General features: G+C 38.7%; 1 protein-coding gene across 11 annotated transcripts; it reads right to left on the reverse strand.

The window, feature by feature from the left end:
* Window positions 1-896: 896 nt before the first annotated feature.
* Window positions 897-57,437, reverse strand: CYRIA (CYFIP related Rac1 interactor A). Of its 11 annotated transcripts, XM_077175095.1 has the most exons (14): window positions 57,110-57,436; window positions 41,036-41,086; window positions 39,157-39,225; window positions 20,329-20,408; window positions 20,063-20,142; window positions 12,336-12,457; window positions 11,394-11,499; window positions 10,239-10,375; window positions 10,077-10,154; window positions 9,685-9,801; window positions 9,511-9,590; window positions 7,898-8,024; window positions 4,210-4,331; window positions 897-3,062 (listed from the first exon to the last, which is right to left on the reverse strand). In XM_077175095.1, exons 5-14 carry the CDS (start codon window positions 20,133-20,135, stop codon window positions 2,999-3,001), a joined length of 1,026 nt encoding a protein of 341 aa, XP_077031210.1. In that variant the 5' UTR covers window positions 20,136-20,142; window positions 20,329-20,408; window positions 39,157-39,225; window positions 41,036-41,086; window positions 57,110-57,436; the 3' UTR covers window positions 897-2,998. The 11 variants fall into 11 exon arrangements, with proteins under 11 accessions (XP_077031210.1, XP_054485967.1, XP_054485965.1 ...); XM_054629992.2 differs by lacking the exon at window positions 20,063-20,142 and having other exon boundaries at window positions 57,110-57,437; XM_054629990.2 differs by lacking the exon at window positions 20,329-20,408 and having other exon boundaries at window positions 57,110-57,435.
* Window positions 57,438-72,089: the final 14,652 nt, after the last annotated feature.

The following is a 72,089-nucleotide window of genomic DNA, read 5'->3' on the forward strand; positions in this document are numbered from 1 at the left end:
CCAATGTAAGAATGCAAGCAATTGCATACATTTATGTCCTACTTCCAGTTCAGATTTAGCTGAAATACAACAGAGAAAGCAACACAGAGAGGACTTCTTGTTGGTTTGTAAATTTTAGTAGACATGGAAAATGTAAGACAATTTATCTGAGTGACGTGGTCTACCAGAGACCTGTAAATGCAATTTCAGAAGCTATCTTTCATGACAGCCACTCAGTAGCAGCAGAAAGTTTAGAAGTCATAAATCATGTTTCAAACACATTCAATTGTTCAAAGTGACAAATCATAGTCTTTCAGATTTATACAACCTTAAAATAGTATTTTCTTTCACCACAAGACTAGCAAAATTTTTAGGGCTCTTCTGAATCAAACTATTCACACTTATTTATGAGCATTCTGAAGTTTGAATATTATGAGGCTTAAATATTTTTCATCCCACAAACATTTACTCTTACATAACAATGAGACAAAATAAGAAGAAGCATTGACAAAATGGAGATCAATAACTTTTGATCTCCATTAGTCTATATGGATCTTCTTCCAAAAGGTATTCATTTGAATTTATCTTACAATTAAATGAATAATCCTCTGGTAACCTTATTGATTATAAACACAGCCTGAGCTGGCCCCCACAGGTCAGGATGACTAATGTGAAGATATAGAAGTCAGAGAAGGGATTCATGCCCTCAGCAGTATCAACAATTCCCCTTGGCCATGATGACAAATAAGTGCTAATATATGTCAGAAAAACACAGGATTTTTAAAGTGATGTGAGCACACAAGTGAAACAAATGCTTTTAGGACACATAAAGGTGAACCTACTATATGATCCAAAACTTTAAATGAGGTATTTCTCAACCTATTTATGTTGTCACTAAATATAGGGAGTCCCAAAGCTTACTGTACCAAATTTTTTATTATTTCAAACAAACTTCTGTACAAAAACATCAAAGCAGGCCAAGAAATCCCGTGACTTCACAAACAGCACATGACAACTCACAGTATGCTTTAAGGTTTACATTTTTATTATACAAGTGACAAATAGTTTTTCTCTGGGCTACTTAAAGATAAGACTTCATTGTTTGACAAAAAATTGCAGGTAAGCATATATTAACTTCAGTTACCAAAGCTCAACAGAATGGCCTGTCATCCACCTAATTTACCTAACTGGAAGTGACTATGAACAAAGCAGGATTTTCCCTAACATACATTTTTTAAATGTCCCCCCATTAAAAATGGAGCCTGTAAACAGTGGATTTGCTACTGTGAAAAAAAGTGTGGTCATTGCTTTCATAAAAAGAAAAAGATCTAATGTGAGTGAGTTCTACCTCTCTCCCCAACAACATCATAGCAACCGGCTGCTGCACCTGCAGGGGTGTGACATGAATGCTGGAGTTGTGGTGCTGTCCAGCATCAGGACATGCATGACATTGGCACCTGTGGGTTCTGATCGGGTCTGAGAAACCTCACAGGGGTTGCTCTGCTCAGAAATAAACTCTCAAGTTAATCCCTACTCCAGAGAACTTGTGACATTAATACTGTTTAAGGACTGAGTTCAATGACACAGTTTGTCACAGTGCAGCCGAGTTCCAGCAGACCAAATGCATCTTCAAAGTCTTAAGGTAATTTTTTAGAAGAGATGTGCATGAAAATTCCAGTGAAAGCACACAAACCCTGATTTATCTATAGGGGGATAAGCAAATGCAAATCTGAATCTGTGCACAAGCACTGGAGTTTCCACACATACATGCAAGCAAAGTACACAAAATCAAACACATTTTCTGAACGTGACCTCTGCAAGAATATGTACAGCAACTGCAGACCACCCAGTAGACACACATAACAGAGCATGAGCACTTTGCTGCTTTTGGCAAAGTATTTCTATTCCATTAACTGGAAAATTTACCAGAAAGTAAGAACAAACAACTCAGCAAGGAACTTAACTTTTTGAAGTATCAATCACATCTCAAAAGCCAGTGAAGAGCAGTCAGCTGATAAATATTTCTGTGTTGATTCTGAGTCATCTAATGAATAACACTACCAGGAACATAATGGAGTTCCTAAGAAAAGATCAGCTCTTAATTTTAAACCATCCCTAGTCTGATGCAGCCGATATGACACCAGGGAAGTTTGCTACAGAAGAGTGTACTAGTTTAGATCAGCCAAAAAATTACTGGCTAAAGCTGTCTGGTAGTTAATGTTCAGTGTGATATATTTACACTGACAAACCTTTTCCAGTTAAGTCAAGGCATTAGTATTTTCCCTTTCCTTTCTAAATCTAATAAAATATACAGAGTTTTCAAAATCTATCAATGATCTTTAAGCATATTTTCTCTTCATTTATACTGCATCTGAAAAAGGATATTAATTTCCTAGGCTGTTGAAAGGTATGGGTTATACTTAATTAAAAAGGTAAAATTACCTGTTTGAAATACATTTTTGGATGCCAGACAGCACTTAATCCATAAAATCAGGTGGATCTCCACTTATTACAGGAAAGACAATGCATTTTATGAGTAATGAACATTCAGGTATTCTCCTATTCATACTAGTTTGACAAGATCCTAAAACTGACCAAAAAACTGTGCACATGTTCTTTAAAACATACCAAAAGAATTTTGCTTTCTCTTATATTAACTTTCTTCTTCTTTAAAGTTCCTTTTCTGTGGTACCTTTGACATTTCAGTTTGATTTCCATTTTGTCTTCACTACTACTTCTCTGATAGAGAAGGTGTTTAAGGATTAAAATGCACAGATAAACTGTCTTAACTGAAGTATCTAAGTAAAAAAGTATTTTAAAAGTCAAAAGATAAAGGCTGGAATAAGAACTTAGGTTGCACTATATAAAGTCAGTCAGGTTATGAACAGATTTATATATTTTAGCAATGTGAAGAAAATGGTTATGTAAATACACACAAGTATTAACATCAAACTGTATTAAATTATGTAAACATACACATCTTCTGTGATCAATACAAACATCTACTTGTCTGTGGGTACTACTGCAGCATAGCTCGAATTTGTTTTGAAGTAGATTCATCATTCAGGTGTTTTGTAGTGAACCTAGAAATTACAAGTTAAAACAATAATTTATAAAATGAACAGAGACAGGAAAAGTCTGAACACTTGAGCCTGTTTTTGAAATCAGCACAGTTCAGTTACACAAAGGCGGAATTTACATGTTCCTCTACTGATCACTGGAATTTAACTGGCAAGAATCTGGTGCTCTTTATCTTCTAAATACCCTATGCAATAAATTATTCTCTGCTAAAAGGTGGAGAACTGTGGCTAAATCCTGTCTGGTATCTGTCTATGACATTGTCATAATCTTGGGTCAAAATTATCTCTTATTTTTTCTAGTTAAAACCCTCAAAATAAGCAAAATAATGAAAAGACATAAGAAATATGGTAAATACTAAAATCACTTAGGAATTTAGACTGAATTTTGGCATAATCTATGACTTTAAGCAGTTTTCTTAAATATTCTGAGAGGACTGAAGAGCCTTAGTGTGTTTTTTTCCATTTAAATCCAAGCATTCTCCACTGTTTATGCTAATAGGGAGACTGATTTTAACATAAGCTTGAAACACACTTGATACCTGTACATTTAACTCCACATCAACTTTAATTCAAAAGATATGATAAGCAAGTGTAGAAGTGCAGCTCTCCCTCTATACAAGCATTCAACAGCTACAGAACTCAAAACAGTTCTGAAAAACTTGGGTTTGACAACATTCTCAGCTTCAGAGAAGTATCAGACCCCTCTGTGTCTTCCTTCCCAAGTCAGCACCATGAACAGGATTGGGATTTAGGATGCTGTTTTCTTGAAGCTGAGTAATTTAGCAAGATTAAAAAAAAAAAAAAAAAAAAAGTCTTACTGAGATGGAAAGGGAGAGGAAGAAGGGAAGTACTTAGGGTTTGAGAAACAGAAATCTGACAATCTGACACTTCATTTCTAAAATGTTCTATAGATTCTGGGGTATTTTATATAGTAAATCTTAGCTAGGATATACTGTTTAAAATATTAACATTTATTGTTTATTCAAATGAAATGAAATGGGAAGAAATTAATATTTAAAAAACCCAGGTGATGAAGAGGAAACCTGAGAGGATAATCTTATTAAAGCAATGTTCTAAAGTGAAGAATCTTAAATATAAGGAGATTGGGAGAAAAACAAAGAGGAATTTTCTACGGCTGAATCACACATACCTGAGAGCATTCAGAAGTCCTTCCACAGAGTCAGGTGGTTGTTCCTTTAAAACTTTTATGCATCCCTTCATCTGGGAACAGAAGCATGCCACTATTGAACAATAATATATGAATTGCACTAGCTGAAAACAAGGAAAAAATTCACCATATACCGGTAGGTTTCTTTTCTTACTGAGTTTTAATGCTGCTTTACATGACACAATAAAAGCATTACAACTTATTAAAAATTATCTCCAAGTTAAAAACTTAACTTTGGAGAAAACATCTACTTTAATAAGTGTTTGTAGAGAGTAAATTAGGTATCAAGTGTCTATATTTTAACTTGCACACTGCTTCTTCAAGCCAAGTAAAAATTACAAAAATCAAAACTATCTGATACAAGCTGAAAAAAAAGAGATTTTGTGAGTTCTGTGTCATTGCTGTTAACTCTAAGAAGAGATGTTTCAACTCTGACTTATTTTTATGTTTGCATACAAGGAAGTAATTTTCAGTACTCAGTTTTTAGTTGTAAACCTAACCAGTGACAACTTATTATTTGTTTCATAACTAGTGGTTAAAAATTTAATCTAAGAAGTCCATGGTTCCATGGTGTTGATTTTAACACCACACTGAATGAACATCTTTGTGGAGAGTGTAAAAAATAGGCTGAAACTCTGTCCAAATTTACAAAAGGGGAAATGAAGCAGAGAAAGCAGGAGTAGAACTCATTTGACCCATTGTACAGACTCCCTGGCTAGTCAATAGAAAAATAAGGAATTCTTCTAACCTTTTCAGAATATATCTTCCCCAGTAGTACTTTTTTCTTCCCACTGCTATGAAGACATCGAATCTAGCTATTCAGAAATTAACCTAGATTAATTCCATCTTATTCAAAATGACAAAGACACAGCTGAGTCAAGATTTGAATCCTTTAATTTTCCAAGTCACATTGGAGTGCTAAATCTACATGTAGAAATTGCTTTGCAGCTGAAGAGCACCTCTGCCTTATTAAGGAAGCAGATGATGAAACACTTAATTTAAGTCAGGGTCCCAGCAAAAATTAGTCAGAAAATGTAGCTCAGCATCCTTGACAGGGAGCAGCCCAACAAACACTGCTCACTGCTCAACTGGTTCATTTCTACCTGGAAAGTGTAACTAGCTTTGCAAATACCAGATCAGATGAGATTGTCAGGCTAGCACAGTTATTTTTCCTAAATTTGAGAAGCTCAAGTCTATGTGCACATCACTCAGTACCGGTTTACATGCCTCAGCAGGTCTGATCAGACCAGACCAAGCCAAAGGGCATAAAAATTCAAACAACTATTTTTCATTTCTGTTAGAATCAGAATACCTAAACCAAGTAGGAAAATGTTGGGGTTTAGGATTCTTCCTTTTGTTTCTTTTTCTCAAGGAATTTTTCTCCCATATGTGTTGCTAGGAGACAATAACGACTGCATACTCAAGAGAAACAAAAGTTGACGCAGCTCAGGGGAGGAGAGCAGCTGGCTACCCTCTCTTTTTACCTGGGTGTTTCTCTGGGAAGAGCAGAGACACAACGAAAATTGGATTGGGAAAAAGGGGTTGGGTGCAGCCCCCAGCTCTCTTGTACTCTGGGCATTCAGAGGGGACAGAGGCTGCAGTCGCTGTGAGAATTCATCACCATTGCAAGGCTCCATCTCATGCTGCCTTTCTTCTACCAGGAGCGGCTGTTGCACTGGGACCTTATCAACACCACACCTTATTAACACCCCATCTAAACAAAAAAAGTACTCTTCCCATCTGCTGGGGTGCCTCAGGGCAAACCCCAGCATGCCAAGCCTGCCTTTCCCCTGCCCTGCCCGGAGCCAGGCTGTGGCTGCCCGGCCCCTCTGTTCTTTTGGCTGCACTGTAGCCCTGCACGCCCTGCCTATCGGGGTGCAGGGCGGTTCCAGCTACAGCTGCAGAGTTTCTGATACAACTCCTCCCTCCACCACCCCAGGACTTGTGCTCCTTCCTGCCGTTCCAGCCTGCCGCTCCCGAGGAGCCACTGGGGCAGTGGGATCGCTGTCCCTGGGGCTTTGTACAGATCGCTTTTTACCCTCCCGCCATTGCCGTGCGCTCCCGAGCCCACACCACAGCGCCCCCTGCAGCCGCGGGGGAATCACTGCACCCGCCCTGCCCGCCGGGAGCCAGCAGCGCCCCTGCTGGCCGTACCCGGAACTGCACCCAAGGGAACAGCACTTGGAAAGCAGGAACTGTTTGTTGGGTTTTCTGGGATTTTTCTTTTGTTTGTTTTTGCTGCCATTGTTGTTGTTTGCTTGCCTTGTTATACACATACACACTAGTAAAGAACTGTTATTGCTTTCCCTGTATCTTTGCCCTGCACTTAGTTTCAAAGTTATAATAATTCAGAGCGAAGGGGTCATACTTTCCATTCCAAGGGAGGTTCCTGCCTTCCTTGGCAGACACCTGTCTTTCAAACCAAGACAGATGTCTAAGCTAGGAGACTGCCATTAAGAGCTTAAAATACAGCCTCCAGTCTTGAAAGAGTAAGGAAAGGCTAATATACTCCACTGTCCCTGAAATTATCTTGAAATGGCTTGAATGGCTGAAGTGAATAGTTTGTAGAAAAGAATTGTTTACCACAGTAAAACAAACTCATAATCTGAAATGTTAGGAGATTTTTTGAATTAAAAAAAAAATCATGGAGCTAATTACACAAATCAAGATTTGGGACCATGTACTCATTTTTTAAAACTGAGTCGTACATCCCCTGCCTCCCATTTACACCTACGTAACCTTCCTGCATGATGACAGGGCTTTAGGATAAACGTGAGAAACAAAGTACACACAATGTACATTTGATCCTATCAGAATTTCATTTGTGTTGCCTCTGTAGGCAAGAGACTGAACCACCATTCAAGAAATCTGCATTCAAGTCCCAGGCTCTATCTGTTTCATGACCTTGAGCAAATCTATTCACCTCTGTGAAAAATCTTTCCCTCTGTAGAGTCAAAGAGGAGACGTGGCAAAATTCTGGTATCCACAGATGCAAAATGCTAAGGAAGACCCAGTGTCATGGAGAGCAATAATATATGGTTTTTTTCTTCTCTTTTGAAGAAGTCTCTCATGTAAATCGAAAGACTTGGCATCTTTTTCATTATTAAAAGCTTATTTCTGCTGAAAGAAGTGGTGTGTGAGATTTAGGTTTGTAAAAACATGTAGAAAAGACAAGAGTACTCTTTTCATGTGTGCCTGCAATTTCTCAAATGGAAAAATAAGACTGATTTCTCTGTGACTGGCCACGCCAAAGATAAAACTGAAGGGTCATTATCAACATTACAACAGTAACATTTCAGTTCTGTTACTTCAAATCTCAGACAAAGCAGAGACAACATTGAATATCTACTTATTTACAAGAGAACTACTGCCAAAGATGAGCATTTCCACAGAACATATTCCAGGCTAAGTGTAATTATACAGTTGGCAAAAAAGCAGAGGTAACTAAGAAAAATTATTATCTGTGTCTGTAAAAAAATAAAAAGGAGTAAAGCTGGTCCTTATTTTATTTTCAAACAAACTGATGTATTCAAGAGCACAGGTGAAGACAAATTCTAAATTGCCATTCAAAAGTAATTAAAATTATTTCTACCAAGCATAAGCTTGTGCTGAAAAAGAGCTGCAGACTAGTACTCAAACCTACAGAGTATTAAAGAAAGGCTTCTCTTACATCAATCTTTGATGTCTTTGAGAAAGCTCCCACAGGATGAACGTGGTCGTACAGGATAATAACTCCCACCATCACTCGCATGCAGAACATAAGGGTCTCTTCACTGGTGAATCTACTCCTGTACTCTCTGGAAGACAGAACAAAAGAAATAGACATTCCAGACCTTTTACTAGACAATTTTAAAAACTATACTGGGAGTGCGTGAAATCTGAACCAGAAGTAGAGTATATTTTAGGGTTGCAGATGCACATTAGTAAGACTCTGAACATCAGTGAATTCTGTAAGCCTGTACCAATTTACAAGAATGGTTAGAGAGCAGATAGATGTAAACCTCTCGTCATACCCATGCACAGCTGAGATCCTCAAAATATATGTGATGATGGCTACATAGAAAACTTAATGAAATATAATGGAGACTGATCTGAAACACTTCAGTTTAATCTCAGAAACACCACATGCCAGGACCTCAAAGGAAAGCCACTGCTTTTGCTTGAATTCCTACTTTGGAATAGTCCAGTGGGACTCAAGTTCAGCAGCTGGGAAGTTCAGGGCTTCACCAAGATTGATTGTAACAGTCATGCTCTCTCTCTCTCTGTGTATTGGAGTACCTCTCAGTCTACAATAACTTCAACTTTTATTCTTCCACAGCATTGTAACATGAACAGACTTAAAGGTGACAGAAGTTTTGATGTGAAAATGCCTGATTAACCCACAATTAGAATTAAATATCAGATAATCTTCTAGATGACTCACAACTTTTTTCTCTCCTCTTGCCAAAAAAAGAGCTGACTCGTAAGGCTACTTTTCAATTACCACTTCTATGATGTCTCAGGATTGTGAGATGAGTCCTACCCCTACAGACACTCCTCCAGAATCTTCATGAACAAGCACAAACCTCAGGAGTTCTACCCTTTACATGGCTCCATGAACAAATGACTCATAGGCAGAAAGACTACCTTGACTCTATCTTTTATGTGTTTTCCAGTTGAAGAGACATCTAACCTAAAATATACTCCACTAAATGCATAGCAAAATAAAGAAACCTACTGGCTATTATTGCCTACACTAGCAGATATGAACACAATTGTACAGCTGAATACATTTATATGAATGAAAATTCATACAGCTGACTTTTTTCCTATCTAGAATAAGATGGCTGCATCCAAAAAAAGGTCTATTTAAATGATCCTTGAAATAGCCCCTGTGTATTTGCTAAAGTACTGCCTGGAAGAGCCAAAATCTTGCCCTCTGTGTGTTAATAATTGAGCAGCATGGGCAAGCAGGAGGCCTTTTGCCCTGGTTAGACAAGACACAGACACTGAAGCCTCCGAGTGCATAAGATTATTCCACTGTATTTTAACCTTTTGTGAAATGCAGGCTGACCATGTAAGCTCTCCCCAACAGAACTCAACACTGACTAATGAAATATGTCATAAGGTGATAAGAACAGGAGGCATGGCTTTCTAACACCAGGCCATGCTTTTTATACAAAAGAAGTAACAACTTAAGGCAAAGATACAGGAATTCACCTGGAAAAGAATGTATTATCCCAGGGGCTAATTAAAATATAAGTTCTGTCATACAAACCCCCCAAGATTTAAGATAAAACTTACGGCGTTTCCAACATGACTTTACATACACTGGCCATAGTACTAAGACAGTCCGTTGTATTTTCAATTGGTAATGTTTTGTTCTGGAAGGGTAAGAAAAAGGCAGTGTTCAGTAAACTATCTTGTAAAATTAAAATCAAGAATGTCTGTGTTAGACCTTTCTCCCCCTTTACATACTTCTGATACAAAATGTGTTGTTGCATTACTGAGGGTTTTCAGCATTGGTGTGGCCTCTGCATAGAACAGGGACATCCTATTGGCCATTTCATTGTTCACTTCATTCTCAATGTCTAGCTGATAAAAACAGGAGAAAAAATAGTCAGTAAAGCTCTTTAAAATCTTGCCAGCAGCAAGAAAAAGATGCAGTACATGCTCATGTCAGAAAGCAGATTGTTACTTGAATAGTCCTCTCTAATCACTTCATCCGGACTGCTGATTAACACTCAGTGGGAAGGAAAGAACATGACAGCTACTGAATCAAAAGCAAAAACTTTACCAAAAATGGCATAAATGCATCCTGACAAATAAATACCTCACTGCATGCAGCACATCAGAGTTTATTTACTTACATGCATGTTGTTTATTCTGTTGCGACTTATTGTCCGCCTGTAATAACTGAAGTCATTCTGAATTGCTGGGTTTCTCATCTTCCAGGAAGAGAAACAGGAAATAATCAGTTTTGGTTCAAAACACACAGCAACAATCAACATATACTGAAAGACTTTATTAACCTTAAGTTCATCAAAACGAAGAGTAAAATGTAAGATTTCTGCAAACTCTTTTGCTAGAGCCTGTTCCCGTTCCAGGTGCTGAGTTGGAGTGTAGGGAGGGCATGTCAAGGATTCCAGTAAACTCTGCAGGGCTTTCTCTGAATAAAAATCAGAAGCATTAATTGTAGTCAGTCCACACCAAGTTTTAGCTACATATCTAAAAATACTGCATTTGAAGGAAAGAAACTCTCCAAACATGCCAAGCCCTAAAGATGTTTTTTCTTACTATTCTGAAGTGAGAAGCATTAATTAAAGACACCTGCCTCTTCAGGCACTGCCATTTTCTCTCCATTTTGTATCATTGAATTATTTTCCATTTTTGTCAGCCTTTATCTGGGATCCTTATCAAAAATTCTAGAGGAGGCATTTTTCTTGCATTCAGATATTCAACAATTTCATCCTCCTCAATTAGCCATTAGCTCAGTATAAAGATTATTCTGGCATCTCTGTTACTAAAAGTGTACTCTTAGGCACTGATAGCAATATAAATCAGCTTCTGTGCCTGTAATTACTAGCATAACTCAAAAAGTGAAAGACATAGTTAGAGGATGTTGTAGAAGAAACCCCTTGCACTAGGAGCCCTCTCACTTCATACATGTATTTTCATTCCAGTGTCCTAATTCAAAGAGTAATTACATCACCTGTGTTTGTTGGGATGACAAAGTGAGTGTACAACATATCCAACTTTGGATTTTCACCCTGTGAGAGAGTTTATTGATACACTTTCCCCATTATCCCTGCTTTTAAAAAGCTCAAAATATGACTGGCTTACATTCCTTTAAAGCTCCAGGGGATCCAAATTACAAAAAATAAATTGCATTAATCCAACATGGACCAGAGAAGTGCAGAAATGTGACAGGAAATAGAGTAAAACAGTGTAGTTTTATAATGTTTTTTGCCTGTATGCTATTTAAGTAATATAGACAAACTAACAAAGTATGAAATTAAGATTGAAGAGATGCCTTGATAAATGCAATTACTGTTAAATGTCCATTGGTATCAAACAGAAATAATATTAACTCTAAAAGTCTTTTAAAAAGTTTGTGGAAAGACAAAATTTCCTCTTTCATTATATATAAAAAACATATAAAATGGAGATACTAAAACAGGGCTCACCTAATCTGAGTGAAAACTCATAAAAGCGCTTTAGCCTTACAACCAGGGGGCAGACTGAATTCCATGCTTTTTCTTGCAGCTGGATATCATTGGGATTTTGTATTGCCTGAAATGAAAATATTACTGTAAAGATCTGTGATAAATAAATAACAAGCAGGGGATGGTTTGGAATTTTCCTATATTATTTTAAAAAGTATTGTAAAACACAGAAGAATTCTGAGAAATTACATTGCATAGGATTCAAAAAAATACCATGTTTTCACCTTCCCTTTCCGCCTGTAACATACTATTTCAAAATAATTCATTACAGTGAACCACTGACACATAGAATTATGTTCTAGCATATTCTTTTGGGAGCAAAACTACTGTAAAACCATCAGGTAAAACCTTTTGTGTAACTAGTGGTTGCAAAAGTAGCCTTTTTTTTCAGGTTTTAATGCTTTTGAAAACTTCAACATGTTGAGGTTTTTAAGTAACCAGCACCTCTCACTAAGTGTATCTACAAATCTGATGCAGGAAAAGTTTTGGTCACCTGAGAAAAATTCTAAGTTACAGTTCAGAAGTGTACTTCAGGACCAGTTTCAGAGAATAAGATGCCTCTAAAGTGGATGTGAAGTTATAATTTACTGAGGTTCATTATTCCACTTACAGAATAGAACTATGTGTATCATGTATTTCTGACACCTGAATATTACTTTTTCTATGTCCTCAAATTTGACTTCTGCCATGAGATACGTGAAACAAGGTATATGAAATGGTGTTTCTCGAAGTGAAAAATAGTAACTAATTACTAACAGAAAACCTGAAAGAAGTTCCAACAGCTATCATTTAAGGAGTTTTTCACTTCAGCTCATAGAATGTGCTTGGACAGAGAACAGAAGCAAGGAACACATCGAGTTTTGCCTGATTTTGCTTCTAAAGAACTGTCATTAACAAACATACATCTCTAATTTCTTGTCCAGCTCCTTTGTAAGCCTGAAGGTCTGCAAGCATGCTTTCTGAGTCCTGTAAAACTGCACTGATCTGGTTCCAGACCTCCCTTTCTCCATCCGTGGGCTGTGCATCTAAAAAAGAGAAAAGCAAAATGCACAAAGTCAAAAGGAAGCTGCAGTACAAATGGCAAGATTACACAGTTCTACTTAACAATACCATATGCAGCTTGAGTATGTGTAACTCCATTCTGATGTAGCTTTTTTCCAAATATACAATTATACAGCCATTCTGCTAACATCCAAGCTTCTGCTTTTTATAGCAAGGAAGGAAGAACAGTACAGTTTTTGTATGCTCTGGCTCATAATGCCTCTTCTCATAATGCAGCATTTTAAAGAGCAGCAGTATCATAAAGCAATGTTATTAGAAAATAGGATAATGCATCAGTCCCTCTCTTTCATGAGCTCCATGGCTCAATTACAAAGAATTGCTCACTTTTCTTGCAGCTTGGGGATAAAATCAGGCCTTTCAATGGATAGAGCAGTAGGATATTGCTCCACTTTGACTTCCCTCCAGGCTTCCTCAACCAGGCTAATTTATTTCTCCTTTTGTAAAACAGATACAGTACTATTAAAAATATTTTTTTCTTATGTATGTCAGGGATCATTCCTGTCACTAAAATAAATCCAGCTCTGCCAGTTTTCAGGGTGTGAGTGACCTGTAGACCTTTACTGTTGAGAGAAATGACATTTGAAATTAGATCAATTTTCCTATTCAAATCTCTTCCTATGGGATTTACACAGCAATGTGACACCAGGGAGTGATGTTATCCCCAGAACACTGACACATTAGACAAGGTAGAGATCTTCTGTCTTCTTTTGCTTTAAAACATAAAGGTGACAGGCACTGACCAAAGACTGGATGACCTACATATGGGATTGCAGTCTATATGTGAGGGAACAATGAGATCTCTACAGAGACACAACTATTTCTTCCCTTAGATTCTTTTTAGCTTCTAAAGGTAGAATGTTAATTTTTATGAATGAAAAAAAATCACCTTGAAGTTGAATCTTAGAACTTAAAGACTATTTGTTTGAATTAAAAGCAGTGAGGTAAATTCAGTTCAAAACTCACCAATTAGGATGAGCTACTGTATTAATGTCTACATTAATAGACAAGAAATAGTAAAAACACCTATTCTATTCAGGTTGCCTCACTCTCCTTAAGAAAACTGACAGAATTTTCTACCCATGTATCAGTATGGGATTAATTTATCCAGTCCCCATTAGAAACAAATGAACTGGTTCACACTGGAGTATATGGGAAATAGGCATTCTCTCCATGATGTTTCAGGTTAGGATAATTTGTTTAAATGTATGAAGTTACCTATGGACCTTGCACAAACAGGATACAAATGTAAATTAGATTTAAATGTCTGTAGCTTCAAAGCAACTCCTACTTAAAAGCCTTCCCATATTCCTATGGTACCATGAGTTCCATGAGACTGGGCACATAATACTGATTGGACTTTCCTTTTGTTCTGGAAGTTTTCCTTTCTCTTATATAAAAAGTTAAAATAAATATAAACTGGGCTTACTTAGCTGGGTTTTATAATCAAAATATTTAATCTAACTAAAAAATTCCACTATTCTTCAAAAAGTGAGGGAAAGGAGCACCGAAGGGAAAAATTCCCCACAGGAAAATCCCATCTGGGATGTGGTTGTTGAACTGACCCATCAGTGACTTTAAATTTACAGTGTTCCAGACTGGTTCTTTCCTCAAGCTGCAAGAAATCTCAGGTACACACTGTAAGGGGTTTGCCATCTTGTGATAAAGAAGCAAAACAGAAAACTCCTCTGACTTTAACAAGGAAAGCAGTGATCCTGAGAAACAGTTACACACCATACAACAACAGAGCAGGGGAAGGTGGGAGTCACATAAAAATCAGTATCTATATTTTATTAGTTAAGATAATGAAAATAATATTTCAGTGAATACTAACACAAAAGAGAATAAATAACTTGTTAGTGCAGTTCATGAATGTCAAATTTGCATGTGCAGGTAACCCGAAGCATCTTGTTTAACCTTGTTGGTTAACAAGGTACTTCTATGTTAATTTTTACAATTTATTTGCTTTAAAAGGACTAGTGCTTAAGGGGGATGCAAATGCTATAGACTGCCCAGCACTTTGGGACTTCAAAAAGGCCTTTAGTAACATCCTTTATTGTAAGTCTTTTTCAAAAGTTCCAAATCTATCTTTTGGAAGTTGGTGGAAAGAGGAATATTTGAAACTCATTGAGCTTTCTGTAGTATCCCAGCACCTGGAGAAAGAGTAGGAGCAAGAGCCAGGTAGGTGTGTGGAAGAGGGAAAGAAAGGGAAGGGAGAGGAAGAGGGGTGCAAAGGCTCCAGAGCAGCAGGCTTAGCTTGCACTTGCAGAAGCAGTTTATATTTATGTTGGAAGTGTTTAGCTTAAAAAGAAAGGTAGGGAGGATGATTCAGGCTTCTTTTTTTTTTTTTTTTTTAAAAAAACATGCATTTATTTATGAAATAGAAGCTATGCAAACAGATGTTCTGATAAGACCATGGCCATTTTTCAAAAGGGATTTTACAAGAAGATCCTGCCAAAAATGGTCAGCTAAAATAACTGAAATGGATCACTTTGAAAACAATTTCACCTTACTGTCAACAACAATAATAATAATAGCAGCAGCAACAACTAAAAGGAATTGAGACTTCTTCATGACATATTTTGACTTTTAGAACTGGCTTGCTATTTCAATGAAACCAAAGCTTGTTTCTCTGCTCTGAATTAAACAATGCCAGTCCTGAACCATGGTGTGGAATCACTGGTTGGCCGTACTCACCTCTTATCCCCACACTGCCAGAGAACCAGCACAAGCTTCAGAAACCTGAGCTCATTTATAAATGAAACCACCTCCACTGGCCAACCCATGTGAATGCAAACCCCCTCAGTAGCAAGTTACCATAATGGCCAGACTCACTGCATTTCAAGGCTGAGTTTTTAGAATGCTCAGGATTAGCAACCAGAGCAGTCTTTAGACAAAACAGAAAACCCTTTTACCTCCCTTTGGACAAATGTTTCTGATGTGAACTCTAAACCAAACAACTACATGAATCCTGTATCAAATTAATGCAAGAGTCAGACGAGGCCTGAATCTCACATATACAGATTCTACTAGCAAAATTTGAAAATTTTAGATCTGGAAAGAAATATATTTCCACTGGCTCCATCAGAAATAACCAGGACATGATAATTCATCCATTCCAATGAACACATGCTCTTTTTCACATTTACACATGGCCTATGCCATGTTTTGGATGGAACTTCAGATTTCACAAAGAACAAGAGGAAACCTGGACTCAATACTGTTCATTTGTGGATGGATTAAGAATTTCAAGTGAATGCTGGGGCTTGAAAGTGGGGTCATGATTATTTTCTTAGCAAAATACCTGTCATTTGTTTCAGAAAACCCTCCTAACAGAGTTAGTTAGGGTTAGTTATCTACCTCATCCTTCACCAAATGTGCATTAGAAACAAACAGAGAAACTTCTAGATAGGTAAAACATTAGTATTCATAGGATAAGACTAAATATAGAAAGGATGTGATGCCATTACCAATACCAAATGAAGTACAAAAATACTTCAGTAATCAATTTTAATGAAGAAAGAACAGTACTATGAAGAGTACTAACAACAGGACTACAAGAAGCACTTCCAACTCACACACCCTTTCTGAATCTGAAATGCAGAACAAAAGCTGTGAACTTTATTCCACCCTTTGGTGGTTAAGAAGATTCCTACTGAGGCTGGTTAGTTCTTCCATTTCAGTGAATGTAGAATCATATTTGTTGTAAAAATACCATGCCCTTCTGACTTCCACAGCATAGCAAAAGAAAGTGAGTAAAACAAGAGCTTTCATGGGTTCTGCTTTCAGCTTTTCTTGTCCTGCCCACTGCTGAACATGGCAAATAATTCCTCAGTCAGCAAGTTAGAGAGGAGTATACATATTTGACTGCATAATGCTAAAGTCCTATTTCAGATTTGTCACCATGACAATGATTTTTTTCCATGCCAATCTGGGACAAAATTAAAAGAAAAGCTCAGAAATGAGCAAAGGCATTAAAATTACAGCGAGTAATGCACTTTTGAGGGTACCAGAACCTGCTCCACTCCATACATTAACAAATCCCCAGTATTTGTTCATGTATGGAGTGGAGCAGGTTCTGGTACCCTCAAAAGTGCTGGACAGAAACAGTACCCTATCCAGGCTACATGGGATTTTTAAATTTCATTCCATCTGAACTAGCTAGAATGAAGTGAAGCTCCCAAAATTGTTAACACTGGCTCCAGGCAGGGTGCTGTGCCAGGGAGATCAGTGCCCAGCTTCAGCTCTGTGGTGGATGGGGGATGGACACACAGCACCTCTCTGACTGAGCTGCAGTTTCTGCCTCCAGGCATTCCACAGCTCGGGAATTGAGTGCAACCTCCCACAGGCTGGACCCAGATTATATCCTCAGCCTTGCTGCCTGTGCAACAAGAGTATTAATTAATAGCCTATTATGTGAAAAGTGGGCAGTTGCTCTGCTGCCAGACACATTCTAATAATACACCCTTTTAATGGTACATGAATAATAACTGAAAATTTCATTAATCTTGCTGGGGATGTGGGGAATCCTAGAAAATAAGATTCTTGGAGGGGATGAGAGAGATTTAACTAGGCTCAAGTGAAATCCACCTAGCTAACAGTAAAAGAAAAAAAAAAAAGAACAAAAGAACCTGCTCACATTTAAAAACATCTTATAAAAAGTATTTGAGGAAAGGATGGGACTGTAGGTGTCACTTAAGGACATCTTCAAATAATCTATAAACTTTAGTCTTTTAGATTCAAGGTAAATTGTTGCTTCAACTTTCAAATAATTTCCAAGAATTCATGTGGAATTATTTGTTTACTTTGCCTGAAAAAGGCAGCTGTGATTTGTCAGTAGATTTTCTGTGAAAAAGAGCAATTTTAAGATGGTATAGGAAGAGCTCAAATACCCAGAATTAATTTATCTGCAACTAATTTAAATAAGGTCAACATTTAAAGTACAAAACAGTTCTTGAACTGACAAAACTGACAAATCCATTTCAAGAGAATTTGATGTGAAATCCTGAAAGCCACAGACTCTCAAGACTTGCCACTCTTAACACTTGCCAGGCACTATCACTTTTCCTAACACTATTTTCAAGATGAGCACCAAGAAGGAATTAAAGTAAATGATATATAACCAAACCAAGAGGTAGTAGCTTGATTAAAAATACTCCCATCAAGATCCAAGTGTAAAAAGCAAAATGGTGCACTTTCTAATAAGGATGAAGTTATTTTTCTCTATTTAAACCTTTCAGTAGACCTTAAAAAAGAGTAATTTGGCTGAATGCATTAAGTCTGCAATACCCCATTAAAGAAAAGGCCTTTCCACCTTCATGGAGAATGTTATTCTCCACACAGACCCAGCATAACTGCCCAACTTTAAAATGAGTACTGGGGAGCAAACAGAACTGCTTTTGCTATACAACATTAAGTGAAATTAATGCTGGATTCAAGTTTTTTCAAGTATGGCCATGGAGTTGCAAAACTTGATTCCCAGTTTGGATTGAAGAATAATGTTAGGTGTCAAAAAGAATTGCAAGTGGACAATGTGGACACCTCCCTGAAAGTAGGGGAAAAGAGATGATGAAAAACTTTTTTTTCTTTTTTTCTGTTTTTTTTTAGTAGCCAGCTAATGAAAAAGCCCACAGAAACTAAAAAGCAAGATGCTGATGCAAATAATGAATACAGTAAACACATCAGCTCAGCACACCTGTCATCCTCTGAATGGCCAAGTGTAGTGACCATGTTCACCCATGAACTCAAACTGACAGCTCAGGCCACACAAAGCCACGTGTCCAGCAAGGCCACACCAGACTCTGACCCATGTCCACTCAGTGTCCTTTTCTACTGTACAATAGCCAGTTACAGGAGACCAAAGCACAAAACCACAGCCCTTTTTTTAGTCACATCCCTTTGAGCCAATACAGATTTTGTGCCACTAAAAACCCCTGGGACTTACAAGCATGAAATTCTCTGAAATTTGGAGATGACAGTTTTGTTCCTCCAGGTAGGTGTGCCTGACTAGTGTGCCCTAACCACTGGCACCTCCTGTGGGAGAGGGTACTTCATTCAGTTCTTGGCCACGTGCTTTTGGAAAGAAAAACAACCTTCACTGCCAAGGCAACAAATTTGGTATTTCCCCTCTCACCACCACCTCTACCAAGGCTCCCCACTGCCAGAGCAGCTGTTTCCTGCCAAGCCTGCAGCCTGGGTCAGGAACACTTTCTTGCCAACAAGGACACAATAGGGCTGATTAAACCTGTAAGCTTAGAGCAGCTGAAAGCTTTCACAATAGCTTGGCAAAGCCACAGAGCACTGCCAAGGCCCTCAAAAGTTTGGTAGAAAAACATTAAGTGGTGGTTTGGATAGAGGTTTGACATCCTGGGGTGACAGCAAAGTTTTCAAATTATATACACAGAGAAGAAGGGATAGGGCTCCTCCTAAACCCAAACTAACCAATTAACCCTTTTTTCATATTTTAAAACTAATTTTTCATAATGAGGTAATTAAGCTCTAGATGCGAAGATTAAGGTTTGTGCACAGTTCTAGTCATACATTCTAGCTCTCTTCTAATAATGCATGTTTGAACAATTTCATCAGATTTAAATATGTATTTAAATGACTTTTTGAAGTAGTGCTTCTGAATGCACACAGACATACATGCTTATAACATGCCAGTTACTTCTTTCAGAAAATAATTCAGGAATAAATTATTAAAGAACAAAACTATTTCAAGATGACAAAATATGTGTCTAATCACCTGAAATGCTCTTTTAAACCATGCTACAAAAGGAAAATATTTTAAAACCACTAGATTTTCTCAAAACCTTTTGGTTGGCTTATTTTTTTTTCTTTTTAGAACAGAGGTATTAAGAGAGAAAACGTCACACACTGTTTCTGTTTCAAATAAAATACATTTCATGTATGTGGTGAAGACAGATTTAACCCATATTAAAGGATTTGGTGACAGTGTCTAGAAGTAGATGCAGGGAAACTGTAGTCAGCAAAAGTGAAAACAGCTTTGGATCAAATATAGATGTGACAAGAGAACTGGAATGGGAAACACTGTTCTGCAACTGATAACCATGCCTGATAACTGATAATCATTTAGAGAGATGCAATCAAGCACACACACTTTGACCATTTCACTACTTTTTAGAAACTATAAACCCAGCTAAATCATCACCGAACCAAGCAAAAATAGTTCCACCTCCACTGCTTTTTTTTCCAGCTTTTTATTTCCACATGTATTTCCATTCAAGAAATAATCATAATTTTTTAACCCTGATTTGTTAAAGAAAGCTGAGGTTGAGTTCATTCATATGCAAGTTTAACAACGGCTCATAAATGTTTTGAATTTAATTCAAGATAGGGTTTTACTCTCATATCTGCCTCTCTGCCCTTTTCTCTGCTCAGAATGAAGTAATTTTGTATGGTTTTATAAATATCAGAAAGTAATATTCTACTGAAGTGTAATTTGATTTGTTTGCAAATCCCTTTTGAATTGCTTTATGATGCATAAGCACATGCAGTTTATTAGGAAATAATAAGCAAAGAAGGCAAGCCAGGCAAGAAGCTTTGCTCACTTTCAAAGTCAAGGAAAAAATTTGGCCCCTGATCAAGCTCTGTGCAAGTGAGAACTTTTAAAAGATTTCCCATTTGGTTCCTGAAAAATAGAAAAGGAAGAGAAAAGGAGTCCTGAGTGAACAAATTATTTTAGAGACAAGGACTTGGACAGATTGGTTGTGCTGGAAAATACACACTGTAAGCAATCAGATTTTAAGTTTTTCCTCAGTTTGCTGCTAAGTCAAGGAAAAAATTTTCTCATTGTCTTGTAATTGTTTGAACTTACTTTCAAAATCCAGGAAAAAATGTGGATAGTTTTCAATTTCCCTGGTAAGGACCTTAAGAAGATTACCCATCCCAGCAAACCTAGTAAATGCAACAAAATCATAAACAGTTATACATGTAAACTCAGAATACTACAGCTAAGAGCTTGACACAGTCTGCATCATAAATTCAACATTTTGGCAAGTTCTGGACCATGAGAAACATTTTGATGGTCAATTCTGTGATATTTATGTAGGAAGAGGAAGACCTCAGATAAACACAGAAATAATTCTGTTCAACAAATTGGAATTTAAACATCAGGATAACATCCTAGTGTATAAACAGATATTTATGAATTTATTTACTTAGCAAGAGAAATAAACTCAGAGCTATATCTCTATTTGTTAATTCACTAAATTGCTGGACTCCAGATTACTTAATACCATTTCAAATTAAAAACTGACATCTTAACACTTGTCTTAGATCTTCAGCAAAAATCCATGTCATTTTAAGAAAATAACTCACTATAAGGAAAAAAAAATCTAGTTGTTTCTAGTCGGTAAGATTTATAACAAGATTACTACAAAAATCTATCAAAAAGGACAGCTAAAAAGCTTTTTAGCTTTTAAAAGTGTATGTATGCATTTTAAAAAAAGAAAGAGAGTAAAAATGGGAGGTTTGAACCCTATTTTTTATCTGTTATTCCTATATTTTATCATCTTGGAATTCTTTGCATTTCAAGTTATGAACAACTTCCAAAAGGAAAAGTGACCAGTTCTTAAAAAAGCAAGTCTCTCCAGAAGATAAAAAGGAAAGAGATTTGAAAAAAGGTTCTTTTGCCAGTACAGTCTTTAGGAAGGTTAGTTATTCTAACACCGTGTAGAAGAAGAACTTTCTTGGTCAAACTTAAACTTTCTCTCAGAAGACAGAAAAATTAAACCATGAAAAGCACGTATCAGGATAAAGACATCTGCCTGGAGGGATGTAGAGAAATGTAATTTTAGATTTAAAACACAGATTGAAAACTGGTTTTTGCCTCAAAGAGAAATATTCTCATTGCTTTAAACCACGGCTCTTGGGGATCACATCTGATGTTCATCTGTGATTCAGTTTAACTCTTTTCCCACTTAAGAAATCAGACCACAAAAAATTATTCTAAGCATGTACATGGCTGATACTCCACATAAGGAGACAAAGCTTTTTTCAAGTTTTCCCACAAGCATTACAGTAGGAAAAGAATCATCAACCCCAATTTCTATGTGCATATAAAGGATGTATTTCTGCATCAGTAAAACCTAGGAAAGTAATGTGAGGCTTGGAGATTTCAAAGCAGCCACAGTCATAACATAAAATGATACAAATTTAATCAATAGTCTGTTCAGAACATGCAGTTTCATGTAGGCAAGGCTTTTGTTAAATAAATGGCTTTGTTTTGCATTAAATACTTCTTCAAAGTTTTCTCTCCAGAACAAATCCAGTGAGCAGACTGTCAAGCCCTTCGTAATTAGCAACATCTTGCATATACAAAATTGAAACACAAAGAAACATTTTCCATTATTCATAAAGTTACATTCATTACATGCAGGAAAAATATTTACACTTTTACTTTCAGAACAAAATCAGCACCTTATACACTGAGTTTGACTTTCTGATTAGCCTACAAAGGAGAAAAACATGCAAACAGAGCAAAATAGATTTTATACAGTGTTAAAACTTATATCTTCAATAATTTAATACTTTCATCACACTGGTATAGTACATTTTATCAGCATCAGCTAGGAGAAACACGATAAAGTACACACATTTATTTTCCTTTTCATAACCTTGAAAAAAAATATTATATTATGTAATACTATCACAATCGACATGACTGACTCAGCTTGGATTCTTCACTTTCAACTCTTTTAAAGCCATAACTTACCTCATCGCCTTCAATCTTCAGAGAGTACCCAAGCATTTCTTCTGCTGCCAAAGCTTGCACTGCATCCAGAACTGGTTTAGCTGATAGCATGCTTCGAACAGCGAGGAACCCTTTGTGCCAAAAACCTGAGGATACGCTCCCTCATTTGCATTGAGTCGCTTGGGGTCATGTGCCCAAGCTCTGCCTCTGATCCTTCTTAAACAAGTACAGCACATCTCGGCTTGGGAGATTTCTGAGTGTTTTTCCAGAACTTTTGGTACATTTCCTAGCTTGTTTTTTCACTTTATTCCCTCTCCTTCAATCCCTGTGTAGAAACTGATCCAGCTATTCAGGTCACAAGTATGGAACAGAAGCCTACCACAAACTTATTATACACACACATGTTCATGCAGGTGACATTTTCCAATGATCCTGGAGACTCTGGTTTGACACTACCCATTTTCAAAGCACACCAACCCCATCAACATCCAGAAAAATATGGTTGAGGCAGCTGCTAAACATGTTTTAATTATTTTTTATAAAATTTCTTAATGGTTTCCTAAAAAACAAAACTAAAAGCAACATCTGGTTCCATGAAACTTTCCCTTTCAAGTGTAATTCATCATTCAACACTAAATTTTAGCTTCAAATTAAAAGGCAAAACTTAAAGGAAGTGCTAATAAAATGCAAATCTTTGCCTCAAACTGTATTATTTTATTCTGCATAGCCTGCTGCTTCCCAGTACTTGGCTCTTTCAAACTGTCTTTCCTCAAAAACTCTAATAACATATTCCAAACCTCAGGAACTGAAAGTCACCTCCAGGATAATTTTAATGAGATTTCAAAGTAACTAACAGCACACATTCTGAGCAGGTCTATATATATATCCTGTGATTGCAAGAGAAATGCAAATAACAGCTGATGTACAGAAGCAAATCATAAAGGTTTAACATAGGAGCATAAAACTCTATTTCATTAAACCGGAAAACATTTTATTTTACTTACTGTAAAATCAGTTTAAATGTTGAACTGAGACTCAATGCATACATAAAAATATTGCTGATGCTGCACTACTAGATGCTAGCAGCTTCTCTTTAGTGTTTTAATCCCTTAAAATTCCAACTTGTAACTATGCTTTAAAAACTATGACATGTTGACAACAATGTCTGCATTTTTCCCTATTGTTTTCCAAACCATTAAAGCTTACCCTAAGATATTATGTAAGCATAAAGAAAATAGTTTTTAAGCTATTGTTGACATTTTAAAGCTCATTGCTTAATTTTTGATGCTCAACATTTAATTAGTAGCACAGAGACATAAATAAACCATAACCCAGCAATGAACAGGAAGGTACATTTAGCATTTTGCATTTTATTTACCATTATCCAATAGCAGGTTTTAAACTTGAGCTTTGAACAAAATATCACAGGCTGGTTTTGCAACAAATAACTGTGTTCCTAAAATTCTACTGATTTAGTTTCAACATTCTAGAGGTACTACCTTGTATGGGAAAATAAATTCCTTCTACCCCACTAAAGAAATCAGTTTATTTCTGAATTGTGATATATAAAATAGTACCCCCCCAAAAAAAAAATCAGAATTCAACCCCACAAATCTGCCATGGATTTTACATACATATACTGAAAGTATACTGAAATATATCTATTATATGCTTAAATCCACTTTCAAAAATATACTAAGTGTTCCCAAACTGCATATTACTGACTGAAGACTGAATATCGTGTTATTCAACACTTCTTGAAAATTTTGGTTTTACACACTGTTTTAAGCAACTACCCAATTCTCAAGTGTGGAGTTTTGCACCCCTCTCAAGTCACAGCTTCAGTACTATACAAACTGCTGGAGAAGTACTGATCGATTTCTTCTCTTACAGGACTAATTTAATCAGTACCAATTCAACACCAGCAGCAGCACTGCAGTACACTGAAGATGTAACAAAGAGACAAAGCTTTAAAACTCTGTGTTAGTGAAAAAGGACACATTCACCAGCTCAAGCCTTTGCAGCGCATCAGTGCTCCTTTGCCAGATAATATTTCCTAAATCTGTCTGCTCAGATAAACATGGTCTGAAAGGCTTTTGTCAAAATGAGCTGGATCAGCAAATACCTACTGCTTAACCCCATTTAGAACATCCTAACGAAAGCAGGGCTTGTGCATGTTTTCATGAGCAGCTCCACTGGGAGTTTCAGGAGAAAGGTTCCCAAGCTCAGGAGTGGCAATGGATGATTCAGAATGATGACTTCTAGTGGCACACCTAAGTGGGCAAAGACAGGAGGCATCCAGTCCACAGTCTGAGGGAAATGTACTAAGCACATCAGCATCATTAAGATACTGGAACTGACCTTACTGCATGAATAATTAATCATGGCTTCAAAAATATACCAGAATCTGAACAAACTCAAGACCTCTCAGATCAAAAGCATGATTCCAAATCACTGTGATATTCACTCATACAGTTTGTCGAAGTGCTTGTAAGGAAACAGCAGAAGTGCAAAATTCAAAAAATTATCTTGGGGAAACTGGCTGCTAATGGCCTGGACAGGTACACAGGGTAAAAAACAGTGGTGGTGAATGGAGTTAGATCCAAATGGTGGCTAGACACCAATGGTGTTCCCCAGGGCTCAGTACTGGGGCCAGTCCCAGTTAATATATTTACATGGGATCTGGACAAGGGGATTTGTAGTCGTGAGGCAACACCTCAAGTGCTGTGTCCAGTTCTGAACCCTCACTACAAGAAAGGCATTGAGTGTGTCCAGAGAAAGACAGGAAGCTGGGGAAGGGTCTGGGCACAAGTCTGATGAGAGCAGCTGGGGGAGCTGGGGGTGTTTGCCTGGAGAAAAGGAGCCTCAGAGGAGACCTTAACACTCTGAACAACCACCTGAAAGGCGGCTGGAGCCAGGGGGGTTTGGTCTCTTCTCCCAGGCAACTGGCGTTAGGATGCGAGGACATGGCCTCGAGCTGCATCAGTGGAGGCCTAGGTTGGATACCAGGAAGGATTTCTTCATGGAAAGAGTGGTTAAACACAGGAACAGACTGGCCAGGGAGGTGGTGGAGTCACCACTCCAAAAGTGCTCAAGAAACAGCTGGACATGGCACTTGGCTCTAGCTGCCATGATGGTGTCAATAAGAGGTTGGACTCAATAATCTTGGAGCTCTTTTCCGACCTCAATGATTCTGTGATCGACTGCACTCTCAGTCAGTTCACAGATGACACCAAGTTGGGCAGGAGTGCTGACCTGCTGGAGGGCAGGAAGGCTCTGCAGGGGGATTTGGACAGGCTGAACTGATGCGGAGGCCAGTGGTGTGAGGTTCAACAAGGCCAAGTGCTGGGTCCTGCCCTTGGGTCACAACAACCCCTGCAGTGCTATAGGCTGGGGAAGAGCAGCTGGAAAGTGGCCAAGAGGAAAACAATCTGGGGGTGCTGGTCAGCAGCAGCTGAACATGAGCCAGGCTGGGCCCAGCGCGGCCGGCAGGACCAGCAAAGTGGTGATGAGCAATAGGACAAGAAAAATGGCCTCAGGTTGCACCAGGGAGGTTTAGATTGGATATTAGGAAAAATTTCTTTTCTGAGAGGGCAGTCAAGCACTGGCACAAGCTGCCTGGGGAAGTGGGTGAGCCAGCATCTCTGGAGGTATTTAAAAGACTTGTAGATGTCGTGCTTAGGGACATGGTGGATTTGGCAGGATCAGGTCAACATCTGGACTCAATGCACTCAAAGATCTTTTCCAACCTAAATGATTCTGTGTTTCTATTACTTCCCATCAAATTCCACAGTAGGTTTCTTTTTAATAATCTCTTCAATTTTCTTATAGTTGAGAATATTTGCATGATGGTATTATTACTGTCTTCAGCTGTTTTACTGCTAAGTGTTTAAACCTTAGAAACGACACTTGCATTGATGAAGAAAAATATTACACCTGATATTTAATATTTAATAGTCTCAATTGTGCAAATACTGTTAGTTTTCAAAAATGGTATTACTTCTCTATGGACTTTATTCTAAAAATAAGTTAAAAAAGACTTTATTCTAAAAATAATTTAAAAATGTATAATTATACTAAAAAAAAAGTAAAAATAGCATACATTTGTGTTGAGGTGATAATTGCACAAAACCTCCAAAGATACTTGATAATGAAGTATGTACTGTATTGTCTTGAAAGGCATAGATAAGACAAAAACATAACCAAACTCTTTTCAGAAAGCAAACCATATTCGTTTTCCAAAAAAAAGAAATTATCCCCAATGCTGGCCTCTAAACACTGGATTTATAAGGTTTTCATAATACAAATAACATACATAAAGAGCACTAAGTGGCAACCTATACACAAGCAAAGAAAAATCAGTGCCACACATTCCTTAGGAGGTAAGTATAAACAGACAAAAAGAAACCCCAACAAAACTCAAAGCCAGAAAATAGCTATAAAGAAGTGAAAAGTAGAATAAGAGTAGAAAGTTGCTCAAGGTGAAAGGAACTGAAGATAAAAGAATCATTCTCTCTTTGAACAACCATTTTATTAAAATTCCTGGTTAAGGAGCACTTCCAGCCAAGAGCTTTTGCTGTTAACTGATATGCAGATTGCAGGACACAATTAAAACCTAAAAAAAAGTGATGCAAGTCAAAGGGATTTAATAAATGGGTTGTAATGACAAATATGTTTTTCAGTAATCATAAAATGTTTAAGAGTTGGCCAACATTAATACCTGTAGCCTCGAGGATTACAGAGCTTGGCTTGTGGTTTCTCTAAAATTAAAAGTAAAAAAAGAAAAATTTACCTTAGATGAACCTAAAACTTATCCAGCAGGGGGATTTTTCTATATGCCAACCCTCACACCTGAACTTACTTTGAACAGAACTCCTGTATATTTTCAGAGTCTATAATGTCAGAGCAGCCATCATGAAAGAATGAAAACCAGGCATCCAAAATATCTGGATTTTGACATATGTCATAATAAAAAACAAAACAAAGCACGAACCAGACAAACAAAAAAACACCAACAAAAACATAGAATGGAATCCAATTAAGCAATTAGAGTAAAATTATATTTGAATTTAAGAAAGCTGCACTTTGATCCTTCTGCCTGAGCAGAGAGTAACTAGAGTAACCTAGTCTGAACAGATGCTTTACACAAACCAGGGACACAATTCCTCTGTACACAACAAATGGAGCCTCTATCAATTTTCACAGCACAGACACACCTTTAGAAGACACAGGACAGGTTTGGATAGTTTGTGTGTTTCTTCCTTCAGAATAAAATCACTATGTTTTCTTCCAAGTGGAGTTTTACTCAGTTCCTCCAATATCTTGTAAGAGAGCCACACTACAATTTTCCTCTTAAAAGTTTTCTTGTCCTCATCATCTCCCACCAAATTCATAGTGGGAAAAGAAATAAGCCATCTTAGAATCCATTCAATTTTGGAAATCTAATGATTTGAACATTTGAGAAGGTATCTGGTTTCAATATTTGTGAATATAATGAGTGAAAAAGCTAGGCTAGATCTAAGAATTAGAATCAGAAACGGGACTTTCGGGTGAAAATTCAGAAACAGAAAAAAAAAAGTTTCTGGTCCTTTCCACCTATAAATGACTGCTTATCATTCAGTCTTCTGACTATGCTACACAGAGTATTTTTATTATACACACAGAAAATCCAATGCAAGTGTCTGAGAGACAAGATGAAAACCATCATATTCTAGTTCTCTGGGCAACTATGGTAAAAACTTTCCTCAAAGTGATTTTATGTTACAGTTATTTCTTGTGCCAGTTGATAACAGGAGTAAGTCTTTGCATGCTAGCTTTCTTTTTCTATTTTACTTCTCATTTTAACACATAAATGCCAAAACAGCACATCTAATCTCAGTAAGTCAAACATAAATCCTACAGGGACTGGATTTCTTAGTGAATACTTCCTAGTGATCTGCTCTGAATGTGTCACTATGTAGGATATAATGCATTTTACCATTTTGTATTTATGGTTTGGAGGGTAATAATTTAGAAGATATGGATCAGAGCAGTCTTTACAAGTATGGTTTCCTAGGAAAGGGAAAAGAAGTTAAAGAATATCTTAAAATACTAAAAGGACAATTAATTCAATCAAAGATATCGACCTTAGTGGAATTAAGACAGCTACAGCTGGCAATAGCTACCAAGATTTGAGGAATTAGAGATGAAATCTGGATCTTTCTAGGGATTTCCTGCTTTTAGTTTAAAACTTTGTCATAGTGGTCCTATTTAATATCTTCTTACAAAAATAAGAAAACTTGCTGACCTATTGCAAGGCTGTTACAAGGCTGCTGATGGATAACAAGAGTTCTGCTAGAAAAAAAAAATCAAAATCCACTTTAACTAAACTGGAGGATAATGTATACTTTTAAAACGTACTTAAAATTTCAGGAAAAGGTAAAAGAAAAACTTCTATGTGTGTCTGGGTGAGGGGAAAAAAAAGAAACAACAGGTAACATCCCAAAACAATAACTTGAGAGACCACATAACCCAGAGAAGTGTTTAAGAAGGTTCTGCTGAAGTATGGAGGCATACAAGTAACAGAATGGGGCAAGAAGCTTCAGGAGGATTAACCATGCATCTCCACAGGCTTCTGGAGTAATAAATGTCCTTTTGAGAGGCTGTTATTGACTTTTATGGTAGTTATGGGGAGAATTAATTGAATATAAGGATAGAAACGTGAGAAATTAAAAATAGAGGAGGTTACTAAACAAGGAGAAAAAACAGCAAATTAAACTGATTTCACAAAAGCAGTTTCAGTACTCTCAGGTACTGAAGGACAGTTCTCTTGGAAAGTTGATTTAACAGATAAGGGAGTGCAAGAAACTTAGCAGAAAAGAAAATACACAGCAGGTTATTTGGGTGGACAAGAGAGACAAAACGGAGGCTCAGGAATCAATACACCTGCATAAGCATAGGGCAGAATTGAAGAAATATACAGAGGGAACTTGGACAAAGCACTGGAGATAAGGAAAATGTTATTTACTACCATAAATTTGCTAGAACACTGAAAATCTGAAAAAGTAGCTGTCAGCAGTTTACTGGCAAAAAAAGGGTGATGGTATTTTTAAACAGTATTTGTTGTATAGATCTGGTTTTGTTCAATACTTTAAATTAGTGATAGGCAGAGAAGAAGAGAATACCCTTTTAAAATATGCACTAAGCTAGAAGGGAATTAAAATATTCTGGAAAATAGTATTGTAATTCAAAATAATAAACTAGAGATACTATCCAGAAGACATTCCATAAATACAAATGTAAATTATTCCACTCAATGATAAAACCAAATCAATCCCACAGAGACAGACAGACTGGTAAGCAGAAAGACTGAGGAAAAATATTTAATCATTATACTGGACTATAAATTAAACATAAGGCAGGTTAGAAAGGTGCTAAACTCTGGAATTTTTCAATGACTCCTCTCACAGTCAAGTTAAGGGAGGAGGAGACTGAATATTGAACAGTAAAAGGTTTTCTCCAAAACATTAGTCTAACCTGTAAGTATGCAGGAGTTACTGAAAAGTATAAATTTCAATAAAACGCCTCCTTTCTTTCTTAATTAATTCTGTGTCATTTTTTAAACCCTCCTGATATTATTTTGTTAGTGCACATACTTTCAAATTAAAGACTCAATTCATTAAGGCATACAGAGCAGAATGGGTGTGTGGCATTTTTCTGCAAAAGAGCCTGCCTTGAAAATTGTGTTAATAGACAAGCACATTAGCCCTCTTAATGATGCAAACACAAAGAGATTCTTAATTTTGCATTGTGCCTAATACTTTAAGAAGCACATTCCCGAGTAAATCTATTTTCAAATAATGTGTTTTACTTACACTGATTGGCAAACAAGCCTCATGCCTCAACAAGAGCTGCTAAAACCACTGTAACTTTTCTGAGTATATTAACAATTCTGTTATTTGCCTGAAATGACAAACAGGGAAGGACTAGTATGGATGGTGCAGAATTAAAACCATCCTTTTAATTAAAAATTAGATTTCTTGTAAGCGTAAATGAAAATTGAAAGCATGTACTGACCCTGGCAGGCTCTGCAGTAATTAATTCCAATCACTCCTGGAAGCCATTCCTAGTATAGCAATGAAATCTGCACAATAACTTTTTATTAAGACATTAAAATTGATGCACGGTAGTAGTGACTTTATACCCTCCTCTCACTTTCCTGCAGGTATGTATGTACTGCTGACTGACCAGTACGAATGGTGGCTGGTCCCAGACCCATCCAAGCCCATCGGTTCCCCACCCTGGGAGGCGCACAGGCCTGCAGAGGCTCACTATTCCTTAGCCATTACCCACTATCCATTATCCTTTATCCATTATCCATGGAATGCGGAGCGCGGCCGTGACGGCGTGGGAGCGCCCCCTGCTGCCGCACGGCCGCCACCGCACCGCCCCAGGCTTTGGAACCGCTCCGGCGAGGCAGATCAAACCCACAGCACGCCCGGGCCATCCACAGCCCCTCCGGCCGATCCACAGCCCCTCCGGGCGATTCACAGCCCCTGTGGGTGATCCACAGCCCCTCTGGGCGATTCACAGCCCCTCAGGGCAATCCATAGCCCCTGTGGGTGATCCACAGCCCCCGTGGGTGATCCACAGCCCCTGGGCAATCCACAGCCCCTCCGGGCGATTCACAGCCCCTGTGGGTGATCCACAGCTCCTGTGGGCTATCCACAGCCTCTCCAGGCATCCACAGTCCCCCTGGGCAATCCACAGCCCCTGTGGGCTATCCACAGCCTCTCCAGGCGATCCACAGTCCCCCTGGGCAATCCACAGTCCCCCTGGGCAATCCACAGCCCCTCTGGGTGATCCACAGTCCCCCTGGGTGATCCACAGCCTCTCTGGGCCATCCACAGCCCCTCAGGGCAATCCATCGCCCCTGTGGGTGATCCACAGCCCTTCAGGGCAATCCACAGCTCCCCAGGGTGATCCACAGCCCCTCAGGGCAATCTGCTCGCAGGCAGAGAAGTTCTTCTCATGTTTAGGTGGAACTTCCTGTGCATCAGTTTCTGCCCATTGCCTCTTGTCCTACTGCTGGGCACCACCAGAGAGCCTGGTCCATCCTCCCTTTCACACACATTGATGGGGTCTACTCTCACTTTTCTCCTCTCCAGGTTAAACAGGCCCAGCTCCCTCAGCCTTTCCTTATAAATGAGGTGCATCAGTTCCCTGACTGTCTCCATAGCTCACCTTCCCACCTAAAGAAAGGCCATGGAGCCCTCACAGCAGTTGGAATCAGCCCAACAGCACCACCCTGCCTCTGCACAATCAGCCAGCAGTTCTGCATGGGCTCCAGGGCATGACTTTCTCCTCTCCTCTTGCAGCTTAAACAAAACCCAAACTAATCCAGACAATGTAATAACCACATTTCAGAACTAATACCTGTATTAGAAACCAAATCATACTGCTTTCCTTTTCTTCCTGCTGAAACTCAGAATTTAGCTTAAAAGTAACTGTGACTGCATCTGAAATTATCAGAACTGTTATTTCCACTCAAAGGCTGAGTGGAACACACATGGGGGCTGCTCAGGCTTTAGCACAGTGAGATCCCAAGGCTGGTGAGGGTTCTCAGCGGGGCATCTGCCATGTGCCACATCAGCTCTGGCACCAGTACAATTGGTACAGAAACACTGGCTTTATTTACACTTTCTCAAGAAGTATGGATTAACATTATTTCTTTTGAATTCAAGAAGCAGCTTAGAAGCTGAGAATGAAAAAATGGTTTTGTAGTCTGAATAAAAGAGATACAAATGATGAGATCTCTAATTTTAAAATGCCAGTTACCTGCTACCAAAAAAGGAGGGAAGCAGTCATATCCAAGACTTTATACGGTGTTTGCTGAATCCCATTTCAAAGACAAATCATGCCTTCTAGAACTAGGAACTATACAAGATATACTATATTTAGAGCAAAATTTAAAATTTTACTTTTGCATAACCCTGTCTCATTTTCACTTGTAACTAACTTGCCACACACTTAGAGATGACAGAAGTCACATCTAAAATAATGACATCCTTGAAAAGGTATCATCCATTAGTTTCTGAGAACATTTCAAATTATAAATAACTATTTAAATAGGAAATGTAAAAACATTTTAAAACTTTGTTGAAAAACTTATATTTTGTAAAAAGTAAACATGCAGACATGCAAACACCCACTGTGTGCATGTACACAAGGACTTGCAAATGAGCTTGCTTAACCAAGAACTCAAAACTGGCTTCTTATTACAGAAAAAAAGGTTAGATATATCCAGATTACAACTGTAACCAAATCAAAAGATTAAAGCCATTGACTTAACCAAAGCTTTCTGTTTGGTGACTGAGAGCCATCTATGGGCAGGAGGAATGCCTGGATGACTTCAGCTGCATTAAGAAGAATCCTAAAGCTCAGGCTCCTCTTACCTCATGACTTATGATGATGTGAGTTCTCTGGAGGATGGCAGAAGGCAGATAAAACCCTGCAATTATTCCTTATTTCATTGTAAACAAATGGAAGATAAGAAATTTTCTAAAAAACATTGTTACTCACAACACCAAAAGTCTTTGTATTGTCTTTCAATCTTCATCGTTAATTTAACCAGCCCATAATACAGCAGTAAAACATGTCTGGAAATTGAATTGTGGTTTATTTTCCTCTGAGCCAATTACTATTTTAGTTGCAAATTATTCAACTGATTTACTAATAAAAAAGAGCATACAGAAAAGCCTGAGAGATTAGGTAAAAAATACATAGTGATTGAAAATTATCAGGGTTGATGGAAAATAATTGATGGAAATTTACTGAAGTAAAAAAATAATTTCAAAGAACAGAGTTTTCAGCTTTCACAGACTAAAAAGAAATTGAAAGACCTAAATCAATACACATTTCAGAAGTCAAAAATTTTTTTCCATAAAAAATAGCCTTTAAATTGCAAAAAGGATATCTTTTTTGTATAGACTAGATTTTTTTTAAACACTAACATTAGAAAAAAAATTATACAATATAGATTATATATGTATATACGTATTGGTATCAGACAAAAGATGGAATTTTATACATTTACATTTTGTATCAAATATACCAAGTTATTAATATTACCATCCAAACTACTTGGCAAAAAAAGAATTTATATTAAAAAATATATTCAGGAAATGATAACTTTCACTGACAGTGGTGGAACAGACATGTGGTATCTATCTCACCTTTCAGATCTTCCAAAGGAGAATTACAGAATCACAGAATACTGGGAGTTGGAAGGGACCCACGAGGACCATAGAGTCCTGCTCTGAAGTGAATGTCCCATGTGATTCACTCTGATGTAATGGCCCACCCAACCTGGGCATTATCAGCACCCTGCTCTCACCAGTTATTTGAAGTGTGAAGAAGTCCAATTACAGCAGAGCCTATCCCACTCCCATTTTGGATACATCAAACAAAAGGTACTCACTATCTTCGAATCAGTTCTTGAACTATCAGCTTGTTCCAGGTCAGTATTTGCTCAGTTACCAACCAAAAGGGCTAAACAAAGCATTTCCTAAACCACCAAAATTATCACCTTACTATCAATTAATATTTCATTAACCTAAAGAATCAGTGCAAAGTGACCAAGACTATTTGTTTAATGTTTCAAATCACATTAAATATGCAATTAAGATCCTTATTTTTCCTCTAAGTTCAAAATTCTGTAATAAATAATTCCTACATTTTAATAAATTTAATTTAAAAAATGAACTAGCAGTAAGAAACTTCCTAAAATGTACCTGATAATTAAGTTTCTTGAAAACATGCTATAGTCAACATATTCTAGGCAGGAGGAAAACTCCAATATACAAATTAAGAGAGCTGTCTGGCACCTGATTTGGCTTTGGAACAGGCTGCAGTTAAGGCAGATATCCACTAAGTGGCATTAGCAACCCAAACACCTAATTTTGACAAAAAATAATACAGAACACTTTATCTCCCACAAAACAAATCGATGGAAAACATTTCCTTTGAATGATTCATTTTATTCAATTTTGTCATAAGCTTTGGCATAATTCCAAACAGCACTGGCAATTTCCTTTTCAGATCAAGACATCTGCAAATATTTAACAGGATGGTCTGATTAAAAAAAAAAACCATAATGACAAATTAATTAAACAAAGAAACCAAAATATGGGAGCTATGTGACTTCAAATTAAGACACATAAAACTACAGCAAGATATTTTAAAAGTAGTTGGGGTTTCAGAAGTGCTGTAAATCAACAAGCCTGTCTTGAAGTGCAAAAGTACAAAAGTCACACCAAATATTTACTTTACATAAAACCTTTAAAAAAATTATAATAATTTAGATATACTAATGCTACCTGATTCTAGGGAGTATAAAAGATTATGACAACTGGGAAAGTAAGAAAACGACTACACTAATTATTTAAGGATTTGTTTTCAAAATATTAATTAATGGTTAACAACTGTAAATATAGGGTTCTGAAAACTGTTTACTGGAAAAACGCCTTTAGGAACAATATAAACACCAGAGAAAAGTATTAGAACAGAATACTCATTTTAAAATAGCTTTCCCCTATTCCTATTGTTTCTCCCTGGTCTTTTATCACTGTCAGTTTGTTCATACATAAACAGCTCATGAATATAAAGGGGGTGGAAAAATCAGTACTACTGTATACAAGATTACAGAAAAATTAAATGAGCAAGTACTTCCATCTCTCTGCCTCATCAAAGTATATATTTTAAGCTTGTGAAATATCCTATATAGGCACTCAAAATTCTCAGCATACTTCAGTGCTACAAGGCGTAAGACATTCCTTTTCCTTTTTTTTTTTTTAAGTGATTTTTTTTTTTGTGATTTTTTTTTTCTCCTCACTGGCCACAGAGGAATTGCATTAGGACATGGTCCTTTTTCCCTACATCCGCCTACGACAAACATTTGCTGCAAGTCAGCGACTCCAAAACCAAATTGTTTACAATTAACTCCAAAAGCCATTAAAAAATTGTTTCTTTGTTCCAGTTGGAAAGAGAGAGAGCCAGATGTGTGGCTTGTTGATCTTGCTCTTTGCTGACCTCTGAGTGTAGGAAGAACTGCAGCTGAGGAAGGAAGTCAGCAAGTTGTGTTAATGAAGGTGAACACTGCAAAAAAGGGCTTGTAATTTTTTTCATTAAAAAAATGTATTTGAAAGACTTTTTATTAAAAAAGAGATAATACAAGGCCTTATTTTTTTCCTGTGGATGAAGAATTTGAGCCTTTGTTTCAGAAGAATTAACTGAGTTTGTGTCTTTTGCTACTTTTGAAAAATGTTGCCCTTAATTTCAAAATCTTCATGAAGTTTCACTGAGGTGCCTGTAAATTAGCAACTCATAATTAACACCTGCTGGAAAACCATCATTCTTTGAGAATGTAAAACTCAGGAAAAGCCTTTTAATTTTAGGTTCTGAGTCACAGTCTAGCACTACCGACCAAAATCTGGCAAAAAGCTGAATTCCAGATTGAGAGTGTGCCCAGTTCTTGGGAAAGCACATCTGCCCAACAATACAAGGCAATCCCAACAATTACCACAGTACTTTTCTTCACAGTCCTCCCTGAAACACATTTATGCATTATATCTGTAAAATACCTGGCAATGAATTAACTAGAGGTCTGTGTTAAAAACTTCATTACGTGGTACTCCTCATAACCGTACAGAACATGTCTGTACAAGATACTCTGTGAGATAAAAACAGGCTCGAAAACTGAACAGCAACAGGTGTGAAACGTTATCAACTTGTTTATAAACTTTTAATTACTTTCTAAAATAATGTTTGAAATGCATTCTGAAATTCTAAAACCACAGTGCTCGTCATTTTATCAAGATACCTGAGATGTTAGTAAGTTATCATGGCCTAAGGTAAACTAAGGACACATTTGTGTGTGAAGTACAAATTCACTTCAGAGATTCAACTTCAGATATTAATTCTGGCACTTAACATCAATCCTTAAGCAGTTAGTGAAGACTGCTTTAGACATCCAACTTAATTGTCTGGATTAGGCTAAATGTTTGATCTCGTTCTCCCTGCATGCTAACTTCATCTTAAACACTTCACACTACTTTTGGTGGAAAATGATGCCTAATTCTTGTCAAGTAGTTACTGCTTTAAGAACATACTTACCATATAAAGACCTGAATATAATCACAGTTCATCTTCCAACTGTCTATTATGATATTATTTAATTAAGAAACTTTCCAAAGTATTCTTAGAAAACAGGAAATTGAAAATGAAAAACAGTTTACTCCCTTCCCACCCCATATTCTCCTGCTCCCAAGGTCATTTAAAAAAAACCAACAGTAATAGATCACCATATTCATGTATACACGAAACAATTCTGAAAACAGTTATGCTATTATTTAATCTGATAGGGACATTCAAACTCTGGAGAACTAAAGCAATAATTCATGTCACATTTTTCAAAAGTAAGGAATACTGGCCATTTTAAAACCAGTCTACAAGATTCAATTTTCCTCTTTGCACTGACAGAAATTAAAACCTTATCATGTAAAGTTCCCAGCACAGCTCAAACAGCTCACACTTCAGAACACAAAAAATTGCTTCTACTGCATTAGTATTTAGAATTTATTATTGTCTTTTCATTTTTATATTAAGATTTGATTTTCAGAACTTTTCCTTTTAGAAACAAAAAAAAAAATCTTGTATTTAGTCTGAAAAAAAAAATTAAGATCAGTAAAGTCATATTTGAGGGTTTCATTTTGAAAAAAAGTCTTAACTGTAAAAGGTCTAACAGCCAACAGTTAGGACTTCAAAATATATCAGGTAAAAAAAAACCAAACTAATTTTCTTACCAGGTGTAATTCCAACCAGTTTATTACTTTCTACCATTAAACTTAATAAAAACAGTCAATCATGCTATAGTAGTATTAGCTTTATATGGAATAATATTAAGTAGTCCATAATTTAACAAATCTTTATTTCTTCCTTTCTCTCCCTTTTTTTTTCCTCTCCATTTCCTGTTTTCTTCTGTCTCATCAAGAGTACTCATCTTCACTCCTACCATTTTTCTTTTTATTTTTCCTTTTCCTTCTACTTGTCCTGTCTCTAAGATTTCCCTTCAACTCCTCTCAGTCCCAGACACTGGAGTGGATAAGTCCATGCTGAACACCTGGATTTGAGATTCTCTCCTCTCTGGATCAGGATCATCCTGGGCCATTAATCTTAGCTGAAATGCTATTATAAAATTTAATAGGTATGTCATTTGCATAATTCCTATTTCAACTCCCATATGACCGTAACCAAATAGCAGATTGGAAGCTCTTTTAACAGAGGAAGTAAAACCTAAAACTAAAATATGCAAAATAGGTTTGCTGGTTGTGTATACAGTCCTTACAAGTTCACATCAGTAGTTTAAAACACAGTGAGTAATTTTCTACCCTGTAGAAATTGTCAAAGCTCTGATTGCAGTCTTTCATCTTAAGTCTCTCCTGCCACCCCTGCCATCCACCTCCTCCCTTGGACCTGGGTTTGTTGACCCATCCACTGAAATAAAACAGGAATATTGCTGTCTTTCAGCTATGCTGGTTCCACTCCTTTGTAACCTTAAAGTGATGAATCTCTACATCTTCCACCTCTGCAGGTGGCTTTATTTCTTTTGAACAAACCTCCACATGATCAGCAAACACCTTTATTTTGACAGACTGCCCTGACTCCACCTGGGTACTGTGAACCTGCTTTGACAGAAACCCAGTCAGGCTGCTGCTGTGTTGGGCTTGTTTTCACCTGCAAATGGAAGTTTTTGTGGTCTTTTGCCCACAGCACCACTTGTTGGATGCCCCTCACAGCAAGCTGAATTAATGACAGCATTCACTGTTACTTAAGCAGGGTTAACTTAGAGAATCCTTTCCATACTCAGTGGCTTCCATCTCTCTGAGAAACCACTGGATCAAAGCTACCATCTCGCACAGCCTTACTACCAACAGTACAGTTAAGATACCACTGCCTTTCAGATTTTAGGTGTTACATGCTGCAAGCACTCCAGGTCAAATGCTTCACACTTCCCAGGAATCCAGGAAGGGCTGGCAAACAGCATTTTTTGGGTCACAACCAGAACCGATGTCCGTGACTCTCAGCCCTGCAGCCCTGGTGCAGTGCTGACCACAACTCAGCTGCATGTGAAATGTGACAAAGATGTCCCTTCTGGTCCCTATAATCTTTGTAGAAAGCACAAGAAGCTGGACTGGCACAACCTCTAGTATTTCACTAAGAAGTAGTTTGTTTCCAGTGACAAATTTTCTTTTAATTACATCTACAGATCAAAACCTTCTAGTTCATTTCTGTCACTCCGCTGCTTCCCCCTCAGCTATTGAAGTTTGCAGCTGTTCACAACCTCTTCATAGTCCTTCTCATGTATCCTTTTCTTGGAGCAGAGAGAAATAAGAAGTTTAAAGCCAAAAAACAATTTGTTACTGCAGGTACTGGCACTGATTCCCTTGTGTTGATACCAGTACTTGTGTGAATCTGCAGTGAGCTGATGCAGAGGCCTAAACTGACAGAAGAGTAATCCTCTGGGAAGCCTTTGCAATCCCACAGATTTTCAGCAGCAAATTCCCTAAACCACTACATCCTGCTGAGTGAAGGTGTTGATGCAAGAGAAGGGGCAGACAGCACTCAGCTAACTCCTCAAGATGGCAATGAGCTAACAGAACAACTATACACCTGATCACAAAATAAACTCCTGTACATATATCTACCATACAGAGTGGCTGGTGTGGTCTCTCTCAGGGAACACAGACATTTCGGACAAATGAGCACTTAAAATCTCAAGTTACATTGGACTCATTCAACAAACACATAAACACTGCATAAAGCAAAGTCCAGCATACTGCACTCTTTAGCTTTCTCACAACTCACATATAAAAGGAAGAGGGTACTTAACACAAACCCACAGTTATGTCTTACCTAGAAATAAAGTGGTTCCAATTCACATGCAAAAATCCAAAGAGGCGATGCTAAACATTCAACGTCCGTCTGTCATGAAAAACATTCAAGATTACACTTGGGGTCAGCTTTGCTCTTCCCTATCTCAATTTTGCAATAAAACTTTCTAGTTTAAAAAAGAAATTTCCATTAGAAATGGAGGTTATTCTATTGAAAGTGAGATTTGTAACATCCAAAAAATTTTTGTAGTCATACCATTAAAAAATGCAGCTGGGTTGAAATGATCAGGTATTCAAACTAAATTTTATATCATATAATTCTGCTGAATAGATGCAGCAGATAAGTTAGATTTTATAATGAGCTGTTGGCAAGACTGGTACAGCCAAAGGAAAATAATGTGCACTGATAGTGGTATGCATTATATTAAGAATTAAAAGATATAATCATGAAATCATGGAAATGGAATACACTTCCAAAACATTTAGCAATTTAGTATAAAGGCTATATTTATTTAAAGCAATATTTATAATGAAAAAAGTCCAGTTCTAAGCAGTTCTAAGTTCAGAAATTAATTTTCCAACCTTCTGAAACTACTGAAATAAAGATTGTAATTTAAATGATTTTAGTGATCATTTCATTTTCCAAGTGTTGGGGCAGGGGACGTCACTAGAAAAACAAGGAGACCAGGTGCTTCATAAGGTTCTATACAGACAGCTATTTTAATGGTACTTTTTCAACTCTCTAAATAAAATAACTTGAGAGAGATGCAAGCTTGCTCCCGGAATAAAAGTGAAACTAATAAGGAAAATAAGTCCACTACAGAAAAGCTTGGAAGTGAACTTCAATTTCAACCATAACCTTAATAATGGTAATATAGCTCCCCAAACACTTTTCCCAAATATTGAGTTTCACTATCCTCATAGCCTCAGAGGTCAAGCCATCCAGTTCATAAATCAGCTTAATTCAGCTTCATTAGGTTTTGGCTTTGAAAAACACATGGTTGTGTTTCTGCAGCTATATTTATAAATATATGACTAAAAACTTGGTTTAATCTAATTATAGACTTTTATTCATTTAATTTCAAAACAGTAACCTTGATTGCTGCCTAAAGAGGAATTATCTCTTGAAACTCATGTGGTACAGTGCAGATTGGGTTTTTTTTTCCCTAAAAATACGTTCCTTACTGCAAATTGTAACAATTCATTATAAAAGCAGATTATATCAAAATGTAACACTAATTTCACAAGTAGAACACCCACACAGGGAACTAATTAGGACTTGCTCCTCTGTGTAAACAAATCTTTGTACCAATTAGTAGCTGGTCAAGTCAGGGAACTCCCTCTCTCTAGGGGAAAAACAATTTTTTTTTTTTAGCATTGATTTATTTTGCTTCTGGCTGCAAATTCTCTCCAGTTCTGCAGCAATGCATGGTATTTGCAACTTGTATTTCAGACACTTTGATGGGAACTCAGTCAAGATCTGGGAAAAAAAAAAGGTAGTAGAAGACCCATAAAAATCACAGAACCAGGACTTCAAACGGGATGTGAACAAATCCTGCTCTCTGCCTAAGCCAATTCTGTCCCAAGGGTTTAGACAGACCAGAACAATAACAGTGAAATGACTCAAAACAAACAGTGGAGTAAATGAAAAAAGTACATGGGAAGAAGAATTCTCAATTGTTGTTCTATAACAAGAAAAGCAAACAAATAAAAACCTCAAGGCGAGAATATTATGCCCAGATAGCATTGTGAAAGCATCAGTGAGGTGCAAAAGTAAAACTGCATAAAGGATGGTATTCAATGAGGGCTGAGCATTCATTTATCATTGATGATGATCAAATCTGCTCCACAGCTGTTCTGTGCAAGTCTGAAAGGATGAAAGGACCAGAGTTGACTCTTACCTTGTTGAAGATGATCCAGAGCCTTCCCAATACTTAAACAGAGGCTGCAATCTGTGGATTTTAAAATTTATTTAAAAGGATCGTTATTAATGAAACTGTTTTAATTAATGAGTAAAAATCAGAAAGTTACTTAAATGCCTTCAATAGAGAATAACTTCAATTTTTTCAAAAGCAAAGAGTACTCTGCAAGGTGTCTTCTACTGTGCATTACTCCCAGAGCCAAAGTTCAATTAATCTCATACTAATGCACACCAGGGTAGTGAGGGACTGTTGCAGAAACACCTCAGGGCAGTGAAAGGACTGGCAGCACTGCACAGAACCCAGAAGCCAGCCTTTCCCACAGAGCAGTGATGGACAAGACAACTCCTGACCCTCCAGTGCTACAGGGCTGCAAAAATCAGCTCTAAATACCACTGTTTAGTACAGCATTTACTGCTTGAAGATGTAAGAAAACACGTCCCCTTCCCTCTTGACCCAACAACAAAAATCACAGGTCTGAAAGACTCTGGAATTCCAGCACTAATTACATTTATACAGAAAAACTAAATTTTGGAAAGAAAACCCCAGCAACTATCAAGGAGAACCTCCTGTTCATCTGAATTATAAAACTACAAAACCTTTGCAACTTATACAGAATAGCTATCCCTCTCAGCACAACTCAAGTAGTAGTTAGGACTGAACTAGATTTTCAATCAAATACAAAATTCTGGAAGTCTGCTTTTTAATACTTTAAAAAAATATCTCAGATATCTAAATTTTGTTCAGTATAAAACAAAATGAAACAAAAATCAAATGGGATATAAAAACAATGTCAGTGTAATTTACAGGGTTAATATGATTAGCAGGTATGAAATGGGCATTAAAAAAAGACAACAAACAGATGCCAGAAATCATTTATTGTCTGTGAGCAATAACTGCATGGAATGGGCTGCAAGGCAAGTTCACTGAGGTATCACGTTTGGATTGAGAGAGATGCCATTGAGTGAGAAAGCCAACGCCAATGCCATGGGTGGGAAGAAGGATAAACTACTGTGAAAAGTTTAGTTTCCAGTTTGGTATCTTTAAAATATTCCTTTAAAAGTGGAGATAAACATCCCAAGATTGGTATGAAAGTTTTCCACAGGAAAGCTGAGGGAGGGAAGAGGAACAACACTTTAATGACTTCAGAAAATAACTATCAAGACACTTTCTTACAACACTGTGACTTAACCACAGTGTGAAGAAATGTATTTATGAGCAACCACTCTTGTTCTTGGGAGAATTGGGAGTCAGAAAGAAAGGAAAGTGATCATTTCTTAAACACCAGCCTGACAAAATGGACTGAGGTAAAATAAGGCACCCTGAAACTTAGTAAAATGCTACTCGAAGGGAAGGACATTAGCAAGGAGGCAAACCATCATAAACTAACACAGAAGAGAAAATTCTCTTTTACTATTTTGGGAAGCTACAGCAAGTCAGTTTATCTCTAGTTAAAATGCATTTATACAATGAAACACGGGAGTCAGTTCAGTTCCCTTAGTGCAGTAGTCTGGGGAACCTGCTGGGAGTAAAGCTTATTATCCTCCCAGGGATTTGAGCAGTCATAGTTCACAACCAATTTGACTTAAGGAAAAACACAGCTGCTATTTTGAAGGTTTCCTGCTGTGTAAGAAATAATTAAGGCTGTACGATCAGTATTCAACAAAGCATAAATAGCAGAGATGCTAAATTAATTCTATTTGGAAATAAGGAGTTAAGTGAAGCTACATTACAGACTGGACTACATAATGTTCAAAGGCAAAAGAGGAGAGTTAAATGAGAGGAAGTGTGTGTCAGAGGCCAAACTCTCTATCCTAACTATGCAACCACAACATTATTTCATGTTTTAGAAGTCCTTTACTCAAGAAGTAGAAAGTACAATTCCAAAATGAAGCAATGAGTTTTATTCCGATTTAAAATACAAAACCAAAAAAAGGAGCAGCAACTGAACACACTTATCAATGTAAAAACTGAAAAAAGCACAGACTCTACTACAATCCTGGTACTATTTATATCTCCTGCAGAAAAATGCAAGAGATGGCAATGGCAATCCCAGTAATTCAGGGCAGTTCATCCTTAGAGCAGCCTGACCTGAGCTTTGATGCTTTCCCCACACAACCCTCAAAGCACAAACTGCAGCAGAATTCCCAGCCCAGGAATGGCACTGTCCATGTGGGGACTGGGAGGTCAGTTTCTGATTGCTGGACCACAGCCAGCTGGAGGAACTCACGACAAGAAGCCTGTGCCATCCCAACAGCTATTCCTCATGTCCTGTAGAAGCGAGGTGGTGAGACAGATGGCTGAGCCCCACGGACTAGAGTCAACCCCTGAGTTGTCTGTCGGACCAGACACTGTTAAGTCATTAGGATGCTAATAGCTTTAACACTGCTTAAAGAAAAAAAACCACCCCCACACAAAACTTCACACCCTACAGTTTTTGCTAAATATAAGGTTAGACTTGCATCTCCTAGACAGGAGGCAAACAGACAATTAGAAGAGGGCTGAGACATCTGCTGAAGACAGGGATTCTCCAAGGAACAGCTAAGTATCATGACAACTCAGGTTTGCACTAGCACTGCTCCTTTAGCTAACAGAAAGCAAAGCTTAGGTTAGGGATAAGTTTTACTCTACTGCCAGGATTTACATCCTCTGGTTGAGGACATTGTAGATGCCATCTGCTTAATACTCAGGTTATTAATTTTGATTTAAAATGCCAGGCCATAATTCTTCAAATATATATATTTTTTTAAACAAGTGCTTTCAAAATGGCTGATTATACTAGTGTATTCTCTGGGGCTTGTCTTATAAAACAAATATGAAACTTAATTATTCCATGATTTTAAGTTGCTCTGGCTCATTTTTCCAGCTTCCCAGTCAGCTTCTAACTTCCAGGCTTAAAAGAATTGTTCTTCTACCTTCCTAAGCACACATTGACAATGCTGCTACTGCTTCCCTAAAGAAGCTGCTGAATCCCAGCTTCCTGGAAAGCAGGATCTGTGGCCACATACATGTCAAAAAATAAAACAGACCAGGGCACACAGCCACGTTCTGGGCTTGGAACCAGCAAACACATTACAGCTTGTAGCTGGACAACTAAAATCCTGCTCCTCCACACAGCCCAGCCAGATACAAACAGACTTTTGGAAACAGTCCACCGTCTCTCCCAACCCCAGAACTATGCTTGGGCATTATCTGGGAGAGTGTAAGTTGGCATAGAACAAAACTGTGTCATGAGCAGGACTAAAAATGTAACAGTAGAGTGGCATGCCATACCCACTCCTTATTTAGTTCCTGCTATGAACATGCATCACAAATACAGTACTCAGTTGCTTCTGGAGAACATCATTTTTATTAGTTAATATGGAAGTTAATTCCATAACCGGCCAAATGTGTTTCAGAATTAACAGATCACCTTGCCTAGATGGCTGTTGCTTTCAAATCAGGGAAACAGAACCACAAAATCATGTAATATCTGAGCATTTGTGTTTCCACGAGTATCAGATGCAGCACACGAGAAAATCTGCACTCTCTAGGTTTTGGAGCTTTTTAATGTGTTCAGATGGACTGAACATGAGCATCTGATTTCTTAATTTCGGCAAGCCTGGACTGCTGCCAGTACAACATTAGTCCTGATTGTCAGCTGGTATAAAATGGGCATAGCTCTATCAACTGCATTCCAATGCATAGCTGAGATTCTGCTTCTCCAACTTCACCCACATAGGAGTAATGGGCAAGGAAGAAATTCATCTTACAAGATTAGCATTTTAGGAACAAATCTGTGGGTTTATTTCAATAATTCATAAAGTTATATATGTCTTCATAAATTTGTTTTTTTACATCTAAGTCAGAATTCCCAAATTAATTACTTTTTAAAAATTCATGCAAACCTGAATTGAAAGCATTTACCCTTATTTTGCACAAAAAGGAACACAAGCAAGAAGTTGTTGTAAAGACAAGAGAGGCACATAAAACTTTCCAAAGGAAAACACAACTACCTTGGTGCAAATATGGATGTAAATATTGTACTTGGCAAGAATTACTGTGTGTAAAACTTTGTATAGATGTGACTGTGTAGTGTCATAGGGGACTGAAAAATCATTCTGACAATACAAAAACATACAACCCTTTCACAACTGCTGACCCACAGATCATCATCTTCAGTGCCAACTCCTCACCTTGGAGTCCTAAGTGCAGTGTGTGTATCGGGTTTCCGTGGCCAGGCTTTGGTAGTGGGGAGGGCAGTGAAGGGGGACAGACAGGATGGGATGATACAACTTGCCACTGGCCAAGGCCGACCCCAGCAGTGATGGTGGCAGCACCTCTGGCATAACTGAGTTAAGAAGGGGGAAAAATCTGCTGCAGAAGAGCAGCTGAAGAGAAAGTGAGAGCATGAGTACAACAGCCTTGCAGACCCAAGGTCAGTGCAGAAGGAGGGGCAGGAGGTGCTCCAGGTGCTGGAGCAGAGATTCCCTTACAGCCCCTGGTGCAGCCCATGGAGAGGCAGCTGTGCCCCTGCAGCCCATGAAGGACCATGGGGGAGCAGAGATCCACCTGCAGCCCAGGGAGAGGCAGCTGTGCCCCTAGAGCCCATGAAGGACCACGGGGGAGCAGAGATCCACCTGCAGCCCAGGGAGAGGCAGCTGTGCCCACAGAGCCCATGAAGGACCATGGGGGAGCAGAGATCCACCTGCAGCCCATGGAGAGGCAGCTGTGCCCACAGAGCCCATGAAGGACCACAGGGGAGCAGAGATCCACCTGCAGCCCATGGAGGACCCCACAGTGGAGCTGTGGGTGCCTGAAGGAGGCTGTGATCCTGTGGGAAGCCTACCCTGGAACAGGCTCCAGGCAGGACCTGAGGCCTATGGAGAGAGGAGCCCACACTGGAGGACATTTGCTGGCAGCACATGTGACCCCATGGGGGACCCATGCTGGAACAGCCTGTTCCTGAGGGCCTGCATCCCTTGGGAGGGTTCACACTAGAATGAACACTTCATGAAAAACTGCAGGCCATGGGAAGGACTCAAATTAGAAAAGTTTATGAAGAACTGTCTCCTGTGAGAGGGGGCCCATGCTGGAGAAGAGAAAGAATGTCAGGAGGAAGGAGTGGCAGAGGTGGGCTGAACTGACTGCAACCTCCGTTCTCTTTCTTCTCTCATTTTTGAGGGAAAGAAGTAGAAAAATTGACAGTGAACTTGAGCACAGGAAGAAGAGTGGGGTGGGAAGAAGGTGTTTTAAGATTTGGGTTTATTTCTCAATACCCTACTCTGATATGACTGGTAGTAAGTTAAACTGATTTCCCCAGGTGGAATCTGTTTTGCCCATGACAGTCACTGGTGAAGGATCTCTCTCTCTGCCCTTATCTCAAGCCACAAGCTTTTCATTATGTTTTCTGCTCTCTGCCAGCTGAGGAGGGCAGTGACGGAGCAGCTTTGGTGGGCACCTGCCATCCAACCAGGGTCAACCCACGACAATATTGACAAAACTGCTTATTACTCTGTAAAATCTTGAGCACCCATTTATAACTGTTGCAATACCAGCTGCCAATCTGGTCCAGTGAGTCCACCTAATAATCTACCTAATAACCATCTGCTCCAACCTAATAGTCTCAGATGAACTCCCACACTCTGATTTACCCGTGAATACTTTAACTCTAGTGCCTTCAACCACAGGTACAATTTCAGTCTTCCAAAGAGATGAAAAGCTGACAAATACATCTCAACAATGACATCAACACTCAACTAAAGACCATCACTCCAATAAACCACAAAACTGTCAGATCTTTCAAGAAAAACAACCAGAAGTCTACAACACAATAAAAACCCACCCACATATGTGAACTAACAAATTTATTAAATCCCAGTGATGATAACACTGCAGGCATGAGACAGACATCTGTTTTTCACAGATCCTGGCCTACATCCTAGTTCTGATGTAAAAAAAAAAACAAAACCCCAAAAAAAACCCCAACAGCTAGAGAAAAAGATTACTTTAGATCCATTTTAGATCCATAATTAGTATGGTCCTTTTGCTCTCTCCCCAGGATACCTACAGTGATAGTAGAAAAGGGTGATGTTAGGAAATGTAGGAAATGACTGTTCATTAGTAAGATCTCAATTTTCTCCAGATCCCTTTGGACTCCTTGACAAAATGCTTCTCTTTGTATGAAAGTAAATGTTTGGGTCGAAGATCTCCATAATTGTCAAAGAAAAAAGTCTGGTTTGCACAGATATTCTGCTGTGATTTCTAAAACTTTTTGTTTTGGACTGAGCAAGAAGAGAGACAGCTGATTTGTATGTTCCCATGTCAAATCACTTCACAGCATCAGTAAATAAAGGGAACAGCAAGGCTGACTAAGCCCAAGCTGATCAATATACTGTGAATCATTGACTGAGAGATGGCTTTGAACACACACAGGACTTTAGCTGGCAGCATGGTTGGGAGCTGACCATCCTGGTGCTTGCTGTGCACTCTGATGCAGAATCAGTAGCCCATCAAACACCATCTAGTAACCCATGCCAGAAAATGGGTGGAACTTATTCAGAACTGCTAATTGCCTTCGCTCTGTGGAGAAACTGTGACCCTCATCAGTGGGAAGGCTGTGCTTTTTGTCAGAATATGTCAAAGGAAGGCAGGCAATTCTTGCTTTATTGTAAAAGAGAGTCACTGAGAGACTGCAGAGTAAGAGAGCTCAAGGACTTTGTGAAAAGGCACAGAGTTGTCCAGATTTGATCTCTGAGCAAATCTTCAGAGAATCACCTAATTAGTCTGCTTTCTGGAAAAACTGGAGATGAAGCTTTTTAACAGTGCAAAGTTAGGCAATGAATTCAGGCATGCCTACCTACAGTCACTGGCACAAGATGGGAGAATACCACATACAGTCATTCCTTAACAACCAGCAGGAAACTGTCTGCAAGTTTGGAGGACAGCCTAATCCCTAAGAAGTTATCTCCTTCCAAACTCATTTATATCCCTTCCCTTCAGAATCTCTCATCCATGGAAAAGCAAAAGAAAAAAAAAAAAGAAGTTATTATAAGAATTAAATATCTGATTGCAATGTCAGTTGAAGGAAATACTACAACATACTTTGCTAGTAATACCACAGAAATAAACACAGAAAGCAGAATGTTTTGTATCATGTACAAGAAACAAAGCTACCTGAATAACTTCCCCCCCACCACTCCCTCCCTCTGGCCCCAACCTCATCTTGTGATTCTCTCTAAAGAGAGTCATATGGCAGCACTTTTCTCCTTTTATGGGCAAAAAAAAAGGATAAAGGAAGTCAGCAGCTGAGCGGGACTGCAGTGCCACATGAATTAAGCAGATCAGAGCTGTGCTGCTCCTCTCGCATCCCTACCTCAGTGCATTATGGATAGGTACTCTCAGAGAGGGACACCATGAATCAACATCCACTTGATGCATATATAATTACATGTCACTGAGTATTTCACACTGAACTCGTCACCACAGCATGTATTAAAAACCAAAGGATAGAAGGCATGTAATATATTTGCATTTGCTTATCTACCATCTCCTTTCTTTGTGTGAATGTCCTGTCAATAGCAGGCAAACCTCTTCTTTGGGAAACAGCTGTAGTGATAGTATGACACTGAGCAGCAATTAAAATTATAGTACTTTCTGCTGCAAGAATTTCCACATGTTCCACACTGCCCCAGTGCCTACCACCCATGTCCACCTCGGTGCTTTTCACCAGCAGCTCTACAAGATGGAATCGGGGAAAGTTATTAATAATCCAGTTTAGCCAATTTGGTGCTTTTTTTGAGAGCGAGAACTGTGTAAATTTCATTAGCTCAATGTAGGGAAAGGTAAATGACACACAAAATTCCCTATGTATCAAGAATAAAAGCCTTACTGTTATTTTGTCAATGGAAAGAAAAGAATCATTGTTTCTGCCTCAATAACTGATACTAGACAATATGAGGACTCACATCCATAACAGCTACAGTATTGAGAAATTACATAGAAACCCACCTCCTCTCCATGAATAGGTGATGGGATCAAGAACTTGTAAGTACTCCCATCTCCCACCCAAGCACAGGCAGCAGGATCCATCAGCCAGAGATCCACAGTGTGCACATGGCCACGGACAGAACACCTGCTGTGGGTCTTGGAACACACCTGTCAGCCTTACAGGTACTGAGTCAGAGCCACCCTGCCTTCCTCCAGCTTTTTATGCATGCTCATTCTGACTTATATGTGACTATTACAACTTAATTTGACGACTAGAACTTGACTACTTTGTTTGGAAGTGATGCTGATAACAACTGAATTTAATTACATGAGCTAGGCTTGCTGGGTCACAACCCACACACTTCAAAGCTAAAATGTAGATAAGCATTTCCAGGGTCACAGGCCCTGTCCTTAAGACTTTTTTGGGGGTTTTTTTTTGGGGGGGGGTTGGTTTTTTGTTTGTTTGTTTGTTTGGGGGTTTTTTGTTTTGTTTTTGTTTGGTTGTTTGTTTTTTTTTAGGAAGGAAGCAGTCTCCCTGGTTATCAGGTCATTATCAGGTCAGATCAGAGGGCCAAAATAACAGAGTTCAGTAAGGAGTTTAAAATAATCCCATCATTTTTTGAAGTCTAGCACTGCTCTTGCATGGAACATGGAATTTGTTAAATACATGCATATATGTATATTTCTTATTGTTAAAGATTAACTATTTACTCCTTAGAAGCTTTCAAGTGTTAACTACAATGTATTTAATTCTCTATTGACAAATGTTATTTCTTTATAAACACTGACTATTTCCTTAAAAAGTAGTATTTAAAATCTGTAGGTGTCCCTCTGCCTTATGAATAAATTAGAAGACACTGAATAACAGCAACTGACAAAGTACAAACACTTTATTACAATTGTGGTGACTCAGACTGTCAGGATTTGGCAGCCCACAGTGTTCCTCAGCAGCAGAACAAAAGGGGATTTTTTTTGGCAGTTTTACTTCTAGTTCAGTAAAGGACAACATGATACTGTCTGTGCCTTAATGAATCAAAACCTCTGCAAAACAAAGGCCTAAGTAGTCAGACCCCAATCATTTTCGGTCTCACAGTGTAAAACTGGACAAACATATTACCTATACATCTAGGATCGCTAATATGTGTGCTATGACCTTGTCTTTCTGGGAAAAAATAAAATAAATAAAAGCAGGAAGATTATCTAGCTACAGAAATACAAATCAGTTCTACAGGCAACACAGTCCCAAAATACTTCAAGATCAGAAAATATTTTCTGTTTTCCTGTTGAATACAGGAGACATTGATAAAAAATTCTAAGTGGATTTTTTAACACCTTCACTAACTAAAAACATAAACCCCAAAGACCTAAGTATTGCACTACTATAACACAATCTGTAATGTATTCAGAGCATAAAATACATTTTAAGGGAGACTCATTTTCCAGCACCCCCATCATGATCTCATCTGCAGTAATTGGTATTACAGAGCCCTGCTGCAGCACAGCCTTGGGAGAGGGAAGCATTCCAGTCAGTCCTACAGGGCTTTTATGCATTAATAATAAAAAAAATAAGGAAAAGAGTTACAAGATATCAGAACCCATTTCCTCTGCCACCATCCCATTCTTAGGGAGAGGATAACAGACTTATTTCCAGAAGCTTCTAAAGATGCCAACGTCCATCATGAAATCTGTATTTGAAGAAGTCACCAACTGCCTACAGATGATCCTTGAAGCAAAATAGTGCAATTACAGAGCAATACAGTACAGACTGTGTGTATGTGGGTGGGACAAAGTACAACTGAGACAAAATTAGACTGTTCCTGGAAATAAAACATAACAAATTTAACAATCTAGCCTTCTCAAATCTAAACAGATCTCAACAACTCTGAGAAACGTTATCGAATTTTCCCCTTGCCATTACTTCCCCCCCAGTTTCCACAGTATTATAGCAATCCCCTCTGAAAAATTAGGACCAACAGATCACCCATACCAAATAAATATTCCTGTATGTCTCCCATGGAGGCTATTTAAATACAATTCTGGAATCAATTTACTGGAGATAGAATCATAAGGACCAGTTACCAGAGAGAATTTTTCTTCTTCTCCAAAACCAATTCTGCTCTGTAAGTGGCACTATCACTCAGCATTCTGATAACAGCTAAAAAAACCAGTAATGAATTTTTGCCCCACAGCTCCACACCATTATTAACATGCACAAGAGAAACCAGAAGATGAACTTTCTCCCCTCTTTCCAGAAAGCCATTAACTCAAGCTAACCTTCCAGATTTTATCTGGGGCAGCTGCAAAATGAAAATTATAATGATCAAGCTAGGTATTAAATACACTCACAATAAAGAAAATAAAACAGAAACCATGTTTGCTCTGAAATATCTTTGAAAAATATGAAAACAACCCTTTCCTCCCACTTCTCAGAATAACCACATACAGCTTAGGCAACAATAGTCTTAGGACACTACTGGGCCCAGTTCAGTTGCAGAGGCAAGTAATACTGAGCTGTTTTGAAATATCCCAGTAGGTGCTCCAGGACATGGGTCTATGCAGGACATGGCTCTTCTGGCCTCCTTGTGCCTGCTAACCAAGTATAGATGCAACAGTTGTTGCAAAGCATCTCATCCAGGACAAAACATTTACACTGGACAACTGAATCAAACCAGACTCAAACTGCATCCTAAAACCAAAAGACTTTCTCCAGAAGTCCTCAGTCTTGCCAAAGTCTGGCTTGCATCCCTTCAAAATCTACACTCTTCCTAGATTTACTTATTCATATAAGTCTAGAAACCAAATTGGACTCACAAGAGAATTTTGAGCACGGCTGCAACAAATTTGGTTATAGAAGGGAAAGTAAGATAACTGGGATAGCAAGCAGGAAGCCACCTAACCTAATAGGTAAGAAAGTTGTGAAGGCTGTACCTTAAACTGATGTCACCTATTCCTGGAAGCTCAAGAGGTACCTGTGTTATTAAAAAGGGTTGTAAAGCCCTCAGGCCTCTCTAGAAGCAAGATACATTCCTTTCACAAGCTCCTGAGGAAAGGAGTCATGCAATTTTGAAGTTTCGGATGAGAGGGCAGGAGCATGCCCTCAAGCACCACGGAGCTATTTAAAAGCATCGGGAAAGCAACCACAGAGGAAGTGGAAGTGGGTGGCAGGCTCCTCTCAGGTTAAGAGATTGCCTCCCAACCACATCCCTGCACACCATGGTAGAGCCCTAAACCACAGGCTATTGTCTGTCCTAAGACTATTCCTGCAGAAGTTTTGAAATGGAAAAATATTTACTGGATTAAAGAATGAAACACCTATAGAAACCAGATTTCCCTCACCTGAATGCCTTAATCACAGGGCAGGAGTTTAGGCCTCTGGCCTAATTACTGTTGTTTTTTTGGTTTTTTCCCAGAGGTTGCAGGTGAAATAAAGGACAGCTTATGACACTCTGCTTGTTTCAGTCTCTTGGGAAGGGGGTGATGTGAGCTCAAGGTACTTAAAGCTAAAAAGGACAGAGAATAAAGTGTCCCACTTAATGAATGTGTGATACAACTAATGCACCATAAAACATGAAGAGAGATTAACATAATTGCAAATGCTTTTACTCAAGTTTGAGTAAATAGATTACACTTATTTCTTAACAAAACAAGCTTTTCTAATCCTGAGGGAACATTCCCATCTCTGGATGCCAAAGGCAGTGAGGCAGGAGAGAGATTCCACTCTCCAGAACAGTCTCAGTCGTTAACAGCTATGGATGGATGCAGAACTGTGCATCTCATCTTCTTCACAGTAAAAAAATGTAGAAAAGTGTGCTTTCAGACATGGGTTTTGGGACCATCAACCTCAGCTTTGAGGCATCTAGTTGTAAAATAGGCCACTCAAATAATTTATGAACTCCGGCAGTAATACAGCAGAGAGAAGAATTTCCCCCCCTCAACAAATCCCATAAATTATATATAAGAAAGCTTCTAACAACTATTTAAACTTTAAGTTAAACCTATGTGTATCAGAGAGATACAGGACAGTACAGAATGACTTTTATCTAAAATGTCAGTTTAAGTCTACCCATTCCCTTAAAAACACCAAACCACTTCCACAGTGTTTTTATATTGTGAGAACTTGCACTCTGTCATCCTGAGCTCATCTCATCACAGACAAATGGGATCAAAGTGAACATTTCAGTATGCCCCATGCCATATTCTAGTCACGACAACTCCCATGCTGAATGGATGTTATGGATTCACCAGGCCTTCACCAGGCCTGAGGTTCATTAATCACATTTAATAACCCAAGACTTGAACCAAACTAGACTAGCACTTTTGATAGGCACACTTAACACCACAATCTGCACTGCTACTGGAACCTTCAGAATTAATGTCTCACACATTATAAACATTGCAAATTCCTTACACAGATTTACTCAAAGATAAAATTAGTGCATTAGCTTCACCTTTTGCACTGCTGGTCATCCAAACCATGTTAAAATCTGTCAACCCATCCACAATGAAAAGCACTACAGAAGTACTGTCATGGACAGGAAAAAAAAAAGGTAATATGCACAAAGGAAAAAAAGGTAAAGGTAATATGCACAAAGGGAAAAAAAAAAGGTAATATGCACAAAGAAGCCCCTCAGAGCACTGGTTTTCTAGTCTATTGACAAGTTCATAAATTAGACAAGAGTGTTTAAGTTGTTAGCACGCCAAAGTAACCATTCCTGAGTTAAGGCTGAGTGATGTTTAACTAAATCTCATGGCTGGTACCTTCATGTTGGCATCATTTCTAAACATTTTAAACCTACAATACTAAATAAAAATCTTTCAAGCACTTGTGTGTCAGTGCTGCACTGGGTCAGTCCTGAAAGGTTATGTCCTATACCTATCACTGTTATTTTTTTCTGTAGGATCAGCTGCTGCTACCAGTTTAAATCAAGAACTTGTACTGAGCAGTATGTACAGATAGAAAATAAGACACGTTTTTCATTTTAATTGGAAGTAGGAATTGGAATTCTGTCTAAGTAGAAGAATGGCAAATTCCTGGTACTTCATAACAATTAGGACCTGTACAGCTCAAATCATTCAGATTGCTCTTGTTATCATTCACACGAGTGCAGAGCAGCTTCTATTACATTTTTAATTTAAACAATAAAATTCAAATTTATGACTGCATTTTTTTGCAGCTCTCAAACTGCCCCATATATTAAATATTTTAATTCATGCCTCTCAAACTGTTTTCTCTGATTTAGTGTTACTGTTTTGCATTCCTAGATAACATGAGTAGAAAGCACTGCTAAAAGAATGATTGATAATACTGAAATGGATCCAAATACAAACTGAATTCAGTACAGAGGAAACACTAAGATGTTTGGCTGCTTGAAATTAACATATATTGTTAGCATTCATACACCCCTATCCACTGACATTATAGGTCCCAATAAAATACCCTGTTTGTCTCCAGGGATTTTAGTGGGAGACTTAATGATGTCTGGATCATATACAGGGCTTAGACATAGAATAGCATTTTTCTAGTTTGTATAAAATGTGAATTGAATTATTAACTTCATGTGCTACTGCATGTAATATACATCTAGTGCTCAAGAATGCCAGTAATTCCACAAAAAATATTCTACAGTTTCTCCAAAAGCTCTAATTAGAATAGCATTTGGAAGTAGATAAAAATATGATAAATAGATCTTACTTATAGTACCTGTACACCTACAAAATATTATTTCTGTCAAAGTACAGAAATGGTTATTCATCTACATAACATATAGCATTTAAGCTCATTTTGTATATCACACAATGTGGAAATCTGCAACATACTGCACATGGAAATCCTCAATGCCTTTGTAAGGCTGCCATACTGCTGAGGACCAGATATTTCAGCCTGACAAAACAGCATCAAAAGTGATGTCATGAGGACAAGCTAAGCACACTAACAATGAATTATCTTCTCAGCACTGTAAAATTCACTATAGACTCACTGTCATGGCAAAATGACATCTGACGACAGTAATTATGCAATAGTATCCAAGATGATCACCATTTTTCCTTTCTGACTTAACCAAGGGGGTTTTATTCTAATTACTGGTATACACTGTCTTTTCAATCACTTGTGGTTTGTTTATTTTCAATTTTTAAGAGCAGAAGTTCTTGGGGGAAAAAAAAAAAAGCATCACTGCAAAAGCAGCACAGGAGGGTACTGAAGAAGTACAGAACAGGATACAGTAAAATATTGCACAGTCTTTGAGAAACCATGTAAGTAACTCAGAGAGCCTTGCTTATACTTGCCATGGTTTACATTGAGTGAAACTTTAAAGACCAGCAGTTAAACTATACTGCAGCAGTTTAAGTTGAAGAATAAAATTCTTAGAATTTTATTCATGGTTGCTACTCCATGCTTTTTATAAAATTAAGTCAAACCTTTCATGATATTCCCATAACCTTTAATTTATTTTCATTAAAACATTTATTTTAAAGTGTACCATAGGAAACAGTAGGAGTTTAATTTTTAATTTGGGCCTGGTGAGATGGAGGATTGGGGGTATTACAGAAGAGTAGAAAAGAGACTTAAATTTACAAGGTTTATTTTAAAAATTACTTTTAAAAAGTATATTGCTGATGTAACAGTCTTCCTTACATGTTACAGAAATATGAAAGTTACCATAACAGAGAAAAAGGAAGTATCAGCTCAGTTCTTCCCTGTGTAACAGGAGTTGGGGTATTTTTGTAGAGCTGTGCTGAGCACGTGAAAATCTTTGCCCACAAGGCAACCGCATGTCACGACAGCATTTCATTCCAAATCTCCCCCACTGCCAAAGTAATTTTAAATTTTTTATGGCCTTGCAGTTGATCAAAACAGAAGAAGCAAAGCAAAGCTATCTCTGTCCCCCTTAACCCACCCTTTCCCCAAACATATATAAACTGACTTTAGAACTGGTAACAAAAACGCAGTGTAAAGATGTTCTGTGTGGCAATTAGAGACCAGGAACAGGCTGGAAATCAACTCACATCACCACCCTCGGCAAGTTATTAGCAGCACCACTGAAAGCCTGTGCAGTTAAGAGCCTCGCTGTGTTGCCAGTGAATAACGGAGCATTCGATTTTACACAGTAGCACAATGTATTACTGAGACCTTAGCAAAACAAACCCCAGATAAAGATAGATAAAACTAAACGGTCTTGGAATCAAATGACAAGAAAAATAGTAATAGGAATAATAGATACAAGCGTGCTATCTGTTCGCTGTAATACCTCCCAACATGGACAGCGATTTAAACGAGATGAATGCAGCATTACAGAGCCTGTCTTTCATCTCCTGTCTAGGTACATCCCTCTGGAAACACCACGCTTATGGCACCCTGCAATCACCAGCAGCTGGAACAGAAAGTTTTCTGTATAATCAAAGTTTGAAGCTTAATCTGCCTTTGCCCCCCCCGCTCCCCCCCCCCGCACTCAGTGCAGGCAGGCACAGCGACGCGCTGTCTGTCTGACCGACACCCCGGGCCAGCGCAGGGCTCCGCCGGGCTCCCCGGGCCCAGCCGCGGGCACGGCCGGCTCCGCCAAGGCGCTGCTCGTCCCTGCAGCCGCGGCGGCTCCGGCACCCACCGGCCGGCAGCGAAAACCCGGAGACTTCCACCCGGGAGAGCCCAGTGGCCGGGGAAGCGTCTCCCCGGCTCGGCGAGGCCAATCGGGAACCTCCGCTCGGGCTCGCACCGCACCCGATGCCTCTCCAAGCGGGGCTGGGGGCGAAGCCAGCCCATGGCGCTCCCCGCCCCGGGGACGCCGGCAGCGCTCCGGGGCCGGCGCTTCCCAGGCAACAGTTGGCCGTGTCCCTCCGGGTCCCTCCCGCCACCGCCGCAGCCCCCCCGCTGCGAGGGGCAGGGGCACCTCGGGAAGGGCGCCTCGGGGCCGGGGAGCGGGCACAAAGGCGGCTGAGGAGGCTCAGAGGGCGAGGGGAGCGGGGAGACTCCGGGGCTGCAGCGCGCCGTCCCCGCCCCGCCGCGATGCGGGGGCGCCGAGAGAAGGAGCAGCAGAGGTGCCTCAGCCCCCACCCCGCGCAGCCCCGGGCTCCGCCGTGCCTCCGCGCTCTTACCTGGGCCGCCCGTCGCCGCTGGCCGCCGCAGGTACCCTCGTCCATCCCCCGCCGCTGCCTCCGAATCAGCCGCCGGCGCTGCGGCGCGGCCCAGCCCGCCCGGCCCAGCGCGACGCTGGCAGAGCCGCCCCGCCCCGCGGTGGCTGCGTGCGGCTCCCGCCGGCGGCCGCCCCGGGCGCGGCTCCCCCGGACCCGCCTCCCGCCGCCGCGGGGCGAGGCGCCCTCCGATGGGGATGGGGATGGGGATGGGGACAGCGATGGGTCTCCCACCCCGTGCGGACCGTACACCGGCACCCCCTGGCTCCCCAGCCGGCGGGTCGGGGCGCTGGGCTGTCCGCTCGGCGGAATCAGGGCAGGGTGCGTGTGACTGTCACCCGCGCTGCGCCCCGCCCGGGGACATCGGCGCTGCCCCAAACCCTCCCCGTTTCGCAAAGATCCCATCCCCCTCTCTCCGGTGGCCTCTGTTGTGGGGTGGGGGGAAGTGGGACGGGAAGGTTTCTGTGCGATTCTGCGACTCTGAACCCTGGAGTTCGGAACTTCACATAAATTTTTTTGTGTTCCTGGCTTTGCAGAAGGCAGCGCTTCCTCAAGACGTCAAAACCAGATCTGAGCCCATTCACAGCTCGTGAAAATACTTGGTACTTCCTCTTGCTGTGCCGAGGGTTAAATGAGGTTAGAGTCGCCAGAATGGCTGTGCAGCACTTGGTTTCCCCCTTCCCTAAAAGCCAGTCTGTGAGTCATTTAGGGTGCGAAAGCAAGAAAAGAAAAACAAAACAAAAAGTGGCAATATTAGAAGAACAGGATAGAAATACCTGCTCAATTGTTCAAAGGGCTTTGCTTGCTGAGCTCTTTAAATGTGAGAAATGCTGTGATGCTGACCACAAAGCCATCACAGCTCCGTGCCAGTGAACCCGAGAGTTCACAGCTGCGTTCTGCCTCGGGCAAATATGTTGAGGAGAGCTGTGTGCTCAGAGAGGTGTGATTCTCATGAATAAGGCAAGTTTTGGAGCGCTGCGAAGTGGAGTGGTTTGGTGGAGCTGTGAACATGTAGGACCTGCTGCTGCTGCTTTGACCTTCTGGCCTGCCACTCCCTCTGAGCAAGCAGTCCAAAGCAGCATCACTTTCATGATTTAACTTCTTCCCTTTACCCAGGCTTGATCCACATGTCCTTGAATTGTTCTTTTTTTGGTCTGAAAATTCCAAATTGTCTAGTTAGAAAATAATTCAAGTGACATACTTAGTCTATTAAAAGACTGTGTCTCTGTTGCTGTAGCACACTTAGGATAGCTACCCTTACAGCACCCAGCTTAGTAGAACACTGAGCTGCTGGCTTGCACTTTTTACCCACAAGTCTCAAAGTACCTTTTAAAAGAAGTAAATAGCATTGCTCCACTTTCAAGCGGGAAGAACAGTCACGTGGAAAACTTGAACCAGGAGAAAGAACTGAACCTCAGATTCCCAGCTAGCAACGTAATGTCCCCTTTTAATTATTTTTCTGGGGCATGCATTCTGACTGCTTTTATAATGGTTCTGTCTTGAACTAGATGCTTTTACAAAAGGAGAGGCAGCTGTCACCCATCTTTTGGAAATATCCTAACTCTATGACTGCATGCTATGTATGCTCTCAAGTTGTCTGTACTGAATACATCAAGGACTTAGCCAGAAGAATATTTTTATTCTGCATACAGGTAATATTTAGGAGTTAGAAAAATCCAACTTTTAAATCCTGCCAAAATAAAGGGACTGCTAGATATTGATGAAATGAACCGTAGAACATCTACATGTAGTGTCACATACTACCATAAGACTGAAGTTGATCAGCCTGTAGGGGAAATGGCAGACAAGTGATAGATTTCAGATTCTTAGCTTTGGACAATGACGTTAGAGACCAGGAAACAATTATTTAACTGCCTACTGGCATAGTAGCCAAGACACAGCTGTCTGTGTGAAACTGTTATCTTAGTGCTTGTGTGAGACAAAATCAGTTTGCAGCACATTGGGTAGGGATCAGATTCCTCAGTCAAGTGATTTCTTATCACATAGACTCTGTGAGTGATCTCACATATCAGCCAGTTTTTCTTTGAAAATATTCAGGATACCCATGATTTTCTGTCTTATCTCTGCTAGCCCCGTCCCAATACCTCAAGCACCCTAAACTTTCACAGGTTAAAGGATGTGCTTGCATTTACACTGGCAAATTGTACCTCTAAATTTGGGTATACAGACACCTCTATTTCTCAGACATTATTTAGGTGTCTAATCTCCCATTACAGGCAGTACTAAAGTCCAGGTCTGGTGCTTTCATGAAGTAGTTTCACACATCATAAGAAGCAGGTAGGCATCTAAAATCAGTTCTCTGGTAAGCAATGCAATGGGCCAGCCAGAACAGTCTGGTTATCACAGCTTAAAGCTACCCCTGATCCATGGGTGGGATAAACACAAACATCCAGAGATTTTGAAGTTACCCTTTGGTATCTTGCCTTATTTTCTACTCATCTTTCAGAAGCAACTGTAGGTCCTGTGACCTGTAGATGTAGGTCAGAATGCCCATTGCTACCTGAGTGAATCTGTCATCACTGCAGTGGAAATTTAAGTCACTTAGCTAAAGACACCTGCTGACAGACATCAAAAACTTAGCAGTCTGAATCTCACACTGAATCCCATCCAAATTGATTTGCAGTCTGAAATCTGAGGGGATTTTTACACATTTTATTTCATGGTTATGACAATGTATATGCCATGGCTCAACTGGGACATAGGACCATAGCAGCAATCTCTGGATTTTTTTAGGTGCTGGTCTTATAACATCTGCTGAAATTTGAATGATGACATAGATTCTTTTTTTAAACAGGAATGATTCATAAAAGTCATCTGCAATACTGGTAAATACTTTTGTTTTTATCTACCTGGAACAGTGTTGTTTAGTCTTTTGTAGAGTATGGTGCCTTTCAAGTCCTGAAACTCATTGCTTTATGCAGAATTGCATTCAAAATCACCTGGATGCAACCAGCAGTCTCCGAACAGATGGGCAAACGACTTTTCAGCTTTTGATGTTTAACTTGCCAAGTACAACTAATGTATTTATCTAGCACTTTTCTCCAGTATAACATGTGGGAGTTTATTTGTAGAATAAAGGGAAATCTTCCTTAATGCTCATTTTAGCTCTGTGCAGACTGAAAGGAAACAGGTTATTACAAAGAGCATTTTGAGAAAAAGAAAGGTTTAGAGCTCTGTTTAGAAATTACCAAATTCAAAGGAGAGGGTCTTTAATTTCAGTGCCCATTCCATCAGCCCCTTAATCATTTCCTCAGTCTGGAAGCCCTTTATTTTTGTGGTTAACAGAGAAAAAAAGGATAATTATATATTCTATGAGATAAATTATATGAATATTCAATACGGTCCTGTCATCACTTGTATAATTCACAGTACCACTGATATTGTTTGCAATGCCAACTTGTGAAGAGGAACCTCAGTGCTATTTTATAATTTAGGGACGTGATCTTCTTTTTCATTTATGTGACTGAAAATTAGGAATGAAGCCAGTAGCTTCCAAGACACAACAAATCAAAAGAAGAGAGGACAGAGTTAATCTATAATTTTACAACTCCGAATTGTGTCTGAAATTGTTTCCTATGAAAGAACAGTCCTGCTGTGGTTTTGTCAGTATTTTTCTCTCATATCAAGGAATCAGCCATTAGTAAGGGGGTAAACTTCCTCATCTCAATTGTCTCAGGTATCTCCAGCATGAAGAGTTTTTTTTTCTCAGAGCACACTGAGCCTTGACTATAGTAACCCCCAATTTCTCTCTTGTATCACGTGGCGTGTGACATTGGCAGAGGCATGGGCAGCCAGCCCTTTGCTGACAAGGGACCAGCCATGGCAGCTCAGAGCAGCTACATCATTCACCAAAAAAATCTAGAGTCTCATCTGAATGCAGCTGGAAGTCTGATCCCTGTTTATCTACCTGTTTGGAAGTCAATATACAGGATATATAATCCGCTTTTAAAGACATGTATACAACTTGAATTGCAAACAATAAAAATATAATTATTTTATGCATTAAGTACCTTCATTAGGCATTCAATGCAAATTAAACAAATTTACTCAAAAAAGTGATATAGTGTAACTTCTGGTACATGCTTTTAAAAATATTGATATGCATGCGTACAGCTTAAAAATTGGGATGTATAAAATATAATGCTTCAAATAAAAATAAATTAGATTTTTGTCATTTTTAGCAAGTCAGAATAATATACATTAAATAAGAGTTTGTCAGTGTCATTGTATAGAAATGTGGTTAGATCCTAGGACTTTTTTTTTGTTATGGTTGTCAGCTATGACTACGCACATATTAAGCATGGACAAAGCATAATAATAGTGTTTCTATACACTGATAGATGCTTGTTGTTGAGGCTGTAGCACTGAAAATCATAAAAACAATTAAGAAGAAACTTACCATTTAAATTCAAAAGTTTATAAAGAAGCAGGCATGGAATATTCACTTTGAATGCTGCTTCTACAGTAAAACCTCAGGGTATTTTAGTAGAATTACATTGTACAACCATTAGGTCAGATTTGCTCGAAGTAAAATTCCTTTTGCCAAACAAATATTAAGAATTTCAATAGCTCACTGGATATGTAATGTTTCATTTATCACTATTAATGTTAATAAGAAAATGTCTAAGTTCCGAACTACTTTAAGCTGGTCGGCACAAACCCATTTTCATTTGCATCGAGCAAGATGTATCCTGGCAACCGTATATTTTTGGATTCGTAACAATTTATTCTATTCATTTTATGTAAATGAGGTAACCAATACTGCAGGAATCATGAGAATACAAGACGGATAACTTCCATCGTTCAGAGCTATAGATAGATGGTTAGGAACTTATGTGAGTTAGATTTTTTAAAAATAATCTATCTGTAAGACATTTTCTTCAGTGTATTTATCTAGCTTAAATATGTATCTGGCATGATTCACATGTTTTTTTGCTCAAACATGGAAAGCAAGCAGCAAACCCACCTGAGTCCTATGCCATCATGATTATTCCAAACCACAGCCCTGCTTCTTCTCTGCTATTTTCTGTGTTCAAAATCCTGTATTTTTCACCAAACTCACATAGAACTTAAGCAGAGAAGCAGAGGAGCAAAGGCTCTCAACATTCCCACACCTAGGAATGCTGACTTGAAAGCTTGAGAAGCTAACACAGCATCTACAGCAACATGAAGTGCTATATATATGTGTTATATCGTGTGTGAATGTCATTGAAAGGACATTTTTCAGAGAGCTGTCTTCTGGTTTTGGTGGCTATGTGTCAGTTATTTTTTTACATTTGATATAGAAGGCAGTTTACAGAAATCTGTGTATCTTTGGTATATTACAGTATTTTAAAAATTTTTTTTAAATTTCTGGTAAGATCTATGGAGTTCATCAGGGACAAAACTTGTTTATAGAAATGTACAATGTATAATACCCCATAAATGCAGAATATTTATAAAAATTGATTATTCTTTCCTGTTTTTTATAAATTAGTGTTCCTCAAGAGCTCTCAGCCTGGATCAAAATCTCAGAGTCTGAATACTCTGACAGCTGGGCCTATGTGGTTCCTTTCAAAGCAGCAACAATAAATGAAGCTTTTTCTAGCAGCATGGCTGATAAGCTGAACCACAACCCTGCAGTTACTACTCAGTAAACCTGATAGCTATTGTTGTTCTACTCCTAAAATTATTTTCCTCAGCTGACCAGGACTCTGTTATACCCAGAATAAATTCAAGTTAGACAAATGAAATGGTCCTCAGTCGCTTTTCCTGTGCTCATGTCAGAGTTAAATGTACATATAGCAAGAGAACTGTTTCTGAAGCAACTCCTGAGCCACTGAACTCTTGGTGGCCTAGGACCCTTTCAATTTACATTCATATAGCAACTGACCAACACAATATTCGGAATATGCTTCAGAAAATAAGCAGTAGAGTTTTTCTTGAGTACAGCAGGCTCTTTCAAAGGAGAGGAGGACAGAGCTGATGGAAATAGAAGTTTCAGCCATTTAATTTTGCTCGATTGCTGCGTGGCAGTCACCAAACTTCAATTGAGCTGAAATCTTTGTAGGTAATTTAAAAGGCCAGGACTCCAATTTGAAGATGTATGAAGTGATGAGCAGTTGTTATAGGAAATTACACAAGCGTTTTGAAGTAACAGTTGGGTTGCTAAATTAGTCTTTTGTAATAGGAAAAGCCAGGCTTTGAATTTCCCATATTATATCAGTGTGGATCCAACTTTTGCAAAATACATATACATGAATGCCCGTTGTTTTTAAACCAATTCCCCAAGCCTCTGCTTTTCAGCCAGAAAGAAGGGTAGGTGTCCAACTGGACTATGCCCAACTGGAAATGTACATGAAAATCTTGATTCTGATATTTCCTAATTCCTAAAATCTTAACTTTGTAGCTTTAAATATAGTTTTAGCAAATGCTTCATGTATGTAGCACCATTGTTCAAAGAATATATCAAACCAAATATGATCTAATACCCTGTCTTGCATTAACTATTTGGAAAGGATTTGCAGGATCCAGACCCTCCTTAGCAGGAGCATTAAGGTGTGAATGGATGTCATCTTTCCAGTTCCATTATATTGGTACTATCACATCACCACTCACAGCTTGCCTCTGTTTATTGTCCCCAAAGATTTGTGGGGGTGATTTACTATTGTAGTCAAAATGAGACAGGTTAGATGAAACAGTTTAAGTAGTAGTTCTCTCCTGGGTCACTCAATTTTGACTGAGCCATATTACGATGTGCTCACACTGTTAGCTGTAGAAGAAGATATGCGTAGATGTAACAGCCTCCAGCACAGTGTGGAGAGAGATGAGCTGATTTTTCCTGGGGTGGGCATCTGCTTAGTGCCCAGCAAACTCAAGGAACTTAAAAACCTGAGTTCTCCTACAATTCTTTGGCTCTTCTCCTATAGCAAATAACTTAAAGCACATGCTATCACTCTTATCAAAGTCTTATCAAACTTGGATTTGTCTGTTCTTTGCTGTATCAGGATGTATAAAAATCTCTTGGTGTAAATCTAGTAAGTTTTTTTCTGCAGGGCCCTTTGTTCTCTTTGTCCATGTTTCCCAAAATGTAGAACATCTATACTACATGCAAGCCAGTAGGAGACTGACATTTCTCTTTTTTCTTCTTTTTATTTATCTGAGAACAAGGAAGATAAGTTTAAAACTGTGTCTTACGTGTCATTTGACAAAATAATCCTCACATTCCTATAATTATTTTTTTCACCTAAAATCTGAAGAATCAGGAATGCCACCTCTTTAAAAAGGAGTGAAACAATTCAAAGAAAATATAAGTGCATCAGTACTGTTAGATTCCATTTGAGATGGTGCCAACATGAAAACAATTTAAGCCCTCTACAATTTAGACTTTCCAAGCCTAGACTATCATTTGTCTAGCATGTAATACAAACAGCAGAGCAATAGAAGTGTTAGGGACATTGAAATAATGCTTTCCTCACTTCCAAAAAGTTCATTATTCTTTTTTCTGTCTTATTAGAATTAGAATGATTATAGCTCATATACTATCCTTTGGCTAGATGATGTTAAAACTACCTAAAAATCCTTATTCTTAGTAAAGTATTTTGGCCTTTTCTGGCATCTGAACTAGAAAAGTTGAACATGCTCTTCTGAGTTCTCTTCTTACAAGCACTGAGTCTATATGTAAATGAAATAAAATCTCACTAAACTGAAAGGTAAATACAGCGGTAATTATGGAAAGTCAATAGTCAGCAGTCAAACAGATGTTTATAAAGAACAGTAGTGAATTCTGAGTCAATCATAAGGATAAATGGAAGGTTCATTTATATGTGTGGAAAAAGACCTGTCCACAAAAAATAGAAAAATCTTAGGCTCACAGGATCATAAAATAATTCCTGTTGGAAGGGATCTCAGGGAGTTTCTAGCCCAATATCCCGTTCCAAGTAGGGTCAACTCAGACCATGTTGCTCTGGTGTTTATCCAGTTGGATCTTGCAAACCCTCAAGGAAGTTAAGTGCCCAGACTCTTTACTCAGTGTGAAAGCTGTTCTGCTCCTGACTGTCCTCATGTTGAGGACACTGCCTTCACTGTTTTCAGCATACGTGTTTTGAAACTCCTCCACCTGCCACGTACCACTCAGGAGAGCCTGTCCCTCTCTTGGAATCAGTCACAGAGTGGTTTGGGTTGGAAGGGACCTTACAAAACATCTAATTCCACAAGGCCATATTGCTCAGGACTCCATACAGTTTGGCCTTGAAAAATTCCAGGGATGCAGAAGGGATGGTTCTTCTTGATAACCTTCTCAAGGTCATTAGAGAGCTGCTATTAGTTCCCACCTAATAGAGATAAGCAACACAGTAAAACTTTGCCTCATTTTCCCCATCAAATGCTATGATTAACAAATAAATCTCTTATGCCATCTCACTTTCTTCTGTTTACCCAATAACATCACTTTTCCTAATCTCATCCCCCTCCCTGTTTTACCATTGGAGATCCATTCATCCCAAAGCCCACAAAGCCATCTTCCATGATGATGTTGCCTTGAGCTTTCATTCTGGGGAGAGGAACTTCTCACCCCTGGTGACAAGAACTCAGAGGGTCTCATTGCATTGGCACTGCTCTTGCAGTGGTCCCAGTTAGACATGTTGCAGTTCTACCTTGTAGAGTGATTTCAGTTTGTCACTTCATTGCAAAATAAAGTGTTTTTCAGACAACAGGTTATGCAAACAGTCTGTTCTAGCTCCCTAATAGGTGGCAATAGAAAACTATCTCTCCCATGACAAAAATTCTGTTCATTCAGTTGTTAGAGGAGCAACTGAGCACTGAATTATAGAACAATTGATTTTGCATAAAACAAATGAAACTTAAAAATGGAATGAAGCATATTCTTTAAGTCTTTCAGTGTATTTTCTGCATGTCTTTGTGTAGAATAAGTGGTTACTGCTGCTGGTATCCCTTTAAGAAGGATCTATTAGAACCATAGAACCAAGAGCTCTGTCTCAGTGCAGTCTTAACAAGAAAATGCTTAACTGCATCCCAGCTTCCATCAGGATGAAAATTGAAAAAGGATTAAAAAATTTCCTAGAGAAGACAGCTTCTCTGTCTCAAGGATGGCACAGAAGAAGTCAAGTAAAATAGTTTTTCTTGTCATCATTACTAGATCAAATCCCAGGCATATCTATCTGCATCACAGAGTTTGAAATTCAGTCAAAAGCTGGGGGAAAAATGTGATTTAGTTGCATGCTAGTCTTCCTAGTAACACATGCAGAGCAGAAAAGAGCCCTGCCTTTTTCTGAGGTTTAAGATGAGGGAATGAATTTCTTTTCTGTGTGTTCTATTTGTGCAGCCATGATTACAGATGGTATTTTCTTTATCTTGAAAGCTCAGCAATAATAGAGAAAGCCATGCAATTGACAACACTTAATGTGCCATTAGAGTTTTTTTCCTTCCCAAGCATTAGTTTGTACCACATTTTGTGCTGAATTGTACCAACTCCTTCCCACCAAGTAAAGCACAGCAAAAAGAGAAGGCTTAATGCAAAAGAGTCAGTGAGGTAATTAGTATTTTATTCAACAAGCAGGTTCAATTCACACAGTACCAAATAAGCATTTCCAGCTCTGCTTCCCTGACAATCTTCACTATTAATTGAGCACATCTAGCTTGCAGTTTGCTGAATAGCACAAAGATGACGCCATGGGCCACGCTGCTGCACATGGCCTGCACTCCATTGATTACCCTACAGCAAACAGAGGGAAAAAAAGGAGAAGGTTAAAAGTTGTATTTTAACCTCTTAATGGCCATGAAACCTACAGAGTTTGGTGTCTGTTAGAGGGTTTCAGTGTCTGGCAGTAGCAGCTTTCAGATCTCTAAAGGGTTCCTCTCCCTTGGAGGGGAGCTGCCCTGTGAAGCTCGGGGAGAAGCACAGATATGCATATTCAGTCCTGGGCACAATAGCTCCATTCTCACTGTCAGGTCAGCAGTCAAGTTCAGTGTAACTCCTCCTTCTGTTTCTGAATCAGGACTTTATGGAAATGCTGAGGATTTTTAATAAAGCAACTCTGCTGTGAAACAAATCTGCCCTTCGTGACAGCTCTTTGCTAAGCAGCGCCACTGCAAAGCTTATTAAGTCAAAATTTTAAAGTTCAAAGGCAGCATCAGGTTTCAGTAGGCGTCTCTCCTCATCTGCTCTTCACAGCAATATAATTTGCTACCACCCATATTTTTATTACACAAGTAACGTCTACAAGCTCTTGCTGTTGTAACACTTGGTCTATTTTAGTAACTAGTGAACCATTCACACTTTTTTTTTTCCGAAGCTAGAACTTCACATCTTTATGCTGATTCTCAGCCTTTTTGTTCCTAAATTCAGGTGCACTCAATGGTTTCTAATTGGTGGCAAGCTCTTCCATAACCCTGGAAATGGTCATTTTCAGTGATCCGTACCACTGCACAAAATTAAATTCATGCATCACAGAGCAGAGAAGAATATTATTCCATGATTCTAAATTCAGTCATTCATATGAGCTGACTTATGGTCAAATCTTGCCTCACAGGATAAATTTATCAATTTATCAATAATTTATTATTATTCATCATTTATCATCCTTTTAAATTTTAGTGTTATAGCCTTTGCAAAAGAATGGTTGCAGGTGATTCTGGGATGAAATCCGCATCCAGAATTTTCATTTTTAAAACAAAGATGCAAAGCTTGCCATTTCTTGCAGCACTCAAATTAATAGTTATTTTCTTCTTGTTTTTTAGAAAGCCTAAAAATATTTTACAAAAAGTAGTTTTTGCACCAATTCATGGGAATTTCTCCTGGTTTTATATTAATTTCAGTGTTTTGAGTTGCAATCACATTGAGCCCAGTTTTTTAGTGCAGAGGACTTGTAGGAGAGTTAAGTGCATGGAAAATTATTTCCCTTAAATTTCCAGTTCCTGTGGTGCCCATCTGTAGGCAGGGTAACTGTGAGCCCTGCAGTTCCCCCATTGTTATGAATCCAGCCACTGGCTTGCATGTGGTGTCTCCAACACAGTGGCTGTGTCTCTGGGTCCATTTTATGAGGATTTATGAATGCAAACTTACTGCTGTCCTTCTTTATCCCACAGTAATCCTATAGATAGCTGCTGAAAATCATTGTCCAATGCCACTGGATGTTATTTCTCTGTCCAGGAATCCTTCCTCAGCCACTGCCAGAAAAATTAATCTTAAGTCATAATTGAAAGGTTTTGGAAAAGTATTTTGAAGACAGCCAGTCCTCTCAGTGAGTAGAATGCAGTGGGTTTAAAAAAAAAAAGTGGGCTTTTTTTAATTACACCTAATAATTCTTCATAATCCTCTGTGATCGAGTTCATATGTGATCAGTGGGCTCAGTAGAAGCTGGGTGGGTAGATCTGAGGAAAGATCTCACTGGTACATTTTTTTCCCAGGGTAAACTCAGCCTTTTTTTTTTTTTTTTTTGGTCAAAGTTTCCATTTTCTGTGCAGGAAGTTTTCACTAAAAGAGCTTTGGTGTCTGAAATGGCATGTGGCATATCATGGGAGGTGACAGTAGAGTAAATAGGATGCCTGCTAACGAAAGTGAGTTTCCTTCTACACAGTCATTACTTTTGTCATGCTAACTTTCCATATCCTGTAAATATGAATCTCACCTCGAGCAGGAAACACATGTGCACACGTTCTTGTCATAGAAAAGTGATAGAAGGCAAAGTTAGCTGGCACTGAACTTTTAGTCTGCAGTGTTTAGAAAAGTCACAAATATACCATGAGATTTTATTTAGAAAACATGAAGCATGAAGTTGTAAAGTAAAAATTGAAAATAAGCTACAACATTAATTAGATTTTCTTAAATAAACCTGAGCATTCTGATTCCCTTTCCTTCTGGTTGTAACCATTTCTTGTGCATATAACAGAACCTCCAAAACCCTCTAATAGTGAGAATTCATCTTTGAAGTCTTAAAATGTTATGATACTGTATCTACATAGAAACATAACTGTCAAGGGTATGTTTATGTTAGTGCAGGCTGATAAAACCCAAACTGCAAACAAAGTACTTGCATGTGTACAGTGACGTGTGTTCCTGTATATACAGAAATATTAAAACTACTTTAAAGCACAGTAAAAGCCCATCACTACACAAACAATTGTTCTCAAGGGGACTTTATACCTTGCACAGAAAAACATTGCACAGATTGTTTTTTAATAAAGTTTGGGAGTGGAACTTCAAGGAGCCATGGGAGAATCCAATGAAGAAAATCTCTGGTAGCTTTAATTACTACCTGCATGCAGTAAGGAAAAATGCGACTCCATCCCTGATTTCCCATTCACAGCTGGAGCATTAGTACTGTGATGTGCTATGTGCATCTCAGCAAGTCATAATGGCTATCATGGCATGCATAAGTTGCTAAGAACAGCAATAAAGGGCTGGGATAATTGACATAGCTATAGCAGTGATAGGTGCTATGAAGGAAAGAAAAAGAAGAAATTTCACAATGTATTTCACAAAATCGTATTGGGATTATAGAAATCCTTTTTTTTTCTGTAGCAGCTGTCACCTCAAAACATATAGGTGATGCTCATAGTGATAAGTACAAGTTTTATTTGTGGCTGAGGCTGAAATTAGACATCTTAATCTGGAAAGTAGTTCTCAAAATCCCCACTTTATTTCACAGATACCACAACATTTCATCAGTTGTGCTTCCTACGGCCTTGATTTAAACCTTTCCTTAAAATTACTATAATTTTAGAGCAAGCATCTACAAATCAAGCCCATTCTAGGAACCAGGAAGAGGCTCTCTGCTTCAGCCTGGTGATGAGCACAAACTGCCAGCACCTTCCTGGTGCACACAGAGGGTGGGAGCAGAGCTCTGCCTGCCAGCCCAGCCTCTCCTTGGGATCAAAGCTGCCCTTGGAGGTCCCCTGCAAAGGACACGGCATATTGAGCTTCTTCCTTTCATTTTCTGCACAAGGCACCTTGGGGAGGGCTGGGGATCTCTGTATTTCAAATGAAGTGTCATGGAGCAGCAGGGTGCAGGCAGGGGGTGGTTTGAGGAGCACCAAGGGTGCCCTTGCTCTGCCAGTGCCACTCCCCAGTGCCAGAGCCCACGATAGGGGAACAGGGTCAGTCACGGCCCCTGCCATGGTGCCACAAGGCCAAGGCCAGAAAAAAGCAGTCCTATTATAATTATTTAACAGTATATTTCTGTTAGAAATATGAATTTTAATGGAATTTAATGTCTCTTAGGCTCAAGCAAAAAGTTTTCTAAGAAAAGCAAAGCTCCTAAATTCTGTCTTCCCACTGCTCAGAAAGTAGTAATTATTTTTCTTAACAGTTAAAAATCCAGTGGCTCTTTTTTGTCTATGTCTGTTCTAAGTCTTCATCAAAGGCCAGTGTTTCTGTCAGACCTGCAAATGCCTGCAGGAGCATTTCATCACTTTTTGCCTCAGAGATCCATATGTGGCACTACAGATATTCAAATGTAGTGTGAGGTCTGTCACAAGTCAAATGTTTGTAGGCAGTTGTAAAGGCACAGATTGGTTCTTGATCAAACCTTGTATGGCTTTTCTTCTTTATAGATACACACTTGCAGTTACTCTTGTTTATAAGCATACTAAAAGAAAAGGAACAGAGTGTAGGGCTGGTGGCCCAACTGCGACCAGAGAGGTCACTTGAGAGAAGGCTTAACTGTTCAAAGAACTGGCAAATATGGGTCTTGGCAGCTTCTGTGCAACCAGTTCTAAAAAGCCCTTACAAAAGATCTAGTGAAATAGGATCTCCTTAAAAAAAAAAATAAAAAATTACTGCACATACTAAAGTGCTGATTGTAGAAAGTGACACTAGGAACATTAGATGTTTGTGCCATAGTCAAAGAGGACAGCCCTTAAGAGTCATCGCACGTTGTTAAAATGTCGCTACTTTTTTTTCCTTTTTTTTTTCCCCCTTTGGGATGCCTTGTAACAGAGTCAGACCAGTTATGGTAGCAGGCTTAGACTGCAGGAGGTATTCATTCCAACTGTGACAATATTTGTAATAGAACATTCCTGGGAGGTCTACTGGCTTATTTCAAGATGATCTTTTTTATAGATACTGTCTTTCATATGAATTCATGTTCAAATTTTTTTTTTACCTTTGTTCCCTTTATTTTTTTATGAAAAAATCTAGGATGCAAAACTCAAGACAGCAAAATAAATTCAATATTCACAACTTTCCCAGAGACACAATAGTTATAGATAATATATAATGCATGGAGATGCAACAAAAAATGCCATGTTACAATATTCATCAATGTGCTTTAAAGGTAGAGACAAAAAGAATTCCTAAAGCACATAACATCCCTTTTAATAAAGACTCACATCTCTCTGACTACTGCAAACCACAGGTTATTTTTGCTATCTCTTTTCCCTGTCTATGAAGCTTTTTTTTTCTGGGTCTCTCAGTTTTCATTGTGAAAGAAATCGCATGGTGTTAAACATAACTTAACTTTAATCCATTACTGTGGTAACTCTTGCAAGTTCCAGGCTTTGGGGATGTAGAACCAGGTTATCCAACTGGGAGTTGCTAAAGTGAGCAGCCTTCTTATTAAGAAGGCATATAAGCCTTCTTACAAGTAAACAATAATGCCATAAAGGCTTAGAAAACGCAGTTTTCATGTAAATACTGGCAATATTTATGTAACATTTATGCAATATTTAGATTCTAAAGGTTTCTCTCATCCTTTGTCTGACTAATAGATACTTCACAGTCCTCTGGCTAAGGATATGTGTATACCTCCTTCAGTATTAAATCTCTATGCTGCACAAGAGCTGGCACACATCTGAACTCATGAAGTTCTTCTGAACTGCCTTTGAAGGACATTCAGGTTTAGCCCTCCATGTCTTTTCCTCCTTTAAGGATTTCTTGGTCCTCAACTCCATCAGGAAGGTATTTTCAACTTTCCTGTCACTTTGT

Source organism: Agelaius phoeniceus, chromosome 3, assembly GCF_051311805.1.
Source record: "Agelaius phoeniceus isolate bAgePho1 chromosome 3, bAgePho1.hap1, whole genome shotgun sequence".
Classification (NCBI taxonomy): Eukaryota; Metazoa; Chordata; class Aves; order Passeriformes; family Icteridae; genus Agelaius; species Agelaius phoeniceus.

Coding starts and splice junctions, on each gene's coding strand:
- CYRIA (XM_077175094.1), bottom strand. Junction 11,500..12,335: donor CTGGACAAGAAATTAGAGAT/GTATGTTTGTTA, acceptor TTTTCATTTCAG/GCAATACAAAATCCCAATGA. Junction 9,802..10,076: donor ACAGAATAAACAACATGCAT/GTAAGTAAATAA, acceptor TGTTTTTATCAG/CTAGACATTGAGAATGAAGT.